This window comes from Ictidomys tridecemlineatus, chromosome 2, assembly GCF_052094955.1.
Source record: "Ictidomys tridecemlineatus isolate mIctTri1 chromosome 2, mIctTri1.hap1, whole genome shotgun sequence".
Classification (NCBI taxonomy): Eukaryota; Metazoa; Chordata; class Mammalia; order Rodentia; family Sciuridae; genus Ictidomys; species Ictidomys tridecemlineatus.
The window spans coordinates 114,516,697-114,588,785 of NC_135478.1; positions in this window are offsets into that span (position 1 = coordinate 114,516,697).

A 72,089-nucleotide genomic window follows, 5' to 3' on the forward strand; every position below is an offset into this window, starting at 1 on the left:
ACAACAACAACAAAAACCTTTGTAGTTGTTATTTTCCAGAACAGTAAAGCTGCACAAACTAGTGATTTCAGTGCTAACAAGAGGCTCCCTGACTCCAAATACGTCCCTGCTGGTTCATCGAGCCACCCTTAAATGTGGCATTATGTTCATTCTGTATGTCGGGAGAAAAGCCCCCACTGTTGAGATTCACAGATCACACTTGAGAAGGGTTCCAATGCTGTCTCTCCCCATTAGCCTCTCAACACAGTTAGGCTCTCAAATTAGTGAATTTAGTCAGTTTAGAAACCCAGGCTTGGGATTGCAGACAGGAAGGAAAATGTTGGGGAACAGAAGCAGGTGGGATTCTGGTAGCAATTAACAGTAATAATGAGGGGAGCAGTGTGGGGAAAAATAGTTGCAGATCCCCCAAATTCAAGGATCTGCTTAAAGGAAATAAGTGGTATTGAATATAACTTTTCTCCCTGCAATTTTGCTCAGACTCAACAAGGCACATAGTCTGGGAAAAGAGGCAGTGGTCAAATGTTTAGCCCAATACAGAAAGCCAATGAATTTTGCAGAAAGCATTGTCAGAATAAGGAAAAAGCTCTATTTCTAACTGGTGAAAATATTTTGTAAAACTTCAGAACGAAGAAAGGATATGATTAACTAGGTTAACATATGGTGTCAAAAAGAACAGTATCTAAAAGCACAAGCCTACCATTCAAATTTATCTTGTGTTAATTTTATTTTAAATGCATTTAAAAAGTGGATGTCCCAGTTATGGATTATGGATGAAGATACAACTTGAAGAAAACACCACCCAATGTTACATAAATCTAATGAGGCAGTGTCTGGGGTGGGAGCTGATAGTTTTATTTAAAAGCACAGAGACTTTTATTATATTTTGAAATTAAAACAGAAACTTACCATTTTTTCACATACTTTACATGACATTTTAATGTGCAGAGTGATTTTTTTTCTAATTAAATCTACTGAAATATAGTTTTAAAAGTTAACCTTCAGTCTAATCTCAGGGCTTACAAGTGTTTGCCTCATGCATATAATTTTCAAATGATTAAGTTCAATGTCCTTTGTAAGTTCTGTAGTCATTAACTACCCAATTAATTAATTATTCTTTTTGTTTGAGGGTATTTAACTTATCTGTATGACAAAGTTGGCTGTGTTTCTGGTATTCCTGGAATATTTTATAATTAAATATTAATCTGAGAATGACATAATAAATGTAAATATCCATTCTTGCTCTAAACATAGGACAATTTACTAGTGATGATTAAAGTATGAAATGTATAATTTCAGACTTCAAATTCAGCACCACTGTTCTAGAAAATACTTTATAATCATCTTAAAGAGCCAAATAATTTTCAGAAGTACATAAGATTGTAAAGTTATATTTAAAGATGTTGCATTTTCTTATCAGATCTGCTAAATCTGGCCCAGTTCTGATTCCTTTGGCACTGGGTCTATGGATCATTACTAATTTTATCTTTAATGAAACATTGACCAATTATGCTAGGAATCAAAACATGACTCATGAACACTAGAACAATATTATGAAGAGGAATATAACAAAGATAGGAAAGAGAGCCATCAAGTTATGCTGAATTCCAATTTGTTCACAAATTTACATGAGAGATACTAAATCTGTTCACAATTGACCCTCATATAAATTTATTAAATTTCACTTACAAAATACATTTAAATTTCATTTAATTTTTATTGGGAGTATCCTGGTTTTGGTTTTAAAAATACTTCAAAAGCCTACAAAAAAGAATACTAAAATCAATGAAAATGACTCTGCCTTTGATATATAAATTATATACCAAAAAGGAAAAGCATGCACATTTTTTTTTCAAATGCTTACTTGCAACCATGTCGAGTGCATTGTCCTCTGCCAGAACAGAACTTGAGACACGATGGACCAATATAAACTGCAGGAAAAAAGGAATCATGTAAAAGATGGCGACATAACTGGAAAAACGAGGAACACCAACAGTACAATTTTGTGAAGCAAAATCTATGAAATATGGCCTATTGCCTGTGTGTTTGGTAACAGGAATCCATCGTGCTATGTGACAGGGTAAGTGCTTAGTTACAAACCTGCTGGAAGTGCTTTGCCTTCCATAAATAACCTTTTCAAGATTTTAATGTTTTGTGCTAAAGAAAATAGGACCATATGACAGGGATTCCTTAACAGAGTCTCTTCAGCTAAAACATTTTCAGACTGAATATTACTGTATGTATTTTGACCTTTCTATACCATTTAGGTAGAAATGAAGAATTCACAAAGGATCGATTTGATACATCACAAAATGGAGAGAGATCCTAACTACAATGACCATTCTTATTTTGGGGAAAATCTACAACATTGTAAATGATTGTTACATATACTAATTCATTCTCCCTGGAAGGATGGTATTAAGAATCTGTTATTGAGCATAAAGGTTAATTCATAATGCAGACCTTTTTCCTTAAATACTGAGCTTGACTAAAAATGCAATGTTGCAAACCTATATTCTAATCTTTGGAATGTTGAAAAATGCTCAAGTTGTAGGTTCTGATATACTCAGACTCTAATACATTTAAAGATACGAAGGACTTTTGTAATTGGCACAATCAACAATTGAAACAACCCAAAAGTGGGACAAAACCAAAGAGGATTTGAGATATAATTAAGATGTTATGAATACCTCACATATTCACTTTCAGGCACAAGACAATTTACCATCCATTATCACTTTCTTCTCTGCCCTATAAGCATGTCATGATATTTAAACAATTCTATTTTAGAATAGACTTTCCTGTGGTCTATACTCCTAGAAGCACGTAATCCCTTCAGCCAATTAATAGGAGGAGTAATTCAAATGAGATGCAAAGTAGGTTGGTGGTGGAAAAAAACCTTGATGAAGGAAACTACTGGTTTAGAAGAGAAGAGATAGCAAGCCACATTATTAACAGCATTGGTTTTAGATGTCAGATAATCCTGGATTTGTATCTGGCTTCACCAAGAAACTTTGATTAACTGCTTCATCCTGTTTAAGCCTCAGTGGTCCCATTCTTTAAAGTGGGAGAATGATATTCCTTGAAAGAGTTATGTCACCAGATGGTTATAATCATCATCACCATATTGGGGTCATTTCCACTGCCAACCTCCTGCCCTATGTTGTTTCAATGGGCTTCACTGAGCCATCAGAATGGGGCTCTATTATTTCTTTAGCCTGGAAAAATGTATGGATTTTCTTTCCAGCACACTTGGTTTTATGGCTATAGTAGAACCTGCTCCAGGTGCTGTGAGAGGATTATTGCACTCTGAAGAATTACTGTAGAGGCTGACCTACAGTACATACATGCCATAGTTCAGAAAGTCTCCAGGGTGAAAACACAAAACCAACAATAACATAAGGCTTTCCAAACCAATGAAAAAACAGTGATTAATGATTTGTCATCCCGTCCTACTGAGTAGAGTCATTAGGACTCCTAAGTTTACAGTCTTCCTTTCCACAATAGTATGGAAAGCGCAGATTAGTTTTCTTTACTGCTATTGTTAATGTAATATAGCTTAAAAAATAAAAATATGAAGCAAATATAATTTACCCTAGAGTTTTCCATTTTGTGAAGATTTTTAGGATAACTTCCTACATATTTATTTATTTATTCTTTTTAGTTATATGTGATAGTTGGATGTATTTTGACATATTACACATAACATGGAATATAACTTCCCATTCTTGTGGGTTGTACATGATGTGGAGTTATTTACTGGTTGTATATTTCATATATGAAAATAGAAATTATGTCCAATTCATTCTACTGTCTTTCTCATTCTCTCTCCCCTCACTCCCTGTCCAATCCAGTGCAACTGGATCCAATTCCTCCAACTCCTGCCTAAACTGAGTTAGCATCTGCATATCAAAGAGAACATTTGGCCTTTGGGGGGGATTGGCTTATTTTACTTAGCATAATAATCTCCAGCTCCATCCATTTACAGGCAAATGCCATATTTTTTTTAACACTGAGTAATATTCCATTGTGTATATGTGTCACATTTGTTTATCCATTCATCTGTTGAAGGGCACCTAGGTTGGCTCCAGAGCTTAGCTATTATGAATTGAGTTGCTGTGAACATTGATGTGGCCATGTCACTATAGCATGCTGATTTTAAGTTCATTAGGTATAAACCAAGGAGTGGGATAGCTAGGTCTAATGGTAGATCTGTTCCAAGTTTTCTGAAGAATCTCCATGCTGCTTTCCATAGTGGTTGCACCAGTTTGTCATCCCACCAGCAATGTACTCACATACTTTCTTTACAAATAGCAGGAGCTGGCTATTGTAAGGGAAGAACATACCTAACAGAATTATGATACTGGTCTGTTTCTTTCTCTATGTTTCTTTTGATGGTCATAATTCTGGAATTCCATACTGAAAGGGGGAGACTGCAGGGGAATTCTATAGCACTTGTTTCTCTTGGGAAGGAGTGTGTGTCTTCTCTTTGCCTTGTGAAGAAGCCAGAGACTGTTCCTGTTTTTGTGAAAACCTCACACAGGATGATAAGAGAATTGAAGAGATTCTGCCCTCAGTTTTGCATTTAACACACATTGCTACCCATATGCATTCTCTGTATCCTAACCTCTTCCTAGTATAGTCAAAGCATGATGGTAGGAACCCAGATAAGTAAAGTAGCTCTTTCTGACCCAAATCATATTATAATAGCCTTATTCAGAAAATTGAGATACTCTTCTCATAGGCTTTTATATATATACTTCATTGGACTCTCAGTTTCCTCACATGCTTTATTTCATTATTAATTTTGAAACTTCTTTTGTGATTATTAAAGTAATAAAAGTAATGAGCTTATGAGAGAACCCTTGAAAACTACAATAGTAGGAAAAACCCATTCATATCCCACTACCCAGAGACACACGCTTGTTCCCTAGAGCTCATTAAAAGGTGTAGTAATTAAAATGCTATGCAAAATATTCTGTCAATGCCCTGTAATCCCAGAAACTCAGGAGTCTGAGGCAGGATGATCACAAGTTCAAAGCCAGCTTCAACAACTTAGCAAGGCCTTAAGCAACTTAGCGATTCCTTGTTTTAAAATGAAAAATAAAAAAGGCTGAGGATGTGGCTGAGTGGTTAAGCATACCTGGGTTTAAACTCTGGTATCAAAAAACAAAAACAAAAGAAAAATCTGTCAATGGGGAAATTCTATGTTAACAAATTCAACTTTGGATGTTTTTACAAATGCACTATGTTTATAAAACTCACATGGCCTTCAAAGTGTGGGCTTTTTACTGGTCTTTTTTGAACATAAAATATTTAAAAAATTCACATTGGTTTACGAGTAAGCCATCTCGCCTGAAGTTATTCCTAAATTTAAAGAACTTTATATATGTAATTAGTTTCTCAGTGTCTACATTATTAAAAAATAACAAAAGAAGATTAATACATGGAAAAACCAACATTAAACAATTATGTAGGTTTTATAAAGTTGATCACAAATCTGTGACCATTGGCTGAAGTATTGACATTTTGTCCCTCTTTCCCTTCCTGTCTCTTTCCCTTTCCTTTTCCTTGTAGTATAAACCTTCAGTCAAATGTATATACTCTGAAAACAGAAAATATTTGAATACATCCATAATTAGAATAAAAAACACAAAATTGACTATTAATAACAAATGTAAGAAATTAGTCATCTAAATCTATAACTTAAAATATCTTTTTTCATTGTGCATCTGTCCTAAGTGTTATTGGCTTAAAAAATGATGCAAATTGTCAACAATTTACTTAAAAACTTGTGTGTATATCCACTTTTTCCTTTTATGCTATTTTCTGAAAAAGGAGGCAGAAGTTTCACCAGTATTTTAGAGATGATGTTGCTTTCAGTGTAGTGTCTGCAGCAAACAGATAAGTCTTCCAGATGTTATAGCAGTTACTAAGAGAAGAATACACGCAGGATGGTATTTATGTTAATTTTGCATAACACATTCAAAGAAAATGTTAGGATATCCCTTGTCATCAACTGTGAATTTGAGTTTCAGGGCTTTAAGCATTTTTAGACCGTGTATGTTGAAACATTCTAGCTAGCATCTAATATTGCTGACTACACAGGCTTTTTTTTTTTTTTTCTGATTGCGCATCCCTGTGTTTCTAACGGAATGTAAAGGAGAAAAGGAAGAAAGGGCATTTAATGAATCGATAGACCATGACTTAGAAATGTGATTAAGTCTGGGCTGACTAACAAAAGCACAGGAAGACTCCACATCAATGGCATGTGATTATGACAGGCATAAACACTAACCATTATCAATCGCCCACGTTTCCAAGGATTGGTCCCGTTTGCCTCCAATGGATCCTGGTGTCTTGGGTTAGTGCTGCGTTAGGGAAGGGAATCGTTATTCGGTTTCACCTGCAAAAAATTTAGCACAAAACCAGACTATGTTGACATCTTTTAAATCCATTTTATATGCGTGTGATGTTCCCATCTCTAGGTACTTGTAATAGCACTAAAGTTTCTCAATAAACTCTTTATGTTCACCTATGGAATTTGTGTATAGTTTAAAATCAGACATACAACTTGTAAGAGCACCCATATCCTACTAGAGTAGTGGATTTATTCTTCATAGCAAGTGATATTTATTTTGTTTAGACATTATTTTTATAAAATGTTTTATTTCTGATATATAAACATTGGACATATTAATGTGGTGTCATGTTATGTTTTGATACATTTATACATTCTGTAATGTTTAAATCAGGTTTTATAATACTCACAGCTTAGATATTAACCTACAGAAATCATCTGTGTAGAGATGGGGTGCTGATTAGCATCAATTACTTTTTAATTTTTTTCTACCCCTTGCCCTCTGCACATGTAAAAAGGGGTAGCAAAATGTTTTCTAAAAAGAAAACATTTCCCAACTTAATTTTGCTGTTCTTGTAAATATTTTTACTATGTAAATCATATTTATTCTGTTAAGTGGAAAGCATTACATAACCATTTTAATTCTAGTAATTCTCAAATGAATACATTTATGGTCTTTAATTTATGTGAAAAGAAGTAGAAAGTTTCTCAGAGAGAATGCATATCATTACCCAGATAGTAGATGGCAGAATAACATATAAACTCAGGTCTAATTCCAAAACTTAACTTTTCTATACTTCTCTATGCTGGCTCTTTCCATAAGTCTTATTTTGGCAGTAAGCCTTTTGGTAATAATCACAGAATTGTCATAACAGAATTTAAATTCATGTAGTCCAAAATATAAGTCAGGCACATGAAAAACGAATGACTGTATAAACTGTGATCTTGCATCAGCTTTAGCAAAAGTATTTCTCTCTTCCTTTAATGATACTACTTTTAAGGAGAAGTCAGATTCCTTATCTATTATGTAAAAAATGATATAGTTTCTGTATTACTCATTAATTTTCATTCTGCAGCATGGAGAGAATTTACTCACCTGCTGTAGTTTTCAGAGGAGTAGATGGTGCTGTGGGGGAGGTGAGGGCCAGCACAGATCTCAGGTAAGCATTCAGTGTGAAGCAGGGACCAGGAACACCCATGGTTAGTAGAAAACTCCAAGCTGACACTAATAACAACAGAACAAGTACAACACAAAAGCGGCAAAGATTAAAAATTACTTTTCATCTCTGCCTAAATACAATAAACATCTTTAGAACTAGTGTGAGATTTCTTTAAGATGGCTCTTTACTAAATGATTGCTTTCTCTTTCACCCAGGTCTGACCAGCCTTCAAAGGGCAAGCAGTTAAATTACTACTATAATAACAAACTCCTTTAAAAGACAACAAATGGTAACTTGAGTCTGAGCTCTTGAATTTGATAGATGGCAAGGCAATTACCATGTCTCACACTGTCACTTCATCCTGTGAATGTGAGACACAAAAATTCTTAGAAAGGATCCCAGCAACACTTCTGCAAGTGAAACTGAGAAGTCATAGCTCTTGAAGTGCTAATTGATTTCCCTGCCTATTATTAGAAGGTCACTAGCCAACATGAGGTCAAGCTTGTTTTCAGTTGTTACTCTCTCAACAATCTGTTATAATGGATGGCTGCCACAGCGCATGCACACACCTCTCATACCTAAGATCATACTCTTAGAATGAAGCCAATTCCTACTTAAAATCTACCCAGTCATAACCCACCTATTAACTGAAGGACTTCTCTTTTGGGGAAAATGTGTATTTTATTAATGGATATTTTATTAAAAATCCAGCTAAAAACCTACTGAGAAATTGTCTCTGATTTAACAGCCAAGTTCATGTGTTCATTTTTAACTATTAGTATACCCACAAAATAGGGTTTCCTACCTGTTACCAGGTTGATGTGTTCCACATCCCAGATTAATAGAAAACTTTATCATGTGAGACATTGTAGAAGGGAGAACAGGTAAGATGTGGAAAAAGTCTACAGCCCAGACATTCCTATTATGTCCTTGATGGTTCTTTTGCCTGAGACAAAATTTGGTAGCAGGAGTCTGAAGTTCAGGGTTGATGACCACAGACACCAAAGATGGAACCTTCCAAATAAAGGAAACCAAATCACTCATAACCTTTCGTATGTTTGTCAATGTGTATTCTCCTAGGTTCTCTCTAGTCATCGCTAAATACATAACTGCCATCTGTTGAGCATCAGGCAGTAGCCCTGTGTTCCGTTTGTTATTTCATGTAGAAAATGCTGTCAAGGAGCAATTTTTTTTTTTTTTTTTTTTTTAGTGACTCAGAATTCCTCCTTTGAAGACAAGTGTGGCTTCTTGTGTGTGAATTGATCTGGCTCTCTGTTCAAAGACAAATTGGTCTAAGGTTTTAAAAAGGTTTATCCATTTTATCTACGTTAGCACAAGACAAAGGCAATTTCACATTTACTTGGCTTTGTCAATAGTGCTTTGGAAAGTGGATTTGTATGATATTAATGGTTTTCCAAACCAGATATTCTGAAAATAGTACTCTAAGCAGAAACTTTCAGAGCCAATGAGTTAATGTATAACTTATACAATTGATTTGGTCTGATTTGGAACTTAAGGCCCATGCAGATGCCAGACCAGATATAACCCCACCATGTCCCTGCTGTAAAAGTAGTTCACTAAGAAATCCCAAGTGGTATAACATGGGAACATGCTGGATATTGTCATCAATATTGGAGATAAAGCTGACTAATGAACATGTGGGTATCATCTCAGCACAGGTAAGTCTATTATAATAAAAATAATTTAAATCTGATACCCTATGACACACATCTCACATGATTTGACAATATTTGCAAATAACCAGAGACAACATTTAGGGCAAAGGAAAAAGGTCAACCTCAGTCACTCTAATTAGCAAAAAATAAAGCAAGGGTAACATAAAAGTTCTGTTACAATGTCATCTGCCTAACAAATCTCAAAAGGTTGGATAAATACTTATTAAGCTTGATAGCAAGGCTGTAAGGCTGCATAATTACAGTCATATTTAGAGCTTTCCTGGGGACAAGAATAACTGTCAGCCAGAGTATTTGGTTCCATTTTATCATTGCTGATGGACTATAATTCTTTCTTCTTGATAAAATCTAATTTTTATTTGTATCAGAAATACAAGTGAATATTAAAATGTCCATGTCACTTTTTTTTTTAAACTGGCAATTTCTTGGGCTGCCAGGAAAGAGATTTATTCTCTGTATCTGGCATGGTCTTCATGGTTTTGACTTTGGCTTGTCTGGGGAGTTGTGAGGTGAGCATTTGGCACAAGGATTGGAAGTTGTACCTTATATGAGGAATAGGAAAGAGTATCCAGTGCAATGTGCTCTTTTCTTCCTTCTATCTTTGCGTACAAGATGATGTCATTTTCGTGAGAATCTCTGGGGTCACAAATTCCTCCTGCACGAAATAAAAATTTCATGGTGTTAGTACCAACCTGCATTCCCCAAACATCAAATACAGTGTTAAATTTCAGAATAAGAAATAAATATGCCACCCAGATGTCACTTAATAATCCTAGGGGCTGCAGTTGTAGCTCAGTGGTAGACCACTTTCCTCACATGTGTGAGGCACTGGATTTGATCCTCAGCACCACAAAAAATAAAATAAATAAAACAAAGGTATTGTGTTCAATTACAACTAAAAAAAATGATCCTAAACAAAGATAATCAAACCCAAGGAAATCATTCATGAAGATAGTTCAGATGAGCCATGCTAAAGACTTGATATTTGTGAAGGTCAAAGTAACTATTTGCTTAATGGGATTACTCAAGTAAATGTCTGTGTGTAGCAAGACAACATGTCTCTGTTTCAATCCACATTAAAAATGATATGCTTTGGGGGAGAGAAAAGGACTGAATTAGAGCAAATTATATTCCATCCTTTTATACATTACATCAAAATGAGTTCTAGTGTAATGTATAACTAAAAAGAATCAATAAAAAGATGTGCTCTTGATTTTTAATAAACCATTACTTTCTTATATTTGAGGTCTTTATTGTCAAAGTTCAGAACCTATTGATTATGATTTTAAAACAAGTTTGGTGATGCACTGCATTAAAGACTTATAAAGTGGTGTCATTCAGGCTGTTGCAAAGTAATACCTATGGTATTTTAGCATATATATTTGTATTTTAAGTGAGGTTCATTTTACATTTTTCATTTTGATATTTGGTACTTCATTTGATTGTTGCAAGGTACATAAAGTAGTTATTCACTATCTACTTCACAGTCCACATGAAATGATATGCTATTAGAACTGGAAGGTACTTAAGATTTTTCTGATGATGAAATTGAATATCAGGGAAAGTAATGGAAGTTCAAAATCATTTAACCAGCTGGTGGAAAAGCCACGAGTAGATACAATTCTTTTATCCTTTGATCCTCTGTATTTTAGTCAGCGTTTTCATGGCTGTGACCAAAAGACCTGACTGCAACAATTTTAGAGGAGGAAGAGTTTATTTGAGGCTCACGGTTTTAGAGGTGGTGGAAGGATGTGGTGGAGAAAAACAGCTTAGGACATAACCATCAGGAAGCAGAGTGAGGACTCGCTCACCAGGGACAAAATGTATACCCCAAAGGCACACTCCCAGTGATCTACTTCCTCTAGCCACACCCTACCTGCCTAGTTACACGCCCCCCATAATCCATTCAAGTGCATTAATGCATTGATTCAGTTAAGGCTTTCATAACCCAATCATTTTACTTCTAAACTTTCTTGCATTATCTCACACATGAGCCTTTGGGGGACACTTCATATCTAAACCATAACACTGTTCTTTTCACTATTGTGCTTTGCCAATAATTCTTGCTATTTCTGACTTCTATCCATCGTCTGCATAACCTGGATTTTAAAGGATCCCATATCTAACTAGATGCCTCTCCCCACCCACCATTATCCTTCATATCAGTTATAATCATGACAACAGAAGTGTGAATGTGTATATGAAATTACTGGAAAATATCCTATCCTTAAGGCCCAAAGTTTGTAACATTATTACAAACTTTTATTATTATTATTATTTTGTGGTGGTGGGGATTGAACCCAGGACCTTGTGCATGCAAGGTGAGCAGTCTACCAACTGAGCTATATTCCCAGCCCCACAAACTTTAATTATTATCTGAAAAATTCTTTCAGTTCTTAAATCAGCCACTTTGAATGTTAATTTTTATCTACAGGCACCTGCTGTTGCTAGCACTCTATGGTGCCAGTAATGCAATCCCAGAGTTCTAGAATGAGATTACCCTTTGAGAATTAAACTGGTAAAATAAATAATGGTTGAGACTCTCAATGTGAAATAAAACACACAAAGAAAGGGTTAATTGCTTATAAATGGTTGATTCAAAATCCATCAGCGTAACTGGTTCTGATCGTGGGAAGAAATGATTTGCTAAGTGATGTTAAATAAGAAAACTAGAAAGAATCCAATCAGTACAAGAAATTTCATAATAGTAGGAGAAATATTAGCAAAAAAGAAGGACATTCATAGAGCAAGACTTTGACAGGATGTCTATAGCCTGGACAGGAATAAAAGGGTTTTTTAATGATAAAGGCAAACCCTGTTAATTCATTTGGCAAGAAGTATCCTGCAGTGAAGAATGATATATCAGATTATCATAGTTCTGAAATTCTTGCCATTAAAATGACTGGGTGATAGGTATATCTGATTTGATCCTATAAACATTGTTTATTCCTTAATGCTTAACAGTTAAAATTGCCATACTTATTGAGAAGAATTATGATTTGTCCATAAGCCTCCTAAGAGCTTTTAGCAGGAGCCAGTCTCCAAGATCCCATTTCTGGGATTAATTAAGAAAATTGATTTTTTTTTTCTGAATCTATAAGCCTGAGACCTGCATAGTGACAGTAATGACTTCACCAAGGTCACCAGTGAAGCCCATTTTGATTGGCAAGCTGTCTTATTTATATAACTTCCTTAACATTTCATCTTCCTAAATGCAACAATTCTCAATAATCTAAACCAATAGTTAAACAGATGACTTGTACTTGCTTTGGAAGCACGCTACTGGAATTATACTGTGCAGATACTATAAACTCAATTCTCCTAGGCTAATTCTAAAATTATTAGGCATTTTTGAGAAGCACCAGTGGAAGTAACCCAATAAATTGTCTTGATTGCAGAGAAGCCAGGGTCTGGCTTGAAAACTAAGCTTCTTTAAGATAGACGAGAGGATTCTGGGAGTTTGCTTACTAGAGTATCTAGTTGAGCCAGAGAAGGAGGAAGTTCAGCACACATTCTCACTCTATTGTGTGTTCTTAGAGCTGCCTAGGGGTTTGTGGGATAGCAGTAAATTACAGGGTGGAGCTGTGGAAATTAACTTCTATATTTGGTCAAAAAGTTTTGGAGAGAAGATTGAGATTCCGGCTCATGACATACTGACCTTATAGTTCAGTCACTTGTGAGAAAATCTGCCTGATAATCTATTTAATTCCCAAAGAGGACGGAGGAGAGTGATTCCAGGTGGGATGACAGGGAAATGATCTGCAGCATAGGGAAATGATCTGCAGCATAGAGAATGCCACAGAGAATAAGGTCAAATAGGATAAGTCTGAGAGATCAGCAGGGACTTTTGAGAAAGCATTTCCAATGTGAAATGCCTGGGAAACCAAAGCACATGGAGTTTTTTTTAAAAAAAAGTCTGCTCCTTCAAGAACTTATTCCATAGAGTTAAGAAAAGATATGGTCTGGATCTTGAGGAAAGGACAGTATCTGTGGTTTTCCAGTTTCACAAAGAATTGACTGTGGAAATGGTGTTAGGCAATGTCTGGACCAGGGTTTTATTTTGGGCCAGACTTTCGAGCACTTACTGTGTGCAGTGATATAGTCAGCTTTGTGTTGTTGGGACTGAAATATCCAACAAGAACAACTTAGAGGAGGAAAAGTTTATTTTGGCTCATAGTATCAGAGGCCTCAGTCCACAGATGACTGCATTGCACTTGGACAAAGGTGAGGCATTAAATCATGGTAGAAGGTCAAGGATCTAGGGATAATATAATCCCCAAGCAACCCCTCAGTGACCTATATCCTTCAGCATATTCTACCTGACTATAGTTACCACCCATTAATCCATTTAAATTTTTAATCCACTGATTATGTTACAGTCCATCACAATCTAATCATTTTACCTCTGAGCATGTCTTTATTGTCTCACACATGAGCTTTCTGGGACACCTCAACCATAACAGTTCTATAATGAGCCCATTTTACCAAAGTCAAGTCTGTAGTTAACATTATTTTGTTTGACTCCAAATTTACACTACTACTCAGAAGGGAAGTCTTGGATGATGTTATTTGTTTTCCTGTGTGTTGTTTGGTAAGTGGTATTGAGGATTGAACCCAGGGCCTCATGCATGCTAGGCAAGCACTCTACCATTGAGCTATTTCCCCAGCCTGAATGATGGTATTTATAAAGCATCAACATTTGACATGTAGGTATGTTTGCCACAGGTAAATTTGCCTATTTAAATATTTACAGGATTAAGTAATATGAACTGAAAATAGAGAAAGTAGATATGATAATAATGTAGATCTCATCCTAATGGATGCTTGTTGCTCAAGCTCAACCACCCATAGAGAACATCTTGTGATTTTGACATTAGCATCATAGTTTTAGCATTTATTACACACTTCAATGTTTTGATAAGTACAGTTAGAAAAGTCACCATAAATGATGGTGTCTGGAGGAAAGGATCCATGTTAAAAACAAAATTCCCTTTTAGAAAAATCAGGTTTTTTTTAAAAAAAAATTATTGAGCACATTTGCAGGCTTACCAGGAAAAAGAATTACAAAGGTTAAAGGTCACAGGTGGTGTGGGTTTGCTGCACCACACCTAAAGACACAGGACCCAAATTATCAATTCTCTGTGATTTCATTAACTTGTTCCCTGTGCCCTCTGTGCTTTCCTAAGAACAGTCCATGAACTGCATCTGCTTGTCAGAGAGACGCAAAACTTGTGGGAGCCTCACCCAGCCCAGAATGGCAGAAGAAGGTCCAAAAGGAGTCAAGACATTAAAATGTTGATAGATTTTATCTGAAAGAGCCCTCTGAGGGTAATTTATCAGTTCTGGGAAGTTTCAGTGACAGCAGCTCCTACAAGAAGAAATGAATTCTTCCTTAGCTTCATAGCCTTTGATGCATTGTGGAAAGTAGCACTCAGGGGGCATCTCGCATAGCAATGAATGCAAAAAAGGGTTTCAATAAAAGCTAGATGAATGGCTGTTTTTAAGTATTTTAAATACTGTTTTAAGTAGCATTTTAGATACTTCTTATACCAGGAAAGTGATTTTTTTGAGGCTTTGCTATTTGCAGAGCGTTGGACTAGAAGAGGAAATACATATTGACTTAAAAAAATTTGTTATTTAGTGAGGAAAAACAAGACCGGTATACAGGAGTCTCTCTTATTTCTAATTTTGTTTCCATTGTTTATTTTCCATGGTCACCTACAGTCTGAAAATATTAACTTCTGTCTTGCCTTGTCCAAAACAGAGAGACCATAATTACATAATATTTATTGCAGTTATTACAATTGTTCTATTTTATTACTAGTTATTGTTATCAATCCCATACTATGCCTAATATATCAATCAAATTGTATCATAGATATGTATATGTATAAAGAACCAGTATATATAGGGTACAGTACTATCTGTGGCTTCAGGTATCCATTGGAGATTTTTGAACATATTAATAAGGAGGATATGTTGCTACTTATATGAAAAAATGACTAGAAACTGTTGTGCACCACAGTTGTAGTAAAAATGCAGAGAAAAATATATAAATATGAGCTAAAAGAACTGAGCATATTGTAGATGCTAATAAATACTTATTGGAGGACCAATAAACAAATAATCAAATGAATGATGTCTATTAGGTTATTTTTGTCCTGTTCATTGAATTTTGGCTCTAAAAACAGTGCTGAATACTGGCCCTTAATGAATTTGTGTTTGAATAAATGAATGTATAAACAAAGGAAAGAGACTTTGAACTGAATTTTGGAAACTGAAATTACATTCACAGAAATCTGATATGAAGCAAGCATATAATATATCATGGACAGGGTCTGAGGGGGAGGGAGTATGATGCCCTTTAGATTAACAATTAGCCACTGATACTCCAAAGGTGCCAGAGGGGTTACTTATAAACCATATTATGATAAATCCCTTCCCATAGTACTTTTTTCCCACTATCTATCAAAGTTTCAGTTTTTTTCTATAGGTCCAGTCTTATCCTATCCCACCATATCCTACCTTACCCTCTCCTCTCCTCTCCTGTCCTAAAACAAACACCTTCCCTGAATACTGTGGTTTCCTCAAGATCCAGACTTCATTTGTTTTACTCTACTGATGACATTCTTGAAGGAGCAGTCCTAGTTCAGTGTCATGTTCTTTTCTTTTTTTTTTTAACTCCATGTACATTGGCTTCCCAGATGTACACATTAGGGATGCTCTCTGGAAGGTCACTGGTGGCCTCTCAGCTTTTTCCTGGTTGGCCTTGCTCTTTGTGGCATTCTGTACACCGCAGATCACCTCCTGTCACCCCACTTGGATCACTCTCTTTCATCCTCCTTTGGTGTCAAATGACAGACCTTCTTCAGACCTCCTTTGAAACCCTTTCTCAGTCTCCTTTGCCTTCTCTGTCCTTCTACCTGTATCTAATTGAGGGTTCTTCCTAAGAATTTTTCATGTCTTATGCTACTTCCACTTGGGAGACATGGCAAGCCCAGGGGTTCCAGTTATCACCTGCATGTGGAAGATTTTAAAATCTGACTCAAACCTTGAATAGAATTTCTTCTTTCCCTTGACATTCTAGAAACCCCAGTCTTAACATCTAATAACAAAATATTTTCCACATTTGCCTCCTTTTTTGATATTTCCTAGTTTAGGAAAATGACACTATTTTTCCAGTCACCCTGAAGAGAAATCTGTGTCCTCTCCAGTATAGTTCTCACCCCACCCCCACAGTCAACTCTTCAGTTATCCCCTCTCTGTCCCTTCTGTGACATTACCACCATTACTGCCTGGATTCTTTTGTTGCTTGGACTAGTGCAATAGCCTCCTGATTTAGGGTAGCTGGATAAACACATTGCATGGAAAATATTTATACAAAAATTATTGTTTGTCTGTAATATGTTTAATTGGGGTTGCATTTTTTCTTTTACCTTTTTCTTTCTTTCTTTTTCTTCCATCTGACAAACTTGCCCTAACTAGAATACTGCCTTCTGATTTCATATTGTTTCAATCTTTCTTTCATTCCTTTGTCAGAATCATTGTTCTAAAGCCCACCAGATGGTATTCTACAGAACCAACAAGAACCCTCTGATGGACCCAGGTAACCTAGAAAAAGAAAACTCTTCAGGATTAAAGAAAATCACTACTCAGCTCCAATTCACTTTTCTAGCTCGGTCTTCCATGCTTCCATTCATCTATGTGTGAGAAATCACCCAGCCCCAAACATACCATGTACTTTTATTTTCATGCTTTTTCCCCCCACAAATGGCTTAGCTTAGAATTCTCTTCTTTCTTTAAATGCAAATCACGCCCAGTCTTAAAGGCAGAGATCAAATGCCATCTCCTTTATGAAGCTTTACCTTTATTCCTCCACTACAGTGTCCCACTGTGATTGCTCAGGGGTTTTCCTGCACTTCCATAGCAGTTTCATTCCACTACAGCAGCCTGCATTCTCCCTTGTACATAGTTAGGTGTTACTTGTGGGCAGGAGCTGTGTCTAAGTAATTTTTATATTCATAGAAACAAAGAGATGTAAGTCTATGTATTACGTACTGTTTTGAGTGCTTTGTGGGTATTAACTCATTTGCCCAGCAACACTGTGATTCTGTAATTGAGCCTACCTAGCTAGTTCAGCTGACTCCTCCTGGACATTATAAACTTTAAAGGCCATTTTCACCAGATATTGGATAGGGTTCTGAGGGCCTTCCTTAGCTTGTTTGAGCTTTTTTCTGATATCATAGGTTGACTGAGTCTGCTAGATGTGGGCTCACTCATGGGGGTAAGGATGGAGGACAGAACAAGAGAGATGTCATGCCAGATAAGATCATAAGTCTGGGAGAGGTATTGGCATTTTGAAATATAAGTATAAATGTCAGAAGAGAAGGACCCAAGGTGCTCTTCAAACTGGGAAAGATCTTGAAGTGAGAATGGGACATGTACTTGGACAACCCCTTCAGCATGAGCCACTTCACTGAAGGGACAAAGGAACTTTGGGTTGTCTGGTAAGAGGGTCTGGTGGGAGTGGGTGTGGGCACTGACAGGAAAAAAGAGGGGTGAGTGGGTGGAGGTAATCATGGCTTCAGGAGAGGAGGAAGGAGGGGGGTGAGAGGGATGGAGGGGGAGGGGAAAGGTTGTGTCAGTAGAAGAGGTGGGCAGAGGAGCCTTGGCTGCAGGAGAAGAGGGAGCTGTATGGAGCGAGGGAGGAGGAGCTGTGGTGGCAGGAGGAGGGGTGGGGGGGTAAGAGGGGTGGCAGGAGCAGATTGGTGTGTATTGGGAGGGGGAAGACAGGTAAGGTAGGGCTGAGAGCAGCTCGGGTGTTTCTGAGGATGTGGAAAGAGAGGTTGAAGAACATTGGGAAGGAGTTTGGGATTTTCCTAGCAAGGAAGACTGGATCAAGAGAACAGATAGAACAGAGAGGAGGACAGAGCAGAGAGTAGAGGGAAGGACAGGATCATATCCCAAAAAGCCTGAATGTTTTTTTTCCACTTTCCTGTCCAGCAACAAAAACTGTCCAATTCAGTGAGGTTTCAAATCAAAGTTCCTTCTGGCAGCCATTGTGACTCATTGTTCAAGTCTGGTCCTTTTTCAAACATTCTCTCTCTGGGTTCATGTTCTGCCTTAAACCCCTTCAATCTTTCAGCTGAATTCTCTCAGATTTCATTGATATTTTTAAAAGATTAATGTTTTGCATATTTTGTCTGGCAAGTTCAAATATTTGACATCAGTGCCAAGAAAGTTATAGAACGTAGGAGATGTCAGGTTTTCTTGTATTATGAAATTTCTTGTATTTGTGCTAAATTTGCCCTGCCGATGAGATGGATGTGTCTCTGCTATTTATTTATTTATTTATTTATTTATCTATGTATTTATTTATTTATTTATTTATTTTTAATCTAGGATGGAACACAGAGGAGCTTAAGCACTGAGCCAGCCATATCTTCAGCCCTTTTTTTTCATTTTCATTTTGAGAGAAGCTATCACTAATTTGAATAGGGCATCACTATGTTACAGAGGCTGGATTTGAAATTTCAATCCTCCTACCTCAGCCTCCCATCTTCTGGGATTAAAGGCAGGCACTGCCATGCCCAGTTGAGTCTGACATTTGTTTTGGATCCATTCTTATCATCTGCCTTCTCCTGGTATAGTCGGCTAAGGATGGTTTGGTGTGTGGTGTTGAGTTTCACTCCAGATGCACTCCATTGCCTCTATTCCTTGTTGCATCTCTAGCTGTGACTAGTGAGGACTGACTCTGGGTATTGAGTTCCACAGTGTGAAGGAGTGGAGTTCTCTGTTTGTCAAGAGAGTGGGGAGCCTCTGGTGTTCCTGTGGTGTGATGTAGACAGAAGGGTCTGTGGGTCATGCCTCTCTACTTCCTCCTGTAGTTGATAGGGAAGTGCCTACCACTAGAAGAGGTTTTCTTGAGCACTGAAGGACATTGGTTTTGTCCCTTAAAATCTCATTTTGGAACAGATATGTATATGCAATTATTCAGACAGCTCTTCTGAGGAATTGGAATGCTTATGACAGAAAAAAGATGTGACTCAGATGCCAATTCTGTGTCCAAAAGAGACTGAAAATGAAAGAGCTGCCAAAAATAGTGGGCCCAATTTGAGGGCCATATTGTTTTGAATATTGGCAATGAACTTCACCTAAATGTCCAAGACTGGTAGAAAATTGAATGGAAAGGGGCTCAGAAGTACCTTGAGGGTGACTATTGGGAGACAGCTTCCCCAGGGAGAGTATAGGTGACTCGTTCAATGTAATTATGTTCTCACCTTTGTCTCAAAAGTAATTCACCAGTTGAGCAAATCTTGAGGAGTTCTTTGGAGGCTGTGTGATGCCTGAATTCTCAATCAACATGGAACACACAATATATGACTCACACACTAAAATGTAGGTAGGAAAAGAGCTGGGTAGGCAGATAGGAGACTTGCACTCACCAAGGTCAAGTTTCTCCTAACAGAAAGACGACAGTGGAAGAGAATACAAAGACCACAGATGAAAGGCTGAACTTCAAACAAAGGGTGAGACATCTGTTAAAAAGGGATAAACTTCAACACAGTGACCTTAACATGAGGGGAAGAAATGGCACATGAAGTGCACATTGTCACTGAATGCCTTACCAAGTGTGGGCTGGAGGCTTATTTTCTTAACCCTTAGATCCTTATAAAACCTGAGACAATTGCCACTCATTGGCAACCCTCTCTTGGGACCCCACCCATGCAGGAGTTCTGCTTTCTTTATATTGTTTTTGTATAATTTGACACTTTGCCCTCACACTTTCACTATTTGTGTCTGTGAAATTCCTTCAATGGATGAACAAGGCAAAGAACGCAGTCAATTCCATGGTGTGTGTCACAAAATCACTGAAGACTGATTATGTCAGGAAACTAGATTGATAGGGGAAATGATATTACCTACTGCCCAGCTCCACATCCTGTCTGTTCCCAGAATGGGGCTGCAGTTGAACCCTTATGAGATCATTCAGACCTCACTAAGAAGAATGCATTCTCCATTTTGAAAATATGAAGACAGCACTCAATATTCTTTACAGCTACCGAAACTAATTCTGACCTCCATGCAGGAATTTCCTTTTTCTAGGACAACACCCTCTCCTCAGGACCCTTCTCATACATTCTAGGCAGGAGACTCAATCCTACTTAAGACATAGAAAAGCCAGAGATCAGAAGTGCAACTCATGGATAAAGTGGACAGGCCCTCATGAATTTCTCCTTACCAGGCACTCACACATTTCTAACCCTCCTTCACCACATCTGAAGAGGAAGGACACCACCAGAAGATGATTGTCCTGCTCATCCTGGGAATCCACAGTCCCAGGTTAGCTGACAACCCCTCTACAAAACTCACATGTCTGTTCAGGAGACAAGCCCCAGATGGAACATACCAAGATTTCATGTGTTCAATTACTGTTCCTCTTGACCTTCTCTATCCCTCCCTCAATCCAGGTCAGATTCCTTTCCACCTGGTTACAGATTGGGCTCTCAGTTTCTGATTTCCATCATCAGGTAGATGGCTGGGACTTCAGAGAGCTCCCTCTGCTGGACACTGACTAACTTGGAAAATTCAGGCAGCCATTCAAAGTACCTGGCAGCAGTCTCCTAACTGGCTCAGATCAGGGGGGAATGCTGCCATGCTCAACCGAAAATGCCTCCTTCCCCCTTCTAACCAGGAGAGAGATGTTAAAAATCAAGGCTGAGAAGAGAAAATCTGTCTCTTCTAGAAAGAGAAGGATTTGACACCACTCCAGACAAAGGCAATGGAGTAGGTAATGGAGCCAGATGGCTACTGGCAGGAGAAGCTGAATGGGTGAGAGATCCACCTCATGTATTGGTGCCCTACATGACTTTTGTGGGACTCTCTACCGGAGTAGATTGGGTTCCCTAAAGATGTGGAATGCAACCATCACCCCAAAGGAGACTGTGTGCCTTGGCCTATAGATGCATTCTTGCAAAATAAAGCATCCCCTTTTCTGGCCTATTCAAAATATTTCTTGAGTTGAAGGGATGCTGGCCCCTGATCTCTTGCCCCCACTGTAAGTGTAAAGGGAAGACTCACACTTGCTGTATGAGCTGCCACCTGTCACCCACTTCCTTGGTCTTGAAGGGTCTGAATCATCTGTCACATCCACTAGGGGCCCCACTGCCCACACTTTTCCCTTTCTGAGGTGGCCTCTTCTTTTTGATCCTTTGTGCAGTTTGTGAGTCTTGGGCCAATCACCATCACAAACATCTTAAAAGAGAGTGCATGCCTTGCATCAGAACACCTGGGCCAGGAAGAACAAGAAAAGAAAACTCACTTTTTCTTTTTGAACCTAGGGAAAAATTAATTCAAGGATGTATCATATTCTTGAGGCATTGGTGTCATTCTGCTTTGACAGAGGAAGAGTGCCCCCTGAGTACATATTCCCATTTTCTGGAATTGGGATGTTACTAGAGTGTTTTCTGTGTGAAAAAAAAACTTAATCAAAGTAGAATACACTAAGATGGTTATTCTGCACCTATTTTATAAATTTCATGAGAAAAAATTAAACGGTCATAACTACTACCCAAAGTGGGGGTGGGGGAATGTAGCATCCAGGAGCAGCTCTTGGTTGGGTCATCACCTCTAGGATTCCAGCTCTCCTTTAGCTTGATTTGGGTCACTTCACATTTCTACCAGGACACTTAATTTACTGAGAGCCATGTTGCCTGCCTCAGAAAGCTGACACCTGTGAAGACTTGTGTTGGAGTTTCTTTTAGGGCTTTCTCGGATGTCATCAAACAAATATCTTGTGGCATTTTTTCTACATTAAAGGGTAGGCTGATTGACAAGTCCCCTCTCTCCCCACCCCCCAAAACAAGCAAACAGTGGTTTTATGTGAAATGAGATACCTCTCAGTTTTTGAGAGCTGTTCCATTCCCTTAATGACTGGTTGTCTCAGTTGTTGGGGTTAGTATCAAGATTTCCTGGAAATCTTTATCATTTTCCCCATATTTTTACTGATGCAATACCACTTGGTCCCTTTTCTCTACTCATCTTTCCCACATTCCTTTTCCTTTTTGCATATCAGAGAAAACATACATCCAATATTTGTGCATCTAAGTTCTTTGGGGATGTTGATGTGTAGGTTTTGTTCCTTGATGTGTCCTTATCTGGTTTGGGTATGTGTGCAATGCTGGCATTATAAATGTGGAATATGTTCCATCCCTTTGTATTTCATGGAATAATTTGAGGAGTTTTGGCATCGTTTCTTCTTCAAAGAATTTTGGTAGACCTCAGCTGGGAGTCCATCCAGCCCTGAGTTTTTCTTTGTTAGAGACAGTAATGAAAAGCCTTCCATCTCATTACAAGTCATTGGTATGTTTGGGTTTTCTTTTGCTCTGGATTCAGTTTTGGGAGATCCTATTTATCTAGAAATGTATTCATTTCTTCTAGGTTTTCCAATGTATTGGAGTGCAAGTTTTCAAAATAGTCTCCAATGATCCGCTGGATTTCTGTGATATCTATGGTGATTTCACCTTTTTAATATCTAATTTTATAAACTTGACTTTTCTCTGCTTTTTTCTTGGTTATTTTAGCATGGGGGCTTTTCAATCTTGTTTACCTTTTTTAAAAAACAACTGTTTCATTGGTCCTTAGTGTTGTTATGTTTGTTGTCAAGTTCATTAATGTTGGCTCCGATTTTATTTCCTTCCTTCCTTCAGTGTTTGCTCCTCCACCATAGCCTGGCTTTTACACCATTTCCCATCTACACAGTGCATGCTGTCGGCTTTTTCAGTAGAGGGCGCTGAAGTGACACCGCAGGAAGCAGAGGCCTCTTGTGGTTAAGCTACTGCATCATTGCTCTGTGATGCTGGTATGAGTCCATGTGAGGGCAGCATGGATCAGGTGAGGAGATCCTCAGATCCTGAGGAAGGCTTTGGTCTCCAGGAAAATTTCCCAACACTTTCCAAGCTGATCTTAGGTGATGGTGCCCTCCTAGTGAATGGTCCAACTGCAGTGGGAGGCACCTGGCTCTGAGTTTAGAACTTGGCAGTCCCTGGCTCTACCCATGCCCACCTGAGTTGTAGCACACCAAACACACTGCCCTTACCAGGCACATATTCCCAAGGGTCCCCTATCCCTTTCTGTTCAGAGGACGCTGTGAGAGCCATGGCTGCTGCTCCCTCAGATAAGGAAGGTCAAGGTGGGCTGGGGAGTGGACAGCCCTGGATGCTCCTACCATGTGGTCACCCATGCCCACCGGCCTGTCCCCTAGAGATGAATACCTATCATAAGGCAGAAGCTGCTGTAGAGTATTAAAGCTGTTTCTGACCTTGAGGAAGAAGGTAGGTGCAGGCCGCACATCTGGGAAGGCACAGCCAACTTGGGTGGGGCCCAATGGTTCTTGGAGGGGTACTCCCTGGTGGCAGGTGCTGCCACACTGTAGGGAGGCTCACCCAGGATGAGCATCTACCTCTGAAGGGCTGGAGGGGTGACCAATGTGTTTAGGGTTTTGGGGCTGGGGGTATGGGGTACCTCTGTTGTCTTTAAGCTGTGTGCAGGGGAGGATGCAGTGTGAAGATCCTCCAGGTTGGGGGCATACCTTGAGGTGTCTTGTTGGGGCCCCCTGTTGTGCAGAAACAGTTGTGTGGGTCTCAGTGAGGGTGCCTTAAAGGAGAGACAAGGTCCTGGGGACAGGTAGGCCTGTGTGGGGAAGACCATGTTGAGTGGGCATGCCAAAGAGGGCCCAGCATTCAGCAAAGGAGAGGTTCAGTTTGGGGACAAAAAGACTCCCTCCTGCACACACACATTCACAGTACCCAGAGCCACCACCACCAGGAGACAGAGGCCACTTCTTGGGGGTCTCAGGTCTATGGACTGCTCCATTGGCAGACAGCGTCACATCATCTTAACCACCTTTCACAGGAGAATGACAAACAGACTTCTGCTGCCCTGCTGCCCATTTACTGTCCCTTGGGCCATGGTGGAGATTAGTCTAGCCTCTGGATTTATAGCTAGTCACCTCTGAGGTCCCTGTAGAGGTAGGGAACATTTATAGTGGCGGGGCTGAGGATGGCATCTGCAGGTCTGGACTGAGTGTGCTTGCGTACACACATGGCTCTGTGTGTGTGTGTGTGTGTGTGTGTGTGTGTGTGTGTGTGTGTGGTGTGCATATGTGTGGAGTTTGGTCTGCAGTGTGTGAGTATGAGAATGTATGTGCATCTGTCTGCAGATGTCCAAGTGCATTTCCAGACATTGCATGTGAATCGGTGTGAACTGTTTTTGGGAGTTTGTTTAGTGTAATGCATGAGTATATATGAATAAATAAGGCTATGATTTGTGTGTGTGTGTGTGTGTGTGTATGTGTGTGTGAGATTTGCCCTTCTCTTGTCACTCCCCACCATTGCTCAGCCTGGCACCTCTTTGCAGCCATGTTTGCATCTTATGAGCTGTCAGCTCGAGATCTTGCATGGTGTAGACATTTTGGTCCAGCCTGGTCAGTCTCTCTCTGTGTGTGTATGTGTGTGTGTGTATATATGTGTGTGTGTGTGTGTGTTAGGGGTGGCATCATGTGGTAGACGAACTGAGCACCATTGAGGCTCCCCTCCCTGTGCAGATGCGAATTGAGCACTTACTCACATGCTTTCATTGAGAGTACAATCCAGTCTGAGGACAGGTAGATAAATAATAAGTTCTATGGCAGAAATAAAGGTCAGAAAGACAGGGAAAGGGCTCACCAGAGGTGGTGGTCAGCTTGGCCTCTCTGAGGGGATAATGTTTGAGCAGAGCGTTGAAGGAAGGGAGGACATACACTTGTTCAGGAAGGGTGTTCCTGGCAGAATTATCAACACCTGCAAGATCTTGAGCTGGAAAGACAGAGTAGCAAGGTGGCCAATGAAACCAGAGTAGAGTGAAGGAGAGTGATTATGCGGTCAGAGAAAGAACAGGGTCCACCTTGCAGAGTCTTGTGGCTGCTGAGGTGTTTGGCCATTACCCTGGGTAAGATGGGAGCCCTGGGGGAGTTTGGACCAGAGGAGGAACATGGAAGTATCAGGGACCAGTAGGAAGGAAGCACGGTCACTAGGGTGTCAGGCCAAAGAGGAAACTTCAGCCTATTCTTTGCGGAATTTTGCCTCTGGGCTGGGAACCCCAGGCTCAGCCTCCACTTTTCAGCATTCAGAGTAGGGCTGGCAGAATCCTTGTTCATTGAATGGGTACAGAACTTCCAAGAAGGACATTTCTGGGTCCCTTGAGTCCTATAGGATTGACTCAGTTGAGCCTGTGTGTAGGCTCATGGGGGCAGAACTTCTCATGAATAATGCAGTCGCACCCATATGATGTGTTCTGAGGCTGTTTCAGGACTCTGGCAGCACAGCTCCTGGGAGCTTTGGATAGTGTTGGGTGTCTGGTAGCCTTGATTTTCCTGGTTATCAATAGTGAGAGTGGCAAGAAGGGCCTGGCTTTCTTGTTTGCTTGTGTCTCCTGTGCCATGCTGTTGGGTCTCCCTGCAGAAGCCTCATGAGGTGCTGTAGTAGCTTGGGCGAGGATTTTGTCATGGGTTAAAAAGTAGGAAAGGGCACTTTTGTCACCCCCAGTGGCCTGCAAAATTGCTAACGCTTCAGCCACCTGATGCAACAGGACATGGCCTGAGCCTTGTTCCCAGGCCTCTGTCCCTAACAACCATGTGATTCCTAAAAAGTCCCTGCTCACATCCCCCTGTTCCTGCTTTCTAAGCACAGGAGGCTCTAGAGCTGACCACCACCTCTGGTGAGCCCTAGGTTCTAGCCACAAGCTGGCACCATGCTCTATGACCGGTCCTCCCTGGAATTTGCCAAGGCTGTACTTAAGATATAATAAAACAGCAGCTGATAAGGCTTGCTCCCCTCCAGGAAGCCCAGGATTTAGTTAAAGACATCCTGAGTAAATAAAGGCATAAAAACAAACAAACAAAACAAAAAAATTACCATATGATACCTAGCTGTTCAATAGACAATCTCATTTAACCACCCCCATGCTCTATGGAGTGAACTACACACCTTCACTGGTGCATTAGAAAACTGGGACAAGGCATGGCAGGTATCTTGCCTAAGGTCACAGAGCTAGTGAGTGGTTCACCCAGGGATCTGGCTGCAAACTGTGCTTTACATTGCTCTGCAGTTGCAACCAACAGCCCACAGGTGGTTTTGACCTATGCTGGGAGTGTGAGTTGGAGTTGGCAAAGGGCCAGAGTTTGAAATCAGACAGTCCTGGGTTCAAATTGTTGTCCTGCCCATTTAGTAGCACCTGAACCTCTGGAATGACAGTCTCTTTTCCCTTGTGCAGCAGTGTTGCTGACCTGTTCTAGTGATGCCATCTGTATGCAGGAAGGACTGCTTTGCTCACTCCAGTGGGAGCAAGATGGACTCAGCTGCAGGGGGTCAGTTTCTGCCCTCTGCTTACAGATGACCTTGCAGATGCTCTCAGAGCATGAGCTTGATCACCTGGATAAGCCCTTGGTAGGGGTGTTGCAGGCCCCAAAGCTGTGCTATATGTTGAATGCAAGGGGTATTTCTTGATGTCCAAAGGGACAAGCTCTTTGGGGGGAGCCTCCTGATCCTGCCATGGAGTTGTCCTGAGCCCTTGGGTGAGGGATTTCAGAGTTCTAAATTTAGATGGGTCACTGTGTTTTTCTTTTAGTGATATGAGAAGATGGAAGATACATATTTTTATGCTTTTTCTGTTCCTGATATTTTAGGAGCTCAGATTGTGGATGTTCTATGGAATGCAACAGTTGCTGCCATACCGAGGCCACATTGAAAAATCAGATAGCTGAGGCCCTAGGAGTCAGACACTCAGTGATACTTGGGTCTTTGAAAGCATCCCCTGTAGTTATTCTTCAGTCAATTATGCTTAATTAGTAGACTAGAATTATAGAATCTTCAGTTCATCAAACATCAATCCTAAGTGCTTTGCCTTGTCTCATATCATCTACAAGGCTGACTTCCTCTTGTGTAGGTGAAAGTAGCAACTCCTCTTTATTAGCAAGGAAGTTGAAGCTCTGAGGGTTTAAGGACTTGAGCCAAGGCCAGACAGCTATGAAGCAGCAAAGCGGTCCACCTTTCAAATTGGATAAACCCTAACAATGTTAGCTAGATCAATAAGTAAACAAGCATAACTTTACAGGAGAAAGAAAGGCTGACAAGTGCGTTGCTTTGGTTCACATGTTTGGGAATTGTGGGCTGAACACAACAGATTCAGGCACAGCTTTATCCAGAGGTTGCAGTGTCATCATCAGGACACTGCCTCTCTCCATCTCCCGACACTGCCTTCTTTGCCCACCCTGTCTCTGGGGGTGGTGGCATGTTGCCAAGCAGCTTTAGAGACACAATCTTCTAGTTTGGCATTGGAGGAAAAGACAGTGTCCTAATGATGATAGTGAAAGTCATGGGCCAGCCTAGGTCACTGCTTCTTTCTGCCCATCATGGTGGGATGGATTGATCTCAGTGGTCAAACCTGGAGGGGCTGAATCATTGTGTGAGAGAAAGAAAGAGTCACCAAAAATATTCAAGGGTAAATGATGAGATAGGGAGATGACAGCCAAGCAGGCAAGCCACAGATGTCCCCACTGAAAGGGTGAGAGCAGCTGCATTTAGAACACAGCCCCTTGCAGTAGAGGTGGCTGATTTTGCCCCTGTGCCTGTCTTTGGTCTTAAGTGCTGCCTGCAGGCTTACTATTTGCCAGGTGTCCACTGGATCATGTGAGAAATCCCTGATATTGTACAAACAGACACCAACTGGCTGCATGGAGAGAGTATCCTCAGCTTTCCTGGGTACCTCCAAGTGTCCAGAGTGCAGTACCCAAGCCTGGCTCAGATTGCCAGGTCTTAATCAGTGGAGGCAGTTATAACTACAACCATCAACTGTGTGGCTTTGAAACATCAGCAACTGATTTCTCACAGATCTGAAGGCTGGCAGGCCAAGATCAGGGGGCCAGGATGGCAGGGTATGGTGAGGGCCCTCCCTCAGGTTGCAGCCAACCCACTTCTCATTATATCCTCACCCTATGACTTTTCCACAGCTTCCAAGCCCTCCTTTGCAATCCTGGGGGAGCTGTGGAGACAACAGTGAGCACAAGGAAGGCCCCTACCCTCTTGGAGCCCACAGTCTAGAAGGAGAGACCAAGCAAGGACAAGTAAACTGATGAAGAAATAGGATGAATTCAGAAATGGCTGAGGAAACAGAGGAGACAGAGGGTCAGGGTGTTCCTAGGTGGCAGTCAGAATGGGCTTCTCAGAGGAAGTGTCATGAGCGCTGAGAGCTTATTGATGGACAGGAGCTGCTGGGCCAAGAAGTGGGAAGGGCAGCTCAAAGGTGCTCTAGCAGCAAGCAGCTGGCAGCCTCTGAGGGAGCAGGGGTGGAATGGAGATAAATAGGGACAGCCCAAGGACATAGAGGGAGAAATGGGCCACCCTAAATCTGAGTCTCCTCTCAAGGCCTTCTGAGGAGGTGTCAGGCAGGGTTTCTGAGCTGTCACCATCAGACAGCTTCTCTATAAAGACCCCAAAGCCCCCTGAAGACCATGCTGTGCTGAGCTTGGAGAGAGGCAGGTTGGGAAGGAGGTGCTGGGTCTGTTTGCCCCAAGCTCTGGTTGCCTGCCCTCAGCCTCCCCCAGTGCAGAGTGACAAAGCACATTTCTTCCTCCTCTTGTTTTTTACTTGATAACTTTTTAGAGAATTATTAAGCTCAAAATTGAGGGGAAGAACAGATATTTCCCAAATGCTCCCATCCCTGCCCAGCCTCAGCCTCTGTCACCATCACTACCCACCAGAGAGGCACATTTGTTCCAGTTCAGAAACCCACAACATTGTCACCTAGAGTCTGGAGCTAACCTTAATCTTTCCTCTTGCTGATGCACATTCTGTGGGAATGGACAGTTGTAGAATGACATGAACCCACCTTTGGGCATGACCATGATGTTTACTGGTTGTGATCTGAGGAAGCAGGTGCATGAGCAACCTGAATCCATGTGGAGCTTCACTGATGCAAAGTGCAGTCTCCTCACAGGCCTGATGGGCCTTGCCTTCCTAGGTCAGCAGCCTCATTGGAAGCTTGGGAATGGTAAAAGTGACACCTACATTGCATGGGTGCTATGAATCATTGGGCTTACACAGGAAGCCTCACTTCCAGGAGGCACCCATAGGGGTTTGTTGAATGAGTGAATAATGGTACTCTCTTCCAGACTTGGTGTGGGGCAGCCTGGATTTGAATTCCCACCCTGGCACTTGTAGCTGAGTATTCTGTGGCAAGTCATTTCATCTGACCATGACTCATTTTCCTCATCTCTAGAGGGGGGATATACCCATCACATTGAGTTACCATGAAGAGTTGAAGAAACCATATCCATGAGCATGGGCCAGAAACACAGTGGTAGGTGGTGCTACTAAAACAAATGTATGCACACTTCCTATGCAGCAGCTACTGTCTTCAATTCTTGAAAGGTACTGCATTCCTCCCAAAATTTGGACATTCCTCAGAAGGTGCTGGAGCTGCTGTGTAAAAGATGTGTATTGCTTCCAAGCCCTGGCGCATGGCCATCTCCTGCTTGGTGCTGGGAATTCTGGGAACTCAGTCAGCTCTGGGGAAAGTAGTGTTTTCAGAGGAGCATCCTGCCTGGATGTTTAGAAAACCGAGTAAGATGAGCCCCAAGAGTGTCTGCCTCAGGTCTGGTTCTGTGTAACTATAGGCAGCCTATAGCTCTGGTCTTACCCTGTGGGCATATCCCCACCCTGTGAGAAAGTTCTCTGCCTCAGGCCTCACTACTCTGGGGCTTCAGGAAAAACAATTTCCACATTTAGGAAGGAGTCTGTGGATTGCATCTGGGAGCATTCCAACCTGCATGTAGCCAGAATAGGGACACCTGGGGAGAAACGACTAGGGTCCTGGCCCTGAATAGCTAGGCAGTAGGTGGATTGGCTCAGTCATCACTCAAATGTATGTATAGCACCACCATGGGCCATCATTTGGCCTATTATTTAGGAATCAATGCAGACAAACCTTCTAGTCCTCCTGGAGTTCCAGTACTGTCAGGAAGTTAGTCAAGCCCACCAGCCATCTTGGCAGATGAGGGGCACAGGATGTTAGAGGTGTCAGCCTCCTCACCATCTCTAGGTATAGAAACCTGCAGCCAGATGTTTGTGAGGAGTTGCTTCAAGGAAAGAAGAGAGTGTTCCTTGGGCCACTCAGGAGGGCTCCTGTTTCATGGGGAGCTCTTATAAATGATGGCTGGGCAAATCCCAATTTCCACCATGTGTGATTTCCCGCAGAGGACTCAACTCTGGGGTTTACCCTGTAGAAAGAACATATTGTTCTGCATTGGATTCTGGGCACCAAAGGAACAGAGTAGTGGTTGGGGCCTCAGAGCCAAGCCCTGTGTGGATCCCTTTTCAACACAGCCAATCCAAACCCAGGTTGCCACTACTTTTCTGTACAGAGACTGGACAGCAAGTGTGGGGAGCTCCTTACCCACACATGTGCCTCACAGGTTGCCCTTTTGATCTGGTGCATGGACTTGCCTGGCTACTCTTTGGGAACCCATGATGCAGGGACCTTGGGAGGTTCCAGTTAAAAGAGAGGCCCTGTCCATCATGACTCCCTGTTTCCCTTCACATTCCACAGCACCCTCTGCTCCATCTTCAAAATGCAGCTGTACCTCTATCCAGAATATTTTTGAGGTCTCAAGTCTTGGACAACCTGAAGCTTCTCAGGACCTTCCTGTTGATCATTATGCCTGAATCAGAGGGGAACTTCCATGTTTTTCCCCAGCTGAAGAACACAGATCCTGTAAGTCTGAGCTCTCTGATGATGGGGTCTGGGATGGATGACTGAAAGTGTGTGCAGAGAAATCTCAGCTGGTGCCCCTGGGATCTGCCATATGTTCCCAAGACACACAACTCTGACATCCTTCAGCTGGTGGAACCTAGTCTGGGAAATGGCCAATTGTGGAGGAGGGCCAGGACTATTCTCAGAGGCAGGGTTCTAGTGTGAATTGGGAAAGGCCCAAGGAAAGTCGGTCATGTTGGATGTTTTCTCCTGCAGCTCTAGCACCATATCAAGTGATATAATTGCCTCCAGCAGCTGTGGCCCAATTTACTTGCTTACATTTGGGGGAGCGTATCATCACAATCCCTGTGAAGGAGGAGAAATAGCCCTCAAAATCAGAGGTTGGTCCTACACCAGCATTGACCACACAGGAAGATATGGAGCCACCAGTGGCCACTGAACCCTCAAGAAGAGGAGGAAGCTTAGCTGCCAATAAGCAAGTCAGTGGATATTGAACATTATCTTCCACTTGGTATATATGTATGGTACATATGGTGCTCCAAGCTGCCATCCCATCCTCTGAAAGAGAACCACCTTTCCTGGCAACAATATAAATTAAGGGTCCAAAACAATAGAGGCAGGAGGTCAAGAAACTATTAGGCCACAGCCCTCCACATCTCCTAGAATGTATCTTCACTTCCCTAGTTCTAAACTTTTCAAAGGCATCTCCCACATGTGAGCTCCTGAGCATTAACCAGTGCCAGAACCCCCAGCACAGCTATCCTTCACCTCCCCTCTGAGATTATCTATTTTATTTTATTTTTTTTAATTTTTATTGTTGGTTGTTCAAAACATTACATAGTTCTTGATATATCATACTTCACACTTTGATTCAAGTGGGTTATAAACTCTCATTCTTACCCCGTATACAGATTGCAGAATCACATTGGTTACACATCTATTGATTTACATTTTGTCATACTAGTGTCTGTTGTATTCTGCTGCCTTTCCTATCCTCTACTATCCCCCCTCCCCTCCCCTCCCCTCTTCTCTCTCTACCCCCTCTACTGTAATTCATTTCTTCCCCTTGTATTTTTTCCCTTTCCCCTCACTTCCTCTGGTATGTAATTTTGTATAACCCTGAGGGTCTCCTTCCATTTCCATGCAATTTCCCTTCTCTCTCCCTTTTCCTCCCACCTCTCATCCCTGTTCAATGTTAATCTTCTTCTCATGCTCTTCGTCCCTACTCTGTTCTTAGTTACTCTCCTTATATCAAAGAAGACATTTGGCATTTGATTTTTAGGGATTGGCTAGCTTCACTTAGCATAATCTGCTCTAATGCCATCCATTTCCCTGAAAATTATATGATTTTGTCATTTTTTAATGCAGAGTAATACTCCATTGTGTATAAATGCCACAATTTTTTATCCATTCGTCTATTGAAGGGCATCTGGGTTGGTTCCACAGTCTTGCTATTGTGAATTGTGCTGCTATGAACATCAATGTAGCAGTGTCCCTGTAGTATGCTCTTTTTAGGTCTTTAGGGAATAGATTGAGAAGGGGAATAGCTGCCAAATGGTGGTTCCATTCCCAGCTTTCCAAGGAATCTCCATACTGCTTTACAAATTGGCCGCACCATCTGTTTTATTTCTCTTCAGATCATATAAATCTTTAGCCTTTTCTATTTTATTTTTTGTGATGCTAATTCTTATGGCATTGTAAGTAATTTTAATGGCATTCTTTTATGTTGACCTAAAAGTGATTAATCCATTCACCAGGCTGTGCCACCACCAGTACTGCGTAGCTGCTGATGGAGCCAATGTAGAGCTCATAGGTGCTATGAGAGAGGATACAAAAAGCCATTCAGGAGAAGGTGAGATAGATGCCCCAGTTATGGAGCAGAAGGGACTGACTAATGAGTGTTGAAGATTTTAGGCCATTATAACTCATACTATGATCTATTTTAACTGACTTGTGGCACTACAAATACCACTCATATAAGATAAAAACCTTAATATGTACATTCTTATTGCTCCACAGATCATGTCTCACCATCCTCTTATTCTTCAAGACACAATATTGTACTTAGAACCGTTAATGACTCAGTAGTGGTCTGTATGTTTAAATAAAAGGAAGAGTCTTACGTTTTGCACTTCAAATAAAAAGCTGTGCATCTTACACTACTTTGTCAAACTGAGAATGCAAAGAAAATGTTCAAGAAGGAAATAAGTGCTGCTCCAAGGCATATGTAAATGACTAGAAGGCAAAAAATGCCTTATTCCTGATCTGGAAAAACTTTTTATATTCTGAAGAAAAGAAGAACAACATACGTTCTATGAAGATGATGCCAAATCCAGAGAAGGCCATCACTTTAGATTGTTATACTGACAAGAGAAGTGAGAAAACTGCAGAAGAAGTTTAAAGGTGACAGAGTTTGGTCCATTATGTTTTTGGCAAGAGGCCCCTCTCCATAAAATAAAAGTGCAAGGCAAAGAAACAAGTGCCGATGTACAAGCTCTTGCAAGTCATCTAGAAGGTCTTGCTAAGGTATTCGATGAAGATGTGTTGTGCTTTAGGAAGTAGGTGTCCCCAGAAGCTCATGGGTGAGCCAATACAAGGATTATCAGTGAAATGATTCAGTTCTGAGAGCTTTAACCCAATCAATGGTTAATTCCCCTGACAGATATGAACAGGCAGCAGGCATGGAAGGGCATGTGCTGGACCCTTCCCAAGCCTGGAGGTATAGATGGCACCTGCAAAGGCATCTAGTAGCTGTGAAAGAAGTCTGGTTTCTAGGACTGAAGCATATAGAAGCCAAACTCAGCGATCCACAGCAGGGTTTCACATTGGAGGTTCCCAGTGACCAGGAGCAGTGTCAGAATCCTGTAGCAGGGGCATCCATCTGTGGGGAGAATGTCAAACAGCGAGCCTAGGTGTCTTAAGGCTTTTTGAGGAGCCCAGATGTATCAGTGGCAGGACGGAGATATGGCCTCAGGCTTGGAGGACAGCCATGGGCAGGAGCGTGGGCAGTAAAGCCTTGGCGTTTGGAATCTGTGGAGGTATTGGTGTCTGAAGTTCAGTTATGGCAGTGGTGGCAAAGGCAACTGAGGAGTCTGTAGGTGGCAACGTCAAGCCAGGCATCCAGAGAGTTGCATTCTCATCCTCTGGCAGTGGCAGGAGTCTGGTCCCAGTGCAGTGATGGTGGCTGCGGCATCACTGGTGGCCCTGTGGGGACTCCAGTGGCTTCAGTGTGGAGCTCTGTTAGCGGTGATGGTGACAGCTTGGGACAGCAGGCCTCAGAGTCAGAGGGCAACTGGAGGCTGTGATGGCCTCTACAGTAGCTCCTCCAGGAAACTGGTATTGCTCCTGGTAGGGCCTGGCTGCTCACGAAGCAGGGTGTAGGAGCCGGTGGTACCCAGGCACCTGCTGAGGACCTCATGCTGCCCATTCCAGCAATGCCTAGCATTGGCCTTGAGTCCACCAGGCTGCTCACCTAATCCTTGAGTTCACCCTGCCCCTCCCTGCGTTGCAGCCTCTGAGGGATGAGTAGGCCTGCTGCCAGCTGGGGCAGCCTTGGGAGAAGGCACCCACCCTCCCCAGCTACATCTCCCCTGGGCTGTAGTAGCAGAGTGCAGAGGTGGGAGGTGGGGGGGCCTAGAAAATCCTCACCCTCCAAGTGCATCCCTGGGGTGGGACAAATTGGCGTGCACAGGTGGCAGTGGGAGTCTAAGAGCAACGAGTTCTCTGTCTTGGTCTTCTTCCACCCCCAGCCACAGAAATGCACTTTGCGGATGAAGATGTCCTAGGACCTCTGCTTTCTGCACCCACAGTCCATGCAGGAAGTGGCTTTGGATGGTGGGGTTCTCTCCCAAGACTGCCCAACCTAGCAGACAGCCTTGTTCCTCAGTAGAGAGGCTATATCAGGGGATGGGGTGAGCAGACACACAGTGGGCTCATGGCCAGAGCGAGACATGGCAGCTATGGGAAGCATAAGGTCCTGGGCAGCTGCCTGGGTACCACCGCCTCCTGCATTCCTCTTCCTGAGCAGGCCAGTTGACCAGGCACAAGACCAGGGCCTGGAGCCTCCACCACAGAGGACATCCCAGCTACTGGTTACCTTATCACTCTGACACCCACTATCCCATGCCCTTGATGCCATGCCAGCCTGGAGCTCTTCGCTGCAGCCAACCAGACTCCTCACATGGCCACTGGATGCCACCTTCACTTTCCTGCAGCTGGACCCCAGTTACTTCTGCAGGATGAAGATGCTCACTTCTGGACACTGCATGTTGTTTCTGCCCCTGCTTCTGAACTCTTATGGTGCCACCACCATTGTGCAGCACTCAAACTTCCAAACTACAGATGGACTCCAACAATGCCCACCAAGGCCCCAATGTCATTGTACTTTACACCATACCTGGTGCCTGAACCCTATATTGAGGCTGGTCGCCTGATGCAGCTGCATCTTGCTCCTGTGCCTGCCAGACTTTGGAGCTCCACCCTGCTGCCACCAGACTTTAACATGGATACTAGACAGTGACACTCAGTACTGGGCCCAACTTCATTGCAACTGCCAGAGTTTGGTCCATTAGGTTTTTGCCAAGAAGCCTCTCTCCATAAAATAAAAGTGCAAGGCAAAACAACAAGTGCTGATGTAGAAGCACTTGCAAGTTATCTAGAAGGTCTTGCTAAGGTATTCGATGAAGATGTGTTGTGCTTTAGGTTTTAAGTGTCCCCAGAAGCTCATGGGTGAGCCAATACAAGGATTATCAGTGAAATGATTCAGTTCTGAGAGCTTTAACCCAATCAATGGTCAATTGCCCTGACAGATATGAACAGGCAGCAGGCATGGAAGGGCATGTGCTGGACCCTTCCCAAGCCTGGAGGTATAGATGGCACCTGCAAAGGCATCTAGTAGCTGTGAAAGAAGTCTGGTTTCTAGGACTGAAGCATATAGAAGCCAAACTCAGCGATCCACAGCAGGGTTTCACATTGGAGGTTCCCAGTGACCAGGAGCAGTGTCAGAATCCAGTAGCAGGGGCATCCATCTGTGGGGAGAATGTCAAAAAGCAAGCCTAGGTATCTTAAGGGAGTTTGATGAGCCTAGATGTATCAGTAGCAGGATGGAGAATTGGCCTCAGGCTTGGAGGACAGCCATGGGCAGGAGCGTGGGCAGTAAAGCCTTGGCGTTTGGAATCTGTGGAGGTATTGGTGTCTGAAGTTCAGTTATGGCAGTGGTGGCAAAGGCAACTGAGGAGTCTGTAGGTGGCAACGTCAAGCCAGGCATCCAGAGAGTTGCATTCTCATCCTCTGGCAGTGGAAGGAGTCTGGTCCCAGTGCAGTGATGGTGGCTGCGGCATCACTGGTGGCCCTGTGGGGACTCCAGTGGTTTCAGTGTGGAGCTCTGTTAGTGGTGATGGTGACAGCTTGGGACAGCAGGCCTCAGAGTCAGAGGGTGACTGGAGGCTTTGATGGCCTCTGCAATGGCTCCTCCAGGAAACTGGTATTGTTCCTGGTAGTGCCTGCCTGCCCACAAAGCAGGACGCAGGAGCCGGTGGTACCCAGGCACCTGCTGAGGACCTCATGTTGCCCATTCCAACAATGCCTGGCATTGGCCTTGAGTCCACCAGGCTGCTCACCTAATCTTTGAGTTCACCCTTCCCCTCCCTGCGTTGCAGCCTCTGAGGGATGAGTAGGCCTGCTGCCAGCTGGGGCAGCCTTGGGAGAAGGCACCCACCCTCCCCAGCTACATCTCCCCTGGGCTGTGATAGCAGATTGCAGAGGTGGGAGGTGGGGGGCCTAGAAAATCCTCACCCTCGAAGTGCATCCCTGGGGCAGGACAAGGGTGGAGTGCACCGGTGGCAGTGGGAGTCTAAGTGCAACGAGTTCTCTGCCTTGGTCTTCTTCCACCCCCAGCCACAGAAATGCACTTTGCGGATGAAGATGTCCTAGGACCTCTGCTTTCTGCACCCACAGTCCATGCAGGAAGTGGCTGGGGATGGTGGGGTTCTCTCCCAAGACCGCCCCAACATAGCAGACAGCCTAGTTTCTCAGTAGAGAGGCTATATCAGGGGATGGGGTGAGCAGACACACAGTGGGCTCATGGCCAGAGCGAGACATGGCAGCTTGGGAAGCATAAGGTCCTGGGCAGCTGCCTGGGTACCACCGCCTCCTGCATTCCTCTTCCTGAGCAGGCCTGTTGACCAGGCGCAAGACCAGGGCCTGGAGCCTCCACCACAGAGGATATCCCAGCTGCTGGTTACCTTATCACTCTGACACCCACTATCCCATGCCCTTGCTGCCATGCCAGCCTGGAGCTCTTCGCTGCAGCCAACTAGACTCCTCACATGGCCACTGGATGCCACCTTCACTTCAATCAGTTACTTCTGCAGGATGAAGCTGCTCACTGCTGGACACTGCCTGTTGTTGCTGCCCCTGCTTCTGAACTCTTATGGTGCCACCACCATTATGCAGCACTGAAACTTCTAAACTCCAGATGGACTCCAACACTGCCCACCAATGCCCCAATATCATTGTACTTTACCCCACACCTGATGCCCGAAACCTATACTGAGGCTGGACCCCTGATGCAGCTGTATATTGCTCCCACCCCTGCCAGACTCTGGAGCTCCACCCTGCTGCCACCAGACTTTAACATGGATACTAGACAGTGACATTCAGTACTGGGGCCAACTTCATTGCAACTGCAGCCAGATCCTTGTCACTAGGGCAGATGAAAACACTCACGGCTGGATGCATCTGTTGTTACAACCACTGTTTCTGGATTCTTCCACTGTCACTGCCACCATGAGTAGGAAGCAAGGAACTCCCAAATCACAGCTGCATGCTGACACCGCCACAGTCGCCCCCACCTCACACCAATACTCAACTCCTGACTTTTGACGCCTGATGCCCTATGCCCAAAACAGCTGGATGCTGCTCTTGCCACCATATGCCACCATTTCATGATGGTGCCATTGCAGAGAATTGACCCCAAGGATGCTTCTCTGCAAAAGATGTATAAGAGCTGGGAAACTGATCATTCTCTATTACAGTCACCTCACCAAGTTCCACTGCATGTTGCCTGCCTTTTGTCACCCCAGGACCAACCTCCAGTCCTCAGGACACTTGAGGAGTTGTGGCTCTAATTCAGGGAACTCATCCAAATAAACAAGTGAGCACTCTAAATAAAGGCTGCAGTCCTCACAGCAGGCAGTGGGTGGGACTAGGTGGGTCCACCTCACTGGTGAGAGGGTGGGTTTAGAGCCTGGGAGCTGCTGGCCAGGTCTAAACCTGATCCTGTAGGGCAAGATAGAGAGGGATCTTTGGCTGCTCTGGGAGTCTAGCCCTGGAAGAACCTTCTGGTCCTTTCTCCTGAACTTTCCATGGTGTCTCCTTCCCCTACTCCTCCACTCTTCCCTGAGGAGACTCTGTGTCCTGGACATAGGGTCATCTGGGCACAGGGTCTCTGGGCAGTGGTGTAAGGCCCCAGTACATTGCAGCAGGCTGGGGACAGCCAGACTAGCCATACCTGGACTTGTAGGAAAAATAGCCTATCGGGAAAATACCCTCCTAGATCTACCAAATTTAGCCTAACACTGGCTTCTTCCAAGAGATTGTCAAGAAAGGAAAAATATAAGTAAGCAAGTTTGTCTGGCTAAGGGGTAGTGTGAGGAGAAGTAAAGACTTCAGATTGGGTAGAGCTGGATTTAAATCCCTCTTAACTGGGTGACCTTGACCAGGGTGCAGAACTAGGTACAACCTTGGGTTTGCATCTGGTAAAGTAAAGTTGGTGAGGAGGATAAGCCAGGGGTAAAATGAAGCTGTTGAGCAGTACCTAAACTTTGGGAGCCAGGAAGGCATTTGACATGATTTCCATGCAGAAATATATTCTGAGATTAGTCAACCCACTTAGAGGTGCATCTTTGGAAGGCAACTGACCTGTGAGCAGGCGGTTGAATTTACTTCATTTTTTAGTTTAAATAATAATATATGGAAGATCATAAGCCAATGTTGGGTCAGGCTTGTGAAATTATAGGCTGTTTTCAAATTTGTTTAAAGTTACATTGAGTTAAATCTACATAGTTCAAGCCTCCTGGGATATCCCCCACCTTTTGTCACACCCCCACATAGAGCACTATCTACAATCCCTTACTCTAATTTTTAGAGTGTCACCAAATATGTCAATGCGTGTATGTACATATGCAGAGATATACATTATGTAATACTTTGTTTCTTTTAGCCTGCTTTGGAACCTCCTGAAAATAAAATCTCTTATTCTTATGTACATTCTTTTGCAGCTTTCCTTCATTAATTTGTACCCCTTAAGCTGAGCATCAGGAAGAAGGAAACACCAGAGAATCTCAAAGATCCGAAGGACACCAGCCCTGCTCAAGTCACTCTGGAAGCTGACTAGCCTGAATGTGCCCAAAGCTTGAGGAAACATCAGCCCTGCTTCAGCCATTCTGGGTTGGATGTACAAGGTGAAAGATATACTAACCAAAATGAAAATGGACTGTTTCACTCTTTAAGACAGCTCTTATACTGTCATTGCCAACCCTTACTTCTGTCATATACAGAGTCCTTTGTTTTGTCTTGACTCTAGGACTGATAACAATCAAACACATAGTTAATAATATCAGAAAACAAACACATGTACCAGTTCAATCCTGAAAGGGCACTGCAGTTGAGATCCGAGCTCACTATTTGGAGGATGGTTTCCTTTTCTTGGTGGATTCAAAGCTTAATTGACATAGCATGGATTGTGCTATGAACTTGTGGATGGCTTCTATGTTTGTTTCCTCTTTTCATTAAAACTACTGGTTCTACAATAGAAGCAGGTTTCCTTTTTAAAAAAGAGAAACAACTATGATATTACATTATATAAAGCTTTAAGCCAAGAAGATAATAATGCCCTTTGACTTAGAGGATTAAATAATGAGTATCAAAGTGGGTAATGCTGTAGTTCCCAAAAGACTCCCACCTTAATTGTAACACACAAGTCTCTCTCCTAATCAAGAAGAGATTATTTTAAGAAGTCAACAAAATTTCCACAGCACTCATTGTGATTTGAGCTCCTTTTTGTTGTAATGGCCAGGTTTCTCTTTCTTGTAAGAGTTAGGCCTGCAGGGCTGGGGTTGTGGCTCAGTGATAGAGCACTTGCCTCGCACATGTGAGGTCCCTTGTTCAATTCTCAGCACCACATAAAAATAAAGGTATTGTGCTCATCTAGAACGTAAAAAAAAGTCTCTAATCAAGTTTGTTGATGTGCGAAAATTTCTGTTTTCTGTGTAAAAAATTGTGAAACCTCTGTCCAACCTATGATTGTGGAACAAAGTTAAGTTATATTAAACATTGTGCTGTGTAACCACCCACTGAAATCTTAGAGAATTTCCAGACCTGGGGTCCAGAGCTTGTTTGATGTTATCCCCTCTGGGTTGCTGCAGCTTAAATAAATCTGCTTCCTCCAAATTTTTCAGGTGTCCAGACTCATCTTTCCTGCATCAATGCCTGCTTGAAATGCTAGAATGTCCTAATTTTTGAAGGGCCTGAAGAGACTGTCTCTCAGATTCTGTCACAGAATGAATTCTAGGAAAAGTAATTCATCACAATGAAACTAAATTTTGGGTTCATTATAGGGACTTCCTGGATGTAATATCAAAGTTGCATGACAAAACTTGTATACATCTATTGAGTTGCCATAATGTACCCCACAAAGATATATAAATGATATATTTTTAAAAAATTAATAGGTGGAAAATATGTTTTGTGAGAAATCTAAAGCCATGCTTGCATTTTGTATTGTTTTAAATATTATGCTGTAATAATATTATTTTTATTATTACATTTTTAAATCTGAACAAGACATCAGAATTTTGTACCATAATATTGTCAAAAAGGGAAAAATTTATTGATTAGAACATATGCTTTCCTTTTTTTAGAGCTAACAGTTGAATTAATGTTTTGCACCAGACACCAAGTCCATCAGAACCTCAGTCTGGTGAAACCACATCTTGGTGCCTGCCCAGGCCAGTGCCCATGTGTGCCTGGCTCTTTGCCACCCAATAGATATGAGCCCTGAACAAGGGTGGTGGGACCTGAATTCCAACCCCCTTAGTGCTTATGTTTGGGCCACTTGGACAGCTGTGCTCTGCTTTAATTTCTTCTCTGTGAGGACTTGTGTCTAATCTGCCCATGGGGCTGTTGAAGATCAGTGAAGAACTTCACCAAGTTTTAGGAAGCCTGGTTGCTGAACAGTGTGAGGAGGAACATCCTAACAAAGGTAGCTCTGTGACTGACCCCCACCCTCTAACTGCTTTCCTTCATGGTATTTGTGGAAGGCAGGAGAATTTTGTTCATCTGCCATGCGGCCTGCCAGCTCCAAGGCAAAGGGACCCTCCTCTGACCTCTACCTGCCAAACCAAAGAAGGCCATTGTCATATCTCTCAGTGGGTGAGAGATGTTAGATGGCAGTTAGTAGTGAGTACTGAAATGCAAACAAATAACAGTCAATGTCATGGGTTTTCTTTATGTTGATCTTAAGGCTTTCTTTAAATTACTTTTAAGGCAAGTGGGTAGACAGATAATGCAGAAAAACAACAGGTACACAAATAATCAGAACAAAGAGAGTCAATTAAGAAATAAACCAAGAAAGATTAATGGGGCTATTACTACCTCTTGTCAGGGTCATTTGGGGTCATTGTGAAGCTAGAATTTATGGTCACAAGTGTCTCAATAAATTTCAGAAGAGACATTTTCTTAGCATTACAGGAGAAAAACAGTTAAGTTCTTTCTGGTCATTGACCCCAATACTCACAGTAACATAGTATTTACTTGTAAATGAAGCCCCCACCCACTTAATATGATGGCTAATATGACAGTTCTGGAGAAGAACAACTAAGTAAAAACTCTACCCCTCGAAATGAAGGAGTTGAACACCTGATTGTCAAAAAGTGGTGAATGTGGACCCAGTTCTCAGGACAACCATAAAATACCAATTAATTTGGAGACAGCACTCTTTCCTTCATTGTTCTCTGCTGGGAGTGAACCACTGTTTGGAGAATGCTCTTTGTTTGAGCCTTACTTTATTTTTACTTTAAGGAAAAGTTATCTTGCATTATCTTTGGTTTCTGACTTCAAATTTTCTTTCTTTGGAACACAAGACCTGAGGTTTGGAGTTTCAACGCCCCACTCTCCAGCGACATCTAATCAAGTGCCTTGAATCAGATTGACAGCCATCTACAGGAAGGAATTTAAACTTCACCTTATTCCTCTCCCAGCTTTTGTTGAGATTATGTCTAACTTAGCCTCTGATATCTTACAGTTTGCTTTAGTTTCTCTGTCTACACTTTCCTCTGCTGAAACCTCTTTCATATCTCACACCCATGCTTTGTCTAATGTCATTTATGTTGTCAGTGTTCATCTTTTTCCCCCTCTTTATAACAGTGGCGTTTTTTTTTTCCTGATGACATATAGATATACACTTTCTCTTGCTTTTTGTGGCATTCTTTTGAGCAAGGTCATCAGAGTGGCAATGAGGCTCCACTGTTATGGCTGTTGCCTTATGGTGTCCCCCTGTCTCTCTTCAGTAATAGGCTTCACACCACCATTTTTATAGGTTACTTCCAGAATCTGGAGGGCAATGAGTTAACCACCTTTATCTACTTACAAATCTTCTCATGGGGCACTAGTTGAAGATCCCTCATAGCTAAGAAATATATTCTCAGTTGGTATCTTTTCTTCACCAAAGTGGTAGTTATGGTCCTTATTCTATAGTGCCTTTGCATGGACCCCATGTCCCCTCACATTTATTATTCCAAAGGAAAGCCAAGGAATATAATGATTCTTGCTCTTTTCTATGTCAGTAATCCTGTTGTTATTTTTGGACTATCTATGTTTCCAATAGAGTGACACAAAAACTCTTGCTCCCCTCACCCACTTTTCAATATCATGCCCATCCTATTCTGATGAGGCCTTTCTAGCAATGAGTCAAAACATTACTGGCCTAGGGACCCCCAAACCACACCTTCCTTCCTCTCAACAATGTACCTAACACTCAACTGTCAATATCAAATTTTCCCACTCTTTTCTGTAACCCACCCCCATTCCCGCAACCCTGGTTTCCCTCAACATGAGTCTGTCCCTACTTAGCCTACTACCAGTTTATACACATTACAAGAGGAAAATGGAGAATACTGACTGGTAAGAATGCAGGTACCTTTTTCTATGCAAGATCTAAAACAGGCCCAACAGGATTTAGGAAGATTTGCTGATGACCCTGATAAATATATAGAGGGATTCAAACTCAGGCCTTGAGGTAATCTGGAGAGATATGACAATAATTTTGAGTCAAACTCTAACCGAGACCTCAGTTTGCGAAGGTTTGGAGGATGATTTATATTCTCCTAACACTTTATACCTTGTGTGCCCTTCTGCTGTTCAAACTGAGCATCCTAATTGGAGTTATGATGAATCACTTTGAATTGTGATACAGAGATCACCTGATCACTTGTCTCAAGGCAGCACTTAAAAATAATAGGATGAAACCTATTCTATGATATTGGCATCAATTGATCAGGGGTTGGGGTGAAATCCTAGGACTTTTGTAGAAATATTGAAGGAAGGTTTAGTAAAATATACATTCTTAGATCCTGCATCTCTTGAAAGGCAACTTATTTTAAAATATATATTTATTCTTCAATTTGCCCCAGATTTTAGAAATTACAAAATTGGTAGCAGGCCCTGGGACTTCCCTTAAAGTTAGCCATGCAGGTCTTTTATGATCAAACCAGGAGGAAACATGAAGGGACCTAAGAAAGGAGAACAGAGGGCCAAGAGACCAATACAATTATTGACTGCAGTTCTTCATGGCTACCCTCTTTTCTTCCCCACAGAAGCCTTGAGCATCTCTAGGTGTCTGTCATCATTACAGAACGTGAGGGCACTAGAAGAAAATCTGCCCAATTAAGGGCAGGCTTCCAAAGACTTCTTGCCCTGTATGTGGCAGGAGAAGCCACTGGAAAGTGAAGCACATGCCTGAACCCCAGTGGCTGGGGAGGCTCAGGCAGGAAGACTGTTAGTACAAAGCCAGCCTCAACAAAGTAGCAAAACCCCAAGCAATTCAGAAAGACCCTGTCTTTGAATAAAATATAAAAATGGTTGGGGATGTTGCTTAGTGGTGAGTTTCCCCTGACTTCAGTCTCTGGTAACCCCTACATAAAAACCAGATTTGCATTCCCCAAAAGATGCTCTGTCCTCACCACCCTTGCCATGGAGAGAAGTTTTTAGTTAGGGGTTTTCTAGCACTTTTTGGTGGAGGAAATTTCTGGTTTTTGGAACAGCTCAATGTATCTAATATTTCTCTGTCTCTTGGTATATCAATTTTATGGTGATAGTTGTATCTTGTTGTTTTTCTCATAGGGCATTTGCCTATAAATAATTTCCTCTATTTCAGATATTGAGGACCCCTGGATAGAGCTTAACTCATAATCAAGAGCATTTCACTGACAGCAAGTATGGGAGATTCCTACCCTTATCAGCAGAAAGTAGGTATTAGTCACCCTTGTCCCAGATATGATTTAGGGTCTTGAACCTTGGCAGGGAGTATTAGGTAGCAGTTAGTAGTGACCAGTGAAATGCAAACCAATAACATGGCAAGGTCATGGGTTTCCTTTAAAGTTACTTTTATAGTTTTCTTTATGTTACTTTTAAGGCAAATGGGTAAACAGATAACTTACAGAAAAACAACAGGTGTGGAAACCTTAAAGAATAAACAGGTAAAAAAGGGCCAATCAAGATATATATCCAGAAAGAAAGATTAACGGAGGCTATTCTAACTCTTGACAGGGTCAATTGGGGTCATTGTAAAGCTAGAAATTATGGCCATAGTTGTTGCAATATATATCAGAAGAAAAATTTTCTCAGTATTGCAGGGGCTATAAGGTGAATTCTGCCTTGTCATTAACCTGAATATTCATATTAACAGAAAACTGACTTGTAGATGAAGTCCTCTGAACAAGAAGGCCACCATGACAGTTCTGGAGAGGATCAACTAAGGTCAAAACTCAACCACTCAACACAAAGGAGGTGAACACCATATTGGCAAAGGGTGCTGAAGGTAGACCCAGTTCTCAAGGCAACCACAAAACACCAAAATATTCAGAGATAGCACTGTTTCCTGTTGTTCATTGCTGGGGATGACCACCCTCTTGGGAGTGCTCTTTGTTTGAGTCTTAATTTAGTTTTACTACTAATAAAATTCTCTTTTCTGGTTTTCAGTAACTGACTCAAAGTCTTATTTCTTCAGAACAGAAGAACTGGGGTTTGGAGCTTTAGCCCCCCCCCCCCCAGTCTCCTATGACAGGAGAGACTCCTGGTCATCTTTGGCCAGGACAGTCCCCATGAGGAAATAGAAGATTTGAGGTGATGATGAGATAGGTTTTCTTGAAAAGGTGGGGAGCTTTGCCCTGAGCTCTCCAAAGTCTCCAAGAGTTGGGTTCCACTGAGCAGCCTGGTTCCCAGCACAGCTGAGGTGTGGGTAGGGGCCAGCTGTGTAAGCATCTCCACTCCAGGGTTCTGGCTACCTTATCTCTAAGCAGGCCAGTCCCTGGATGTGTGACAGTGAATCCCTGAATCTCCCAAACAGAAACCTCTTGAGATATGCCCATCTTGGGAAAAGAGACACAGTTTTTGGCCAGTTGGTGGTGTTTCCTTTGTCCCTCATGGACAGTGTTTTGCAATAGATTGTCTTACCTGGCTTCTCTATGCATATAGGACTAGTTTAAACCCCAGAGGGTTGCAGGGGTCAGGTATCCCAGTCCAGAGGATTGTGTGGTGCCCATAACAACCAAATCTTTTTAGGAGAAGGATACCAGTCCAGGAGTAAACATCAAAGGAGATTTGCAGTGCCTTTTCTTCATGATGCCCATAGGCCCACTCTCACTTCTGTAGCCAGGCCTCTCACACCTTCCCTTTCCCCATGAAAATAGATGCTTCCTGTGTCTCCTCCATGCCTTCTCTTCCAAACTCCCCACAATGTTACAAGTCATCCAGAAGGATAGCTTCACATTAAGACACAGAGTGCACACAAGCCAGACAGCACAACTGTCCATCAACAGAATCAGGATGCATAGCTTATGAGACTCTCAGGCACAAAATTTAATGCAGGAACAGTGAGTAAACAGGCTACATACAACTAGAAGATGACTCACAAAATACTGAGTGGAAAGAACAAAATATTCTCTATGTTCCCATCCTTAAGACCTTCAAAACCAGGAGACATACAATTACTCTTTGGGGAGTGAGGACATGGTAATGACAAAATCCAGGGCCAAGGCCACCTTAGGGATGTAGCAAGTAGGTCAGGAATAATATGTGTGTGATTCTATGGTGATGAGGATGCTGTAGGTCCTGACTGGGGAGGTGGGTGTCAGCCCACTCATGTTATAATTCATCGATCTCCACAGATACATTTCATGTACTTTGCATATGTATTTTATTTCACATAGATCACACAAAAATAAGCCACCCCACCTTTAGGCCTGTGTTGGTCTTCTCAGGGTACTGGCCCCCTCATGTCTTGCTCAGATAGTCTTAGTGGGGAAGACAGGGTGGGGAGCTTCCAGGGCCAGAGGACAAACAACTCAGGTGGCCCTGAGCCAAGAAACCTTCAAGTACTACTTTCATTCTTTCCCCTGGGGTTTCCTTCTGCCCTCTGAACTGCCATACATTTGCTCCATATTCCCTGTGTTCTGTTGTGTTGACCTGGGAACCTGGCTTCCTGACTCTGTCAGGCCTGCCTGGAGTGGCATTTTCTGACCAAGTTCTGTTTCTTATAAAGGATTGGCTCTGGTGAAGCAAGCACACCAGCATCCATGATTAAAGGAATCCCCGGAGTGGTATTTTAGTGTGAATTTACTCACTTACTTAAAGCTGACTATGTATGAATATATCAGTTATATAATGATTTGAACTCCATCTCCTTGTCAGGCCCCTCATTAGGTATACAAGGTCAGAATACTTGTCCTTTTGGAGAAGACAGGTATGAGAAGACAGATTCATGTGATTAATGCTGCAGAGCAGTCTGGGGGCCTGTGAGAGCCATCACTGAGCAAAGCAGAAAAGGGATCCCTAAAGAAGTGATATTTAGCTGGGCATAATGGCAAACATCTATAATCCCAGTGACTATAGAAGCTGAGGCAGGAGGATGGTGAGTTTAAAGCCAGCCTCAGAAATGATAAGACACTAAACAACTTAGTGAGATCCTATCTCTAAATAAAAATACAAAAATAGGGCAGAAGATGTGGCTCAGTGGTTGAGTGCCCCTGAGTTTAATCCCTGGTTTAAAAACATGATGTTTATAGGAAATCAATAAACCTTAAATTATACTATAAGTAACAAAAACAACATGGTATTGGCACCAATACAGACATATAGATTAATGGTACAGAATAGATGGCACAAAGACATACCCACATAAAATCAGTTATCTGATACTAGACTAAGTTGCCAAAAACATATATTGGAGAAAAGATAGCATCTTCAACAAATGGTGCTGAGAAAATGGAAATTTATATGTAGCAAAATGAAATTAAACATGTTTCTCACCCTGTGAGAAACTCAATTCAAAGTGAGCCAAGAAGTTACACACTAGAAGAGAGAACCTATGCCTAGTAGAAGAAAAAGTAGGCTCAATTCTTCACCACTTTGGCTTAGGAGTTGACTTCCTTAACAAGATTCCTAAAGCATGAGAAGTAAAATCAATAATAAATAAATGGGATGGAATTAAACTAAAAGGTTTCTTAATAGCAAAGGAAACAATCATGAAGATGAAGAGAGAGTCTACAGAATGTGACAAAATAGTTATCATATGCATAATCTCCAGGATATATAAAGAACTCAAAAATCTTTACACCTAACAACCAAATAATCCAGTCAATATATGGGCAAAGGAAATGAACAGACATGTCAGATAAGAATAAATATAATCAACAAATATATGAAAAAATGTTCAACATCTCTAGAGATTAGAGAAATGTAAATCAAAATTCCTCTAAGATTTTATCTCACGACAGTCAGACTGGCAACTATGAAGGATATCAGCAACAATAAATTTGTTGAGGATGTGGGGAAAAAGGTACACTCATACAGGGCATATGGGGCTGGAAATTGGTGCAACCATATGGAAAGCAGTATGAATATTCTTCAGAAAAAAAAATGGAATGGAACCACCTTTTGACCCAGTTATCTCACTTCTCGGTTTATATCCAAAGTAACACAGCAACATCAAAGTTTACAGCTGTTCAATTCGCAATATCTAAACTATGGAACCAAACTAGGTGCCTTTTAACAGATGAATGGATAAAGAAAATGTGGTATATATATATATATATATATATATATATATATATATATTATGGAATATTACTGAGCCATAAAGAATTAAATGATGGAATTTGCTGGTAAATGGTACAGCTGGAGAATACTATGCTAAGTAAAATAAGCCAATTCCAAAGAACCAAAGGCCAAAAGTTTTCTCTGATATGTAGATTCAAATTCACAGTAAGGGAAGGTGTCTAGGGAAGCGTAGAGACACTTTAAATTAGATATAGGGGAATGAAAGTAGGAGGGGGTATAGAAGTAGGTGGGTTAGGAGAATAAATCACACATTATTACCTCATGTGTAAATATGAAAACACAACCACTGTAATTTTATGTCATATACAGTCAGAAGAATGAGAAGTTATGCTCTATGATACATGAAGTGCCAAAATCCACTCTACTCTCATATGTAACTAATTAGAACAAAAAAAGGCAATATATTTGAATACAATAAAAAAAAACTTAAGATATTTTCACTGGTCCTTTTAGTGACTATGACCCTACATGCTGCACCTATGGGCCAGAAGGGTTAGTTGGCCCTTTTTCTAGAGAGTCCACTAACTGTACAGGAAGGGGAGGCCTGGTAAGCATGTTGCTGGAAGGATTTCAATTATAGTTGTCAAACTGAGGGCTGAAAACAGTGCCTAGGCCTGCAGAGTTTGCAGAGTCATTGAAAATTGAGTGGAGTCCTTTAGGAATTTACTGCCAGTGTCCATTCTCTACACCAGCCCCTAATATACACCATGGCCAATCAGAGTTCCATGTGTGGCACAGATAGCATTTTGTATTATTGATAGACTTGTTTATTTTCTAACTTTTGAAATACCATACATATATTATTTTCAAAATCACTAAATCAAGATAATTAGAATTCTCATTACCTAATTCATTACCTAAGAATGAAAATGATAAAATCAGAAAGTTCCTATAATTTGTTAAACCTTAGTCAGAACCATTATCAACAGCACCAGCAGCAATGTTCACACAGGCACATCTAAAACAAGTGACCACTTTAACAGGACCTATTTTAACTCCAGATTTGTAAACTTGAAACTGTAATTTTGGGGTCTTGGAGGAAAGAAACAACTTCTGACCTCCTTGTGGTTCTTCTTCAGATAGGCCAGTTCTTCAGTCAGGTTCTCACTCTGCATCTCCAGGTCACCTCTGGCCAGGATTAGCTCATCCAGTACCTTGTACAGGCCAATGATGTCAGACTCCAGTCTGGCATACAGCCAGGTCATTCTCATACCTGAAAATTTGTTTAGGGATTTAACACAATCAGTTGGACAAGGCCAACATTTCCAATGCTGGCAGAAATGATCTGGAAAAATAAAGGGAGATATGGAAAATGAAGTCCTAATATACTAATAGCTTACAACTATATTTTTGACACAAAATCAAGTGGTAATATTAAATGCTTTTTTATTAAGAGTTAAAAAAAAGTTACATTTAAATTATGGCCTGAGGATACAAAAGCAAGTATGATGGTAAAGCCCTACTCTCATTTCAAGTTCTGTAATAACACTTAAAGATAAGTAGTGTTATTTTTGCTTTATTGAAGAGGAAACTGAGGTTCAGTGAAGTCACCCGCTAATATGTGCAAAAGGAAGACTCAAACTTCTGTCTGCATGGTGCAAAAGGCAAGAATTGAAAAGTGTGTTGTCAGTCATGGCCAGGAATAATGGTGGCATCCATGGAAAGTACCTGTTTTGGCTAAAGAGAGACACTGATAGTAGAAGTGATAGGATATTAGAGAGGTGTCAGAGATGACTCCCTGTTTCTGCCTTGATCAATGAGGAAGACAGTGATTAAAAATTACCAAGGTAGAGAAATGAGAGGAGTAGGTTAGAGGAAAAAAATGATTTATCTAAATTAATTTATCTGAATTTGATGCATTGTACTTCATTAAAAATAAGAAAATAATGTGCACGTGCATGCATGTGTGTGTGTGTGTGTGTGTGTGTGTATCAAATAAACACACACACAATATATATATATATATATATATATATATATATATATATATATATATATATATATATATAGTTGATTCAATGAAAACACAATGAGGATAATTCCCTGCCCAGAACCCCTGTCTTGTGTCTACCCCTTCTTCAACTCCAGCATGCTCTTGCATATTAGATCCTTTCTTCCTTCCAATATCCTCCTGTCATTATCTATTTTCTGATCTTTGGGCCCTCTAATACCCACCTCCAGGCACATCAGGACCAGGAAAACCACTAGGGAGGAATCTGTCCTTGGCCACCCCCACTTCTCCCAGAGAAGCCACCCCAAACTTTCTCCTTATCTTCTTACAATCTCCATTGTCTGCAGAGGCCAGGCAAAGGCAAGAGTCTTCTTGGAGGCCTTAACCTTCTGATCCTCAGAGCATCCTGCCTGTGAAGATCTGGCTCTGCAGACATGCCATCTCTGCATCCACCCAGCAATCTACTCAGAAATTCCCCACCTTTGGTTAATGATCATCTGCTGAAGATTTGAAATTCCTTAGATTTTTAACAAGAGGTCTCACATGTTTATTTTGCACCAGGACACACAAATTCTGCAGTCATCCCTGTACACATGTCCACATCCCAATGGTACAAGCCAGTGAAGGCAACATCTCTGATCTGTGAGTAGCAACCTCATTTCTAGCTAGGAAGACACACTGCCTTAAATTACAGGAAGGTACAGGGAAAAATGAGCTCATTCTTTTGTTTCTATGAAATACACAGTCTTATGTACAATTTCATGTTTCTTCCTTGGTAATAACTTAGGAGGGAACCCTTGGGAACAGAATACAGAAATATCAAATTATGGCCTATTAACTGTGCCTCATCATTTCTTAATGGCTTAGAGTGAAGGCTGCTCTCAATTTTGGTGGCCCTCAGTTACAAGTAGGGAGCATGGACTGCTTAAATATGACATGGAGCCCTGGTGAGGCACAGGGAGAAGTGATGAAGTGATCCCAGTTTGAGTCTTGAAGCCCCAACTGCCACCCAGCTCTCCCCAGGATGGAAGATCTTCTGGTACCAGCTTGGGGGATAGGGGAACCTGACTTGTGGTCCTAGCTTAGCCCTGAATGACATGAAAATCTGTCTTACCAATTCATCACATTGGAAGGTTTTTACTTCTTTCAAAGTTCTTCCTGAGATAGACAAAAAGTCCTCATCAAGCCTGAAACACCAGCGTTTGTTTAAGTTATCTTTTTGCATTCTGCTTTGTGAAAATTAAAATATTTCCAGTATGATCAAACCAATAAAAAATAAAGCAATGGCAATTAGATATTTTCTAATCATAACTATTTTCCTTGAATCCAAGATCTATCACTGCTTGTCTTCAGTGTTGAAATACTGAAATTCAGCAGTGGAAAGATTTCTGTTCACAGTGGGAGTCGCTAGCTGAGGAAGGATGCTCTGAGTTCACTGCTGGGAGTTTATAGTAAGTAACTATCTGAGGAAGGATATTCATCATTACAGGGAGTTCTGTGAGCAGCTCAGCAAGAGGGTCTAGGGAGAGTTAACTCCCCACTCCAGTCCTATCATTGTATAACAGTCATACCCAACTTCCTTTACCGAAGACTAATAGGATATTGGAATAAGACAGTGCCCTAGTTTCAGTAATATTTCCATTTTTTATCTTAGAAAAACATCAATTTAATCAGTAGAACATATTTTAAGACACTCAGTTCAATGACTTTTTAAGTTTGATAGCACTAAGAATGATATTTGTTATCTATTTCATTTATGGGGAACATTCAGAAAGTTTTTTATAAAAATGTTCCACTGTTTCCTCCCAAATTAATCATTTATATTTCTAGACACTTAACATAAACCAATTTCTAATTCTAATTGCCTTAGCTCTTGTATAATTATGGGCCTTTCTCCTCTATTATATTCATCACTGTTGGCCTTGTTTGTCAGTAGGATATTAACTGTGTTACAAATTTTTTCTTAAATGCTTTGTCATTTCTCATGAGATAGGCACAAATTGCAAACCTAAATCAATTACCATATAATCAAAGCAAATTATTTCCTAGTATAGTTATATTTGAAATTAATGTCTGCTCCCTGCCCAAATACCACTATCTTTAGAGGAGTAAAAGAAAACAAAGTTCTTATGTATTGTTTCCTGAGTCTATTCAAAGAATCCTTTGAAGTGGAAAGAGCAACCTGTGTGGTTCCAGAAAAAGCATGTAGCTTCACATAAACCATGAACTCAAAACTTCTGCTGATTATGGGGCAGTTAACATGGTATCACACTTGGAACATCAACCTAATAAAAAGGCTAAGAGACATGAAATAATTTCATCCTTTGCAGAAAAAGTGGGAAAATATTTCCATGTTTCCAATCTGCCAGGTTCTGTTTATTACCTCTCTAAATATACATTTGTTGAAGATACAATCCGTAGCTGATAAATGTCTGATTCTTTTCAATTATCAGTGGCACTACTTGGAATGCACCATTGGGAACATTTAGTTACATAAGCTTTTCAACATTTGAAAAGGAAATTGCAAGACAATACTTTGTTCTTTGCAGTTCTTTGCAGGCTGCAAAGTTAGTCTTGGGTCAAGTCAGTGGTAATATTTCGAGTAGAAAGTACTGCTGATTTGGACCCCATCTTCTCAACACAGACTTATATATCTGTCAACATACATCCAACTTCTCACTCAATTGCCTCCTGTGGAATATGTGGTATAATAAGCAATCCCAAATATCAGAGTCATATTTCTGAATTTCCTTTGGGTATATATTGTTTTTTTTCTTTGATTTTTGTATCTCTGTTGCTAGTCAACATTCTCCCATGTGCAATAAAAAATGATTACAACTTTGCTAAGAATCTATTTCAGATATCCTAAAGTAAAAAAAATTAAAGTAAAACAAACAAACAAAGTACAAACTGTGGTTTTCAACATCACATCAGGTCTTTCTTCCTTTGCAGCTCAAAGGTAGTAGAGTTGGACTGTGATTTATTTGGTTCTTGGTGACTATTCTGGCCCACAAGGTAAGCCAGTTTATGGGTATAGTGGCAAGGAGCAGGAACTCAGATGATGCCCTTTAGTATAGAAAAAAAATTTTTATACTTTACATCTCAAACTTACATTAACATTCTCTAAGTTTACACTGTCATAGGTATCAATTCAGAGGTTGAAATTTGCTCAGTTTTGAACAACACATTTTAGAGATCTGAAGGCAAATCAGTAACAAAATACTCACCGGCAAATTGTAGTTTTTGTGGTACAGTTTGTAAGTTAAACACTGTCCTGTATCCAGGTCCAAGCAGATGGTGTCATAGAAAACATCAATAATGAGCAGAAGTAAAGTACCAGATTTTGAAGACTGATTCACAATGTAAAAATCATAAGTGGAATTACAGAACATGGGGGTGTCAGCTTATTTCAGAGAAGAAATACGGTAATCCTAATATCAGATGAAAATTTTTCATTTGCTGATTTACAGAAATGTGATTTATAGACAGATTTAGAAGCCTGTCTAACTAACAATGATTTGATAAAGCAAATCCATACAGGACAATTAAGTGCAGGCAGAAAATAAGTGTCCTGAGATTGAGACTTGAAATGTAGGTACTGATGCTTAGGGAAAGAAATAGAATTAGCATATTTGCATGGCAATAGGAAATTAGATGCAAATTTCAAAGATGAGGCTTCTTGTTTCTCCCTAAGAATTGGTGGAACACACTCAAACTCAGTAAATAACATCACTACTAAGATTAATCTATTTTCATTTGTTGTAAATACTGAATTTTATTTTTACATGTAGAGTCTTATGTAATGCGTTGGTTATTCTACTTGTACTTTTTAAAATAGTTCTTTCCTGCATTTGACTATATTGATCCATATTTCTGCCCTTCCTTAATGCTACTTCATTTTTTCCCTTTTATTGATATATATCATATTTTATTTCCCATTGTGATTTCACACAACTCAATTATACAAATGAAACATCTAAGTGTGAACTTAACCAGAATCTTTTTTTTCCCCAATAAATGGGAACCTTAAAATGTTTAACTTTATAGCCCTTTTCCTGTGTAAATGTTATTATACTGTCAGAGATCTACCTTGTTTGTTTTTTTTAAACACACTCAAAACCACAGGAATGAGACTCCTTTCAAACATGAGTATTTTCATTTCATTTTCAAACATGAGTATTCATCCAAACCTCAGAGACTGTCTTTGATTATTATTCCTTCCCACATTTTTCATACAAAAACTTTTATTTGATATACAAGAAGTCTTATTTTGACTTACAATTTCCTTAATGCTTTTTTTCTTATGTTCTATATCTTTATGGCTCACCATTGCATTACAGATATTTTAATGCATTTTCTATTTAACCATTTTCTTTCTGTGTAAACTGCTCTTTGGTACTTCCTCCAATGTTTCTTAATTTTTGTAAAGTTTATCATTATTAATTATCCAAATTTAAATTGATGTTTTAATTCAGCATTTCTTATTTCCTTTTCTAATGACTTTTATTCCTTTAATAGTCTTCCCCAGGTCTAGGACTGTAGCTCAGTGGCAGATCACTTGCTTAGCATGTGTGAGGCCCTGGGTTTGATCCTTAGCACCACTTATAAATATGAAAATAAAATATAGGCATGCTGCAAATCTTCAACTACAAAAATAATCTTCCACTGTTAGCATATTTTATTTATTTTTTTAATATTTATTTTTAGTTTTCTAGATGGACACAATATTTTATTTTTACAGGGTACTGAGAATCGAATCCAGTATCTCATGCACGTTAGGTGAGTGCACTACCACTTGAGCCACATCCCCAGCCCTAAGCATATTTTAATATGGAGTTTTTGCAACCATTTCATTTTCTAAGAATTTTGGATGTCTCATCCTGTTGTCATAATGCGTCATTTGTCCAGGTTCTTACAGGATAAGTGTCATAAGAGAAACTGGTTTTTTAAATATTGTTCGTTTTAAAAGCAGCAAAATGTTTTTAAAAACAAAAAACCTCTTCAGGCTATTACATAAATAAGCATTTTGATAGAACATATTTCATATTCATTTTGTGATGGCTCCAAGCTATCAAACACATAACTTCCTACTTTCATATTCATACTTAAAGGCATTTTAGGGCCACAATAAAATTAACCTTTATTTATTACAGACACAAATACTTGATTAAGAAAGTTAACCAATCATAATTTCTAAATCCTAATGAGTCCCTGGCCAAGAGTGAAAAACAGATAGACCAAATTAGTCATCAAGGTTCAGAAAATGTTTCTAAGGTGAAGTTACTGGGATTAAGTGATTTTTCCAAGGTGAACTAAGAATCTTATAGATGCAGATGTCAAAATAAAACTGTCTCATCACTGATCCCTGGTTAACACCATGTGAATAACAGTTCCTGGAGATGGATTTCCAAGTCCATTATTATTTTCAACAAGAACAACAACAACAACAACAAAAAGACACCTGAAATTTATTCATTTTTTCACCATAATGAAAGTTAGCTTGATATTTTAAAAATTAGGATAAGATGTTTACTCAATCTCATCTCAGAAGGATTCAGAGTGCTAGAACATCACACATTTAGCACCTGTTTAAAAGCTTGAAGACATTGGACACCCATCCATACAGCACAGTTTATAGTCTTGATTGCATGTACCAAAGTAGGGGAGTAAGAGGAGGAGTCTCTTCAGAGCCACCCATATCCTATGAGAAGGGACCATTCCTCTCAACCTCAGGAAGAGTCCTGCTGTCTCTCCTGGGCAGCAAGCCCTACAAACAGATGAGGCTGAGGAGACAGTTGGGAGGGAACCCCTTCCCAGAGACTTAAAAACTCTGGGATCAAAGGAGTGATATCTGCAAAACACTGACAGCGTGTTCATGGACATCTGTGAATCACTAAGGCTTAAAAGAGCTCCACACAGCACTCCATGAAAGCAAAAGGGAAAAGATATTGACATGACACTCCAATCTGTACCATGACTCAGTGTAAACCACAAAATCAAAGGGTTGAGGCTGTTATCTGCCCACCCAGCCACAGAAGCATAAAAAATTCCTTCTTTCTCTTCACATGTCACTTAGGGCTTTTTCTTCTCCCCAGGAACAGATTTTTCACAGCACAGCTTACATCATCTAAACAGTACAGCTTACATCATCTAAATTTATGTATTCACCTGTGTGTGCAATCATGGTCAAGCATAGCTTGAACCGGACCACCTCCCACTCTATCCTAATAGACCACAATAGATTGTGGTGCATGTGATATGCTTCTAAACCAGGAACTCAAGGCACTTGAAGGGAACCTGGAAACATGTAAGTAAACCTCAACTTGGGACAAACTGCCCTCCTCTGTTATTTTTTACAATATCAGGGTGCACCTTACTGTAGCTTTCAGGACAGTTTCACTCACAGACTCCAAATTCAGACTAGTCCAGAGGTCTCTTTTATTTATTTATTTATTTTAGTCTAGGGGTTTTCAATGACAATACCATTGAAATTTGAGACAGACAACTCTTGGTGGTGTGTGTGATTGTATCATTGTGTTGTGTGTGGGGTATTTTGGATCATTTCTGTTCTCTACCCACTGGACTACATGCCAGCATACCACCATCCCAGTGGGTCAACAAAAAAGTTTTTTCAGTCACGAACAAATTGTCTCTGTGGGCATTGTCTCCACTTGTAGAGGACTACGGATGTACAGTTGGTACACCTACCCCAAGGCTGACCTTGCAAACAGCTCTTCAATCTATCCACAATCTCCTCTCCCAGTTCCTAGAAGATACATTCAGAGTACCACCTATTTGCAGAAAAAAATAAATTAGGTGGAATCTTAAAATTTCAGAATCATTTGGATTCTGAATTAATCCATGACAAAAAATATGTACATGTGTACATGTGTGTTTATACACACATACATATACACAGTAGTAGCCAAAGAATCCAACTAAGGATCGATCCTTTCACATATGTACGTTGATCAAGGTATGAGTCTCTTCTGATATCTTAAGTATCTTAGGAGGGTTTTTGAATACACACAAATAAGAACTGTTAAAATTACTACAAATTACTGATGTTGTCAACATGCATGACTACTGTAGTTTTGCCTTCTGGGGAATGGAACCAACTGAAAACACTGTTCCCAGAGATTCTTCCTTTGGGGTCAGTACCTTAGGCAAGGGATCATTCATGATAATCATATGAGGGAGCATCTTGCTTTGCAAGAGTGACAGCTATTATGACAACTTCAACATGTCCAAAAAAATTATAAAATGTCTCAAGTTTTTATCCCCTCTTAGATGAGAGAGAAAGGACAGACAGACATGGAAGGGAGGGGCAGGGAAAAGAAGAGATGGAGTCTTTCTTGGGGCTTGGGGGGGGCACATGAAGGTGAAGTGGGTGGCTGGGTTGCTTCCACCTGGGTGAGCTCTTTCTAGGACTCTGAGCCCATGTTCAAGTCCTGGCTGGGAGACAAGGCTGCACACAGTCCACGTATCCACCTAGGAGAGATAGTTAGGGGACATTAGCATGGGGCCCACTCTTCCCAGAAGTCCTGAGTCCCACCGACAGGGAGGTCTGAGGACTAGTGGCAGGTCTGATTCTTAGGAGAACAGGCCCCTCCCCTGGGTCCCACATCACCTCCAGTCCTGAGCATGAAAACCTTTCCTCCTGGTCTTCACCCTTGTCTTTCCATGCAGAGGTGACTGCCCTTGGCAGGCATCATAAAAATCAGCAATTGACCTGTCCCCACACAAGACATGGGCATCCATTCAGCACCATAAGTCCTGAAATTTGGTTAAAGGAAACTCAGGACTCATGTTCTAAAAGCACTACCTGCCCACACTGTGGTGCCTCACAGGATCAGCTCTGCAGAGCCGACATCAGTAGCTTTCTAGTCCAGCAGCAAAGAATGCTGCAAGTGGCTTTTGTGGGGCCCAGGCTGCACAGGGATTTAGAGAAAGTGCACAGATGTTACTGAGAGATACTTAATCTGAGAGTCGCTGACCTAAATGAGAGCTGTTGTTGTCATCAGGAGAGACACCTGAGGCATCTTCATCTGAAAAATACCATTTTCTGCATTGGAGCTTTGAGACCAAAGCTGATGAGTTAAAACTATCCAAAACTCTCCTCTGGGAACAATACTGTGCACTGAGGATTTTTTTTTTTTATTCTGTTTCCTCCTTTGAGATCTGAAGGGAATTTCCTGTTCTCCCAGCTGGACTTCTGAGATGGTTTATTCTGTAAGATGCATCTAAAGGCAAGGATGTCTGCACAGTCTCTCAAAGCTGTGGACAGGTCCTTCCAATCAGAGCAGTACATCTTTATTTTCCGGCGGGTAGGAAGTGAAAGGAGACTTTCAGAGCAGGAGGGATCTCATGTTGCAGAACAGTCTTGGGTGGTGAGTGCTCTTGGAGATTTTTCCCTGTAGTGGGGGCTTCCCTGACTGGCTTCCGGGTGCCTTTGGTGGCCTTGATGGGCTCACTGTCTTTTGGTATATAACTGGGGACCTTCAAGGCTGGGTGGATTTTCCCACCTCCACTGTTAGGATCTCAGTCCTGGACTTGAGGGTGAGAGACTTGCATGAACAATTACTCGGCTCACATCCTCCTACCACTTGGAGCTGAGGAGACGTGCTGTGTTGAAATGATAGTCATGATATGTACACTCTTTTCTGACCCAATGTAGCAGGTCTGTCTATTATCCTTAAAGTGTCTGTTTAGGTCTTTCACCATTTATTGATTGGGCTATTTGTGTTTTCCTTGCATGTATGATTTTGTCAAAATTAAGCCAGTTTCTATGTATAATTATGGTGCTGTAATAAAAAAAGTAATATATCTCCTTGACTCTCCATCTGCTACCTGGCTATGATCTATTCCAACCTGCACATTAATCTCCTAGAACAATAATTTAGGGACTTCAGGGAAATCAAATATTGGTTCTCTAGGCAGTTACATGATCAGAGAGCCGATATGACTGGGATGTCTACATTGCACTGAGAGGCATTGTCATCATGTTTAACAGTCTCTACAGAGAGGAATATGGAACTGCTTTGAAAAAAAAAGGTAATAAATGAGGAAATAGCTACATTATTGCCACTTATGGCTCCTGCTCCTACATCAAATGCTCATCTATTAAAAGATGAATCTGTGTGAGAACACAGTGTTGGCCTCAGCAACAATGTTTCCAGCACAGGAAACATTGATATATGTCATTCCAAGCCCCAGGTAGTCTTAGGAATATTTTCAAATCTAGTTCTCACAGCTAATGGCTACAGTGCACTTACTAATGCCAGCCCTCGGGTATGCTAAGTTATAGGAGTAAGCACTTAGCCTGTATCTTTGGTTCTCAGCAAGGTTAACTTTGCCCCCAAGGAGATGTTTGGCCATAGTTAGAGCCCGTGTGGGTGGCACGACTGCAGAGATGCTGCCGGCTCCAAGTGACGAGCTCCAGAGTGTCCATTGAAAATGCCGCTGTGCAGAGCAACTGGCCCCGAGTGGCAGCAGCCCAGTGGCCAGGGAACACCTGTGTGACTGTGTTATCTCCTTGCATCTTCTCAACACCCCCACACCAGTGAGTGTGTCACACTGTCCTAGCACGGCTGGCTTCACAGTTAGGGGACTCTCTTTCTTTTCCTCCTGGAGTAAGCACTTAGCCTGTGTCCGTGGACCACACCTGGATGTTTCTCATTGCCAAGATTGATTTCTGGCTAAGGGGATGTGCATGGAGTGAGGCTATGGCCATCATTGTTGATTTACGAGACCTTGCACTTGGTCCTTCACATTCCCACTTGCCCAGCTTCCTGCTGGCTGCGGGAGCTTCAGCAGAGCATTGAGTAGCCCACAGCACACAGAAGGGCCTAAATCCAGAAGAAGCCCTTGAGTGACCACATGGCGATAAGTCCCCTCACCCACTGATACTGGACTCTGAATGGGAATTCATTCTTCTGTGTGTTAAGCCATGAGGTCTGGGGTTGTCTGCTTCATCAGTGACTTGTTTTAACTGACACAACTATTATATTTTTAAACTAAAGGACAAAAAGGACTATGGAGTCTAGCCCAAGGTCAGGTTGGGTATCATGAAGCTTGGACTTCAACAGCTCACCCAGGTTGGATTACCTGCAGCCTTGAACTAGTCTCTATGTCCAGGGTGATGCTAAGCACTGATTGTCTTGGGCTATCTGCCTAATACATCATGGAGACAGGTCACAATGAAGTTATGCTGGTTCAGCTCCAACCTTGAAGCTGGGGCTGACTCCACCCTTGCAAACCTCCCTGCTCCTGGCCTGCCTGCCATGGGGCTCTCCTCTCCCAGGACATGCATGTGATGGGTGCTTTTGTGTACTTAGGCTGTCAAGAGCCTGGAGAGCATCAGCTGTCTCCTAAGGCAGCAGGGACTGTGCTTCCCACAGCTCAGAGACAACATGCTATATAAATGTGTCCCTGCACCTGCTCCAGCTGCTGTGTGATTGACATCCAAAGGAATGCATCTGGAAGCAATCCTGATCTTGCAGTGGTCCTGCTCCAGAAGTGGAGGGCTTATCCCTGCCTGCTGGAAGCATATCCACTGCCACTTTAGGTGAAGCATGGAGAGCAAGAATATGAACCTCCTAGTAATTGGGACTGAGGGGACAAAGACCAGACCTGCTGCAGTCTGTCCAGGTGAGGTGCTCTCAGGCACTCTGTATCTGACTGTGACTGTTGAGTTTATGTTCCTGAACTGCTCAAACAGTCATGAAGCAGTGTCCATTGAGCAGTCTGTTTGTTTTGAAATAATGAAGCTTGAATCCAGAGCTGCTCCAACATTAAGCTATACCATCAGCCCTTTCTAAATTTTTAAAATGTTGAATTAGGGTTTTACTGAGTGGCTGAGGCTGACCTCAAACTTGACATCTTCCTGCCTTGGCCTCCCAAGCCTCCTGAGCAGTTGGGGTTATAGGTGTGCACATGGGCCCAGCTCCACTGAGTCATTCTGTCAAGGTAAAATTTTCCCAGGTGTCTCTCCTGCCTGATTTAAAGTCACCGCTGGAATTAACACATGAAAAAAGATGGAATTGAGTGGCCAGAAACTTGGACTTTGTGAGGTTCATTAGATGACATTTCCTGGGAACCAGGGGAATATTTTTTTATGTGAAACTCTTTAAATAATGACCAGTGTTTCTAAACCTTGCCACACTTGGAATAAAAAAAAAAATCTTTAGCTCTTATCATGACCCATGCAGCATCAACAAAGGATTCTTGAGTAGGGGTGATGGGACATGAAGAAAAGCAGACACAAAGAAGACACAGAGATATTTTCATGAAAAGCTGGGACCAGGTGGGAGTCTGCACTCTGAAGGAGGAACAGTGACCCAGAAGTAGTTCCGTGGGTTTATCATACAGGGTCTCACAAAGAGGAAATTAAACTGTAGGGGTACCATAAAGTGTACAAGGCTTGTGAGCTGACAGAGGCTTCTTTGTGCATTAAAAGTTTTCAGAGCTAGAAACATTGCATAGGGTCCCAGGAGAAGGAATAAATGAGGGACAGCCTGTGACCCTCAGGCCTTTTGTTAGGTTAAAGACGGAGACACACTTTTATTCTCTCCTTCTGCAGAGAGATAAGATCCAAGTGCATCTCCTTGAACGTGGGCCAGTGTGTGGTTAGTTCCCACATATGCATTAGTGACATCTGGAGCCACAAGCCACATCTACATCATCCAAATCCAGGCTGTGGAGCTTCACCATGGGGACATACTAACTGTGAAGCTGATGGAAAGACTTCCAGCAGGCACCTGGTCTCACTCTGACCGTAAGTGGACAAGGGCAAGAGAACCTCAGTTTAGGACTAAGCAGACCCGTTGCCTCTCTTGCATTGTGGACATCTCCACTCTGGTAAAAGTTCTCAGTTGCATTGGTGACGTTTAACAGTTTTGCAATGTCCTGTGATATTTCCTTATGCATTAGAAGGGATGAGAAATTAGTACCCAGAGAACAACTGGACAAGTGAACTAGAAATGCCAATCTCAGGGAAAGGTCAATCATCAAAACCTCCCAGAACATTTTCTGACCTGAAGAATGGGGTGCATTTTGGAGCTCCCTCCTCCTGCACTGTTAGACAGATCACTGACCACACAAGCACATTTATTTGCATTGAGTACATATTAGTGTGAAAGGCATCTTAGGCATTTATTTTCATTCTTTTTAGTTTATCATAGAAAAGTAAATGACCTGTAAAGAAAAAAAACATTTTTTTTCAATCAGAAACAGTTGTAAATATGCAAACAACATGGTGCCTATTAAAGCCTGGGGAAAAAGGGGGGGTTACTTCCTTTTCTTGATGGAAGTTTCACAAAGCTTTTACAGGCACGTGGATTATAGAAGCAGTTAAGCTCTTGCTCCATTAGGTCCTATAACCTGTTCCTGATGAACCTTCTCAATTCATCACTAGTGTGATCTTAAATGTTAAGGACACCATGGCAGAGAAAGAGGGGCTTCTGAAGCCTTATTGATTTCCCTTGAGATCACCCTCTTGATGATGTCAGGACACTCCCCGCTACTCTGGGCTTATGATTATGTATTGTGAGTGTCATCACGGCACCTGTGGTCATTAAGGCAAGTTGACGAGCAATAGCATTGACTCACGGTATCAGGATTTTCAGACACCACCTGCTCTGCTTTGCAGGGTCACCTGGGGACCCAGCCTTCTCCTGTTCTATACTACAACACCCCTGAGACCTCAAAGGCACCCTCAGTTGTGACATCATCTCTCTTTTTGACATCCTGACACCTGACTTTCAAGTGACAATCAGTCACTTGGGCTTTTCCACACCAATGATTTATGTTCCATGGATATCACTGTATTATTTCATGTCTCAGTGTTGGTCCAGTTTGGGAAATACCAAACTGTGTCCATCTCTTTCCACATCCGCTTTTCTGATCACTGACACATTCCAAAGCAAGTAACTCAGCCCTTGAGCTGTTCTGAAAGTGACTCCTCAGAGCACAGGGCTGTGGCACTTCTTTCCTTCTCCTCTTGTGCATCGAGGCCAGTGTCTAATAAGTGAGTCATTGTGTGAAGATTATCAATGTCCAATACCAGACCTCTACCAAGGGTCCTCAGAAGTGTGGAATCCATATCATTATTCGTGGTTTTTTAGAAGTGATTTCCCAAGGGTATGGATGAGAACAGTTTCTTCAGCAAACTTGACTGTGTTATGTCATGACAGACCCGTTAACAGTCCTTCACTTGCTGATGACATTTGAAGACTAGGGACAGTGCTCTTCCTTCTGATATCTGCATACTTGATGTCTTTATTCTACAATTGGCATCCTTTGGAACAGAAAAATCAGATCTCTGTGGAAGTTTTCAGGCTCCCTGTGTAAAGTCTCTCAATTTCTCAGATAGGGTGGTCAGTTAACCCTAGCTCGCCCTCACACTCTCACTCTTGCTCTTAACAAGCCCCTGACCCTCCCTCCCTTCTCTCAGATATTTCTTCCATAAAACCTTTCCCCAAAGTCTTCTGTTTTCTATGAGCCACATTGTCCTACCATGAGTGATATGTGGTCTGGAATTTTTTTGGTGTAGCACAGTGGTATAGCATGTGGTATAGCATGGTGTAGTATGTGTTTAGCAAAAGTGAAGCCATGGGTTTAAACTCCTGCACCCAAAGGATGACGGTGATGGTGATAGTGATGATGGTGATGATGGTAGTGGTGATTGTGTCCTAATATTCTCTCCTTTGGAAAGCATCAAGGAACTTGGATCTCAGGAATTTCCCTCCATTCCCTGAGAATGGTTCACTGTGTCAAAATTAATCATGCACACCCTGTGACTTATGGTGACCTCCTGCTTTTCTTTTGAGAGTCTGGGACTTTGGTAAGTACTGGCAGAGGCCGCCTCGGTGACCAGCTCACAGTCAAGTCCCTGGTACTGCATCTGTAATGGTAGATGCACTTCGCATGTGCTGTTGTGAGGCAGGAGTAATTGAGAGCTGGTGTGTGGCCCTCTGGGAGGGCTCTGGAAGCTCATTCCTGATTTCCTTTGAACTTCACCTCCTGTACCTCTGCTGTGTACTTTTGTGTACTTTTTTCCATAATCATAGGAAAAAATAGGATTCTGTGCCAAGTCCTGCCTAGTGGACCTGGGGATCCTAACACACTGGAAGGCTCTGTAATTGCAAACCTTGTTAATGTGACAGATCCAACATGATCTCTGCTCTCTGAGAACTTCAGCAGAGAGCATGTGTCCATGTGTCCTCAGATGTGTCCACATATTGTTTCAGACCAGCTGGGATTTTGATGGTGTTGCTGTGCACTGTCCACAGGAACCATGACACTGGGGTGCAGGAGGAAAATGGGTCCCAGAGGAGATGAGGTTTGGTCAAGTGGATAGCCGAGGGCAATATTTAGACATGTCAGGGGGTCAGTCAGGGTTTCAGGTATTTCAGGGTGCTGTGGCTGGGGAAATAAGAGTCTTGGCCAACCAACTTGGGCTTCCTGGAGCTGATGGGACCTTGTCCTAACAGGAAGAATGTAATATTCTCTTAGGCAAGAACATAGGGTGATCAAAACTCTGCCCTTGCCAAGCATCCCTCACAGGTCCCTGGAGTAAGTGAACACTGTATAAGGTTGACAGCACCCCAGGATCCCATGCCAGGCTACTTAGTGCCTCCAAGCCAAGCTCTATCTTCAGAGGTCTTGTTGTCATATATAAATTCATGTCATATATAAATTTCTGTGTGCAGAAGTCTGTCACTTGCTCAATGGCACTCTATACACTGATTGTCCAGCCCAAGTTATGTGACCGTCCTGAAGGCTGGGCATTAGGAGGGTGTGGCTAAGGCTGCCACCCCTTAGGAGTGCAGCTGAGGAGTGGGTTGAGGATCTCAACTCTTAGCTTGACAGGTGTAGCACCAAGGCTCCACCTCAGCCATGCTGGGGACCCCGGCTGTACTGTAGAGCAGAATCCAGCACCATGAGGTGGTGCCCCGGGGCCCCTCCCCAGTTGTATGCCCTGCATGTGGCTGCATGTGGAGGGGCCCGGAATCCTCCCTGTGGTTCCTGCAGGAGGCTGAGGGCCTTGGACCTCCTGCTCCCAACTTGCTCCTCAGTGTCTTCTCCACATTGTTCGTTGTTTCTTTTTCTGTTGTGTTTTCATCCCTTCCCTTTGTCTCCTGGGTTTATGGCTGAAAATATAATCAACATTTGTATTTTAGTGGTGTTTGGGAAAGAGTAAGGGGGAGGAAAACCTGATTAATTTGTCATCTCACTAAATGCTGAATTCACTGAATTTCAAAAATTTCATCTGAATAACTTAATGTTGTGTAGACAACGTAATGGGCTTCAAAATTCAAACTCTTAATTTAATTTCTGCTCCATATGATGATTATCAATTTCTTGATTATTCCATTATGACCCATTCTCAGTTTTTAGTGCCATCTAATTGCCAATAAAATACAGAGAAATTCAGCATTGGGAGTTCAAAAGATGACAAAAAATAAACTCTTTTTTTTTCTTTTTAATTGTGTTAGTCAATATAGTTTGTGAGTCAAGCTTTTATGGAAATGGGAAGAAAAAAGAGAAAACATGAATGCAAAGACCTATTAACGTATTAGTTTCCTGCCTAGACTTGGTAAGGTGTTTGATTCTTTGTACCCTGTGTACCTGAATCTCCCAAACCCATTTTAGTTTAAGAAACTACATAACTTACTCCCTGGTGAGAAACGGAGCAGGCAGGAGGTCAGAATGCATCCACACTGTGCAGGTTCTCTCCCGGGCACACATTTCTCGAAGGGATTTTATGCCAAGCAGTGATAACTAGAGCTCATCCCCCAGTCTTAACATGTTAGGGACACCAAAATTTATGACTCTGTGAAACCAAATCGTGCCCCCATTTGTGTGTGCCAACAACGCTGCCGGGAATGAGAAGATCTTTCCTCATTTAGCTAAGATAGGGGACAGGATCCCTGTGCTTCTGATGACAGTAACCATCGTGTGTCTTGATCTCTTCACACTTTTTCTCTGTTCTGCTCTTTTTATCCGATCAGCTGACCCTTCATATAAAGTGACACCCAATCCCCCACCAGACCATTGTCAGGGTCTGCAGCATTCACAGTAAATGATTAAAATTGCATAATTTTACTGAGAATACTGAAAGCAATGTAGGGTAACTATTCCTCCCTCCTCCTTCCTTCCCTTGCTCCTCCCCGCCTTCCTTTCCCCTCCCTTCCTTCCAGCTTTTTTTCCTCTCATTCTCCCTCCTCCCTTTTCCTTTCTTTGCACATATTTTAATATTTTTCAATGAACAAAGAGGGAGAAGAAGAAATAGCTGAGGGGAAAACCTGTCTGAGCTGCAGCTGGTGGAGTCCTGGGTCCCTAGAGCAGCCGCTGTTGGGATTCGCACCCAGCTGTAGGGCTCCCAAGGGCCCCTCTTTCACTCCTGGCTTCATTGGCTTTCCCTAAGCTTCCCTTTCCTTGACCAAGGGTCGCCCTGATGACTTACTGGGAAGGCAGACCTTAGTTCCACGATGATCCTGATGATGCCCCCCAGTGAAAAGGCAGCCAAAGCCCACCCCAGGGACTGCCATCTACCCACCCAAGGAGGGGCTGAAAACCCTCAGGATGGGGAGGAGACAGGTGGCCTCCAGGGATGGGCCTGGACCTTTGCAGAAGTGTCCTCACACAGGGCAGGCCAAGGTGCTCCCCGCATGGAGTCTCAGAGAGCCTCCTGAGTGGTCAGCCCTGCTCACTTTCTGCAGATTGTAGGAGCAAGAAATGACAAAGAAAATTGGTTGCTTTTGGACATTTTGCAATTTGGTTAAGGGGAACTCATTTTGCTTTCAACTCCATAGCACCTTGCTGAATATAGTATGGTACTTTACTCAACCAGCAGAATGGTCTCCTCTAAAGCATCTACAGGGTAAAGCAACAGTTCTGCTTCGAGAACTCCCTTTTGACTCAGGATCCAGGATGGCATCTTCCTGCCACAGACCCTGTTTCTGATGCCTCCTCCACTGGAAATGTGTTTCTTTCAAGGGTCCAGAGGTCACCTGTCAGGTTATTGTTCCAGTTAGCAGTATGCTCCAAGGAGACAGCAACCCTTCCCACAACATGCATTTACTCTGTTCCCAGCTGAGCCTGGGGAATGTCGAGATGGCAATGGTTAATGTGTCATGGAAGGATCACTGGGTTACCACTTTTTGACATGGTGGGTTTTTATTCTTGCAATTCTGTCTCCACTTCCTAAAAGTGGAGCTGATGTCGTGGCTCAGTTCTCCTGCAAATCCCCACTCTGTATCTTAGTTCCCATGTGGTGACCAGCCTCTGCGCAACTGTCCAGAGCTGCTCAGTGTCTTTGTGCCTGAGTCACTGACCACAGTCTACACAATGAAAGCCCACTGGGTAAAAAGCTGGGCAGGGGATAAACCAAGCAGAGACAGGTGAAAGCTGGGGAACTTGCTATTAGGTATACATAAACAAGATCAGTTATTTCTTTTTTAACAAAAATTTTATTCTAAACATTTGTATGGGTTTCTTATAGACTGTACTTAATTTATTCCCCTTTAAGCTTAGAATATGGTGAACATAGGATCATGTGTGTGTGTGTGTGTGTGTGTGTGTGTGTGTGAGAGTGATGCATTGTTGAAAACTGTGATCAAAAGAAAAGACTGTTCTGTGAGTTACCCTCACTGGCTCCTTCGTTTTTTTTTAAAACCTCCTCATTCTTTGTAATACGTTGAAGGTATATTTTCTGGTTTTAATCCTCCTGTCCTTATTCCCCCCTCCCTCATCTCTCTGCCAACTTCTGGGTAATTCCTCTATGCCCCGTCTGTGTGGGTCCAGGGAGTCTTTATGGGTTAACCTTTGGGAAACATCTATGCGGGGAATTCATTTGAATTTCACTGTGTCAGCACTTAGGAGTACAAATCTTGAAGAAATACACTCACTTCCTCATGCACAGCGTTCTACTCCCCTTGACTTTAATTGATTTGCCTTTCTTTAAATTCTTGAGTGTGCACCTGGCTTATTCGCAGCTGTTTCCACCCATTTAAATCTCACCTCCACTGAGTCCCTGTTCTGTCCTGGTGATTTACCAGCCCAGCTGTTGCTGATTGAGGCAGGTTTTGCAGTTAATTCAAGGTCTGCCCTTGTGTTGCCCCCAAGTTTTCCCTGTGCACACACTTCCCTGTTTCCTAGTTGCTCCAGCCCTGAAGAACAGTGGGAATTGACCCTGAGGGCAAGGACGGAGCATGATGGCACCCCGCCCCCCCCCCCTTGAAAGGAAAGGTGCCTCTCCAATGTTTGTGTCCAATTCAATATGAGTTATTTTGTTGAATTTAATTTTTTAATTTCAGTAGAACAACCTCCTTAAAGTATTGTTCATTACACAAAAGATGATTGAATCTGATGCTCTTGATAGTCACTCCTCTATTTAAAACCCACGATAAACAGCCCAGTGTGCTTTGTTTGCCAACCAGCTTTGCTCACAGTTGCTGCTGCTCATAGGGTGTCTCAGGGTGCGCCTTCCCTCATCTGACTTCAGAAGACGCTAGCCATCAAATTGTTTGGAGGGTTTTCATTTTAAAATATAATTTCTCCTTATAAATTACCAATTCTAAGCTTCCTTGTTAAGGGAAATTAATTTGGGTTGAGTGATGGATTATGTGTGTGTGCTTGTTTGTTTTCTTGGTTCTTTGAGAATGTAGTGACAGAAGACAGAGGTAGCAAGAGGCTCTGTAAAAGTCTGTCCTCTGAATCTTGTTGTCTGAGACCCATGTTCTCAGCTGGAGTGAGATGTGGTACGTCAGTGTCCAGGTGATGGCTGCAGGATGAGGAATGATGGGTAGGAAATGTCCCAAAGTCTGGATATCACCATCCAGCTCAGGCTGGACAAGGGCAAGATGTGCTGAGTCCTGTCAGGGCAAGGACACCGGATGCCAAAGTCCACTGCCCGTGTGTGAATTGTGCTTCTCCTTGGGTGTGTATTTGGTGCTAATTGGCTTGCTGCTATACACTTCTGCTCTGATTTGAGCCCCTGTGTCAGCACACACATGTCGGACCCCTGGGGAATGTTGGGAGGAAAAGTGGTGTGAGGGGAGACAGTTGGATTTGGACTCTGGGACTTTGTGTGTTTCGTCCTGACTTAGGCAGAAGGGTGGTCTGGGCAAGCCATGGGGCCTCAGTATTTACACCTAGGAAGTGCTCACCATCTCTGCCCACCTGTTCTCAGGAATTCAGGATTATTGTAAAGATTAAGTTATTGGATGTGACAAAACAGATATTCTATAAATGGAAGGGAGCATGTTAGCATATTATCTGAAGGAGTTTAGAGAACACACAGAAAGGTCTGGTATTTTTCTGATATTCTCATGACCCTCTGGATAGTGTTGGGGAACCATGTTCAGGGAGACAGAAACACTGTGCAAGATAGAGTCAGGCATGGGGACAGTTCCATGCAGTCTGTTGGGAGGGCCCAGGGCGGTTTTTTGGGACCATGTGGCCATTGCTGATGTCATGGGAGTGGCATTGGCCAAAAGCAGACAGTTTAGAGAAAGGCTGGGTCTTCAGCTGGCTTTCAGTAGTGGGTGGGACTTTATGGACTGTTGTGATTTGGTGTGAAGTGTAAACCTGATGTCCACTGCTGGAACTTCAGAGGGCAATGGTTGATTAGATTGAAAGAGCTGTCACCTTATCAGAGGATGAAACTACCAGTATGGATTAACTGGGTGGTAGCTATAAGAAGGCAAGGATGTGGCTGGGAGAAGTAGGTCCCTGGGGGTGTGCCTCTGGGGTTTATATTTTGTTACTGGCTCTTTATTCTCTCTTTCTTTCTCCCTCTCCCCACCTCTCTCCCTCCCTCTCTCTCTCTCTCCCTCTCTCACTGTCTCTCCCTCTCCCCTCCCAGTCTCTCCCCTCCTCTTTTCCTCCCTCCCTCTCTCTTTCCCTCCCTCTCTCTTCCTCTCCCTCTCTTTTTCTCTCCCCTCTTCTGAGCTGCCTTAGCCAGCTGCTCTCCTCTGCCCCCTCTTTCCACCATGATGTCCTCCCTCACCTCTGGCCCAGATCAATGGAGTCAGCCAACCATGGACTGAAACTCTGAAAGCATGACCCCAAAATAAACTCTTCCTTTCCTGAGTTGTTCTTGTCTGGTGTTTTGGTCACAGTGATTCCATGGAAGAGAAATCAATGAAGAAAAAGAATTCTTACCTTTAATTGAAGAATATTTTTGGTTAATCTCATTTTTCAGTCTGACTTGTAATAAAGACATTGAGATCCTTTGCTAGTTGTACCATATTTTTTTTCATTGATAAGTAGCATTTGAATTCATAACTTGGGGAATTATTAATGAATTTGTATTAAGGCGATATTTTTAAAGAAGAGAAGCCAATTACCAGGCCTTATAAGACAGTACAATCTCCAGGAGTCCATAGAGGTGGAATACACTGCTTGATGGGATATTTCATTCAGGTAGACTGCCTCTTAGCTGACCAGCTAGCTACTGCCTCTCTCTCTATTCATCATTTGCTTCTGTAGTCACTGTTCTACAGTAAAAATCCTGATGGTGTCACTTTTCTGAAGGATGGCCTTCAGAATCATTATTTATGATCTTCTTCTCCATGAACAGTCCTTTCCATAACAGATACCAGTGTTTGTAGTTGAACCCTCTCCCTCCAACAGCTCTGCCAATGACCTCCACTCTGATGACATGAAATTTTCTCTGCTCCCTGATAATATCATTTCTTCCATGTTCTTTCCTTTGACCAAAATGTTCCTCCCCAAAGATGTATCCAGGGGAAACTTGTTATCCTTCAAACTTGGCCCAGATCTAATTTCCTTGATAAAGTAATTGACCTCCTAGGCAGAATTAGCCCATCTGTCCTCTGCTATAGAATAGTTTTCAAAGTGAATCTTCAACATCTATTTGCTTTTCTATTTTTTTTTTCATTTGAAATATAATTTGCTTAGTTTAGGGAACCATGGTTTCATCTGGTATCTCTAGTTCATTACACAGTAGTGGCTTAATAAATCTTTGCTGAAATACTAAACAAAGGAAAGAAACCAGTAGTTCAAAACCCCGAAGACAGAGGACGGAATTAACCACTTATCATACATTTAATCCTATTCTTATGATTTTAGATACTCTTGTGTGGGAGATCAACCTTGTGACTGAGTCACCCTCCCCAGCTGGGTGTTGAGATGTTCAGTCACAGAAATGTGGCAGAACTTTACCCACCCTTCTTGGGTTCCAGGGTCTCTGTCTTGTGCATGGGCATGTCTTGCTACAGCCCCATGGGTGAAGCTATGCTCACTTGTTCCTTTGTAATCTAACCCCTTACCCTGTTTAGGATAGAATCTTCCATGGAAGTGCCTTGTGTGTGTCCCCTTCTCTTACTGTGCCCTTGGGTGTGGCTTACCCAGGTGTCAGTCAACGTGCTGACAGTGGACATCATGAAGATACTCAGCCCCCTGAAACCTGACCCCTTGCCTCATTTGAATAGCTTCTTCTCAATAAAAGGGGTCAGTGTATAATCTTGGCTCTCTTTTTGGGGACCCTTAAGGTCAGAGGAGCTGTCACAGAGACCCCAAACACATGGTGTTGGGAAAACTGGAAATCCATATGCAACAAAATGAAACTGAATCCCCTCCTCTCGCCATGGACAAAAGTTAACTCAAAATGGATCAAGGAGCTTGATATCAAATCAGGGACTCTGCATCTAATAGAAAAAAAAGTTGGCTCCGATCTACATACTGTGGGGTCGGGC